Genomic DNA, 72,089 nt, shown 5'->3' with positions numbered 1-72,089 from the left:
TAGCAATTACACTTGTTAAACACTAAGAAATTAAAGAGACAATCTGATGATCAGATCTCACTCCAACCAAGTCCATTACTCTCCTGTATTAGGACACCACAGGGCTGTTATCACAGTTTTACAATAGCCGCTCGCCACAGGAAGGGGTTTAATTCTCTCAAGACAAATAATTAAGGAGATCAACAAGATGTTGCAGACAGCTGAGTAATAGAAGGATGTGATTGGTTTATGGTGGATGGTCTCAACTGTGTTTGCACAAAAAGTCAGCATTCATTCAGTGTTGATGATGTGAGGCATGTGGAGTTACTTACACATGAACGTCTCTCTTTCTCCCATTACTTCAGTACATTTAGGGTTCCCACAGTCATGGAAAACCTGGAAAAGTCATGGAATTTCACAAATACGGTTCCAGGCCTGGAAAAGTCATTAAATTAGTACAAATCATTCAAAGTTTTGGAAAAAAATTGTCATGTGTAAGAACACTATTACAGTAATCTTTTGTGGAATTAACATATCGGCAAATTTATTTTCTGTAGCTGTCGACATAATGTAGCTCAAATGTGTGTCATTGTGTGATGTTTCATTTACTATGTTGTCGATTTTTCCATTTTTTCCCCACATTCCGTATCCCCCCTTAGGTTTGCCAGCTTGCGGACATTATGTTTGGATGAAGCTTGAATCTGATACAACTGAAAAATGCCAGGCAAGTCGGGCGAGAAAAAAGACGAACAAAATAAAAACACGTTGTTGTGGGGTCTTGAAGAGTCACGGACACATTTTGAAATTTTGTCCAGGAAAATGTTTGGGAACCTTGTGCATTGTTTTTGTTTTTTTTGCTGAATTATAGATGAACTGTATCTATAGATCTATACTTTATGTCTGACCAAACCCTTTTTGCATGGAAGCAGCCGATCAGGGACTGCATAGTAGCTGATAATGTAGAGAAAGAGAAATATGTGCAGTGAAGTAAATACATTTCTTAGATTTACAACTTTACAAGTAACCAGTTGAATGAGTGCAAAAGACACAAAACGCAATCTGGAAAAAAAAAAAAAGTATTCTGATAAGTGAATGTGAGTCTCTATATTGTCTGACTCTACTGAAGACCCGTCTGGCTTCCAAATGTTAGTCTTTTTAATAAGAATTGTTGCCTCTGGTTTGTGTGCTCCAGTATACTTTGGATTCAATATCCGAAGTCTGTCTTGGAAAAAAGTGTTCTCCTTTGGGTGTGTACTACACACAAAGGTTTATTAAAGTAAACTCAAATTTAACACAAATCTAGGTGTGAAAAAAAACATTTTAGTTAACTTAAATAAAAATTAAAACTAGACTTCAGAAAAATGGAAAAGTAAATGAAATGATATTGTGTACTTACAAAATTAACTAAAATGAAATTAAAAAAAATAGAATGGAAGCGTGTAAAGTGTGTCAGGAGAGTGCCAAACAGACTTTTAGTAATTTCATGGTCAGGCTCCCTTTGTGCACCTGTGGCACACTTGGACATGGGGTAGGATTAAAAAGAACACATTATAATAGGTGGGTATATTAACATCTGTGACAGTCATGACTCATTACATTCACTACTTTCAACCCATTTAATCACAGAGCTCATGACACACTGACAGTTTAGGAACGCTGCAGAGAGTTATCCTCAGAGGAAACTTACTGCTGTCTGGGACTTGGGACAAAAATCATTTTTAAATTTTACTTTGGAACCCGAGCAGTGTCTGTCACATCATGATACTCATCACAGCCTCCAATGTACCTGTATTATAATTAAAAAGGGTCGAGCTCCAAGCGAAATTATGGCCAGTCTTGTCTAAAAAAAAAAGATAATATGCAGCCCTGGGAGTTAGAAGCAGAGCAAAAAGTATCAAAGGATTCACTTTTTTTGTGAAGCTGTGTTAGCTGATTTAAAATCATGCTGTCCTCAACACGCCTGTGGTTATTTTACAACAGTCTGATGCTGGTTGCACAAAATGTAAGTGTAATTATGGTTTGACAGTGCGCAACATCACTCCAGTTAGAGACTGCAGATGGAACAGATACCTGCTGCCTTCAGTTCAATTAGGAGAGACAGAAGTATTAAAGGAAATTATAGCTGCTGCGCAGCGATGGGTCGGGTCTGGGCATTTTTAGGCAATTCTGAGCAACAAGCAGAAGAATTGGAAGACATTTAGGAATTTAGCAACATAACCTGCCTTTTGCATCAGCTGAGGCTTGAACTCATAGCCTCTGAGACTAAGAATCAATTTCTATCTCACTGAGCTAATTAATCAGTGATAATTCATGTGTAGCTTCACAAACTGACTAAGCCAGACGTGCAGGTTTAGCAGCCGTCCATGCATGGAAAAGCAGATTTCAAACCACTGTAAAAAATTCAGTTATCGAAACAAAAATCTGAAAATACATATATTGCATCTAGACAGCATGGAGATGTTGGTAATTTATTTTAACAATGATTGATTTGGTCCATAAGTGAAAAACTGATGTTTAATTAGTTAAGCTATGTGCAAAGTGAGAAGCCTCAGATGGTTTCACACTGAAGTATTGACACTGGATCTTTGTGCAAAGTTTGGTTTATTTTCAAGCATGAGAAGGCAGATTTTCTAGCAGAAAAAAGACTTGAAGATGCTGCACAGTGATCAGTCACGCTCAGGCAATTTTAAGCAATAAGCTGGAGCACAAGAAGATGTTTACATTACAATGTGGATTCTACACCAGGTGAGGCTTGAATCCACAACCCTCTGGAACCTAAGACGGTCATCTACCACTCTGAGCTAATTGGCAAGTAGCAATTCAACAGTGGCTTCAAAAATTGAGTAAGCCATTCACTGTTGTGTAGGAAAGCAGCCATCCGTGCATGGAAAGGCAGATTTAAAGCCACTGTAAAAAAAAATTCAGTTATTAAGACAAAAATCTGAAAATACACATGTTGCATCTAGACAGCATGGACATGTTGGTAATTTGTTTGTAACAATGATTGATTTGCCCCATAAGTGAAAAACTGATGTTTAACATTGCCATTTTTACACTGACTCCAATTGTTCACATTAGAGCAAAATTCAAAATGCTGTCAAAAATTCAGTTTTTGAGATAAAATTCTGAAATTTGCCACACATCATCTACCATGACTCTAGAACTTTGTCATTTTTTTCATGAACATTGAAGATTTATTTAGCAAGAATTTGCATGTATATGTTTACAGTACCGTTTACGGTCAAACATTTTGATGCACTGTAGGCTCAATTTTTGATAAATCAAAAATCTGTGTGGATTGTTTGTGTAGGACAGTCTGAAGATGCTCTGTAGCAAATTTGGTGTCAATTGAGCAAAAATTGTGGGAGCAGATAGGTTTAAGAAGTTTTACAGTCCTTGAAAAAAAAAAAACAGTGATGAACTTCTTAATTTTTAATAGGTTTAAGTGTACAAACGTTTCTTCAGTATTGGGGCTACAGTTTGATGAAAGTTGTGAAGTTGTAGCACGTATGGTTGATTTGTTATGAATTTTCAAAGTTTTGAACTTTAGACGCTTGCTGTAGCGCCACCATCAGGACTATTGGCTTGAGTTTACAGCTGAGGATATCTGGCATGAGACTGGACCTTTGTGCAAAGTTTGGTGAGTTTTTACTCATGGGAAGTATGATTTCCTCGGAAGAAGAAAGAAGAAGAAGAAGAAGAAGAAGAAGAAGAATACCTAGGATTACAATAGTGTCCTGGCAGCTTAGCTGCCCGGACCCTAATGACCACTTTAGAATGAAAATACAGACAGTACTAACTGACCCTCATGCCGACAAGAAGTCCAGTGTAGTTTTTTAATCCACAAAACTTGTTCGGGGTATCGGAGGATAACTGGTAGCTGGATTATTCCATACACTTGAAGTGCATGGAACCCACGTCCAAAATCATTTTGAAAATGTAATAAAACTCTGCTAATGCATTTCAAAAACGTCAGAACGGCTCGTCTGTCGTAATCCATGTGCCCTGAAGCTGCAGCATGCAAAATTGACTTGAAAAGACAAATTTTACTCCACTTTTATAGCATAATTTCTCACCATGGTCAGTTAGCCTGCAACTCCTGAGACTCAAGAACAAGAACGTCTCTGAAGTTGCCATTTAAACACAGTACGCCTGCAGGGCAGGCTAACTGACCACGGTGAGAAATTATGCTATTAAAGTGGAGTAAATTACATCTTTTCAAGTCAATTCAGCAAGTACTGTCATTAAAACATAACTTGAGTAAATCTAAGTTAGTCTACCTAAAGGTAAAAAATGTGTTTGAATAATATGAAAACCTTGTGACCTTTGTCCCAGTCCCAGTATAACACACATTGGACTGTTTCATTTTAGGAGTTATTAACTGCAATGTCTTAAACACACTGATATTCACACAAAAAAATCAGCTATGCAAGAGACAAATAAGCACAAAATAAGTCACGTGTCAATATGACACACATTCAACAGTGGGAGCATACAGTGTATGAGCTATTGAGTGCATGGAGAAAGAGGATCCTTGAATCCATCCTTCAGACAAGCCGACAGTGGGAGGAGGACAGAAGGCGGAGGACGATAGGGGGAGATAATGAAGGGGAGCACGGGATGAATGGAGTCGCAGATTAGAGAGGAGGAGAGTAAATTGAAAGTATTGAGTGACTGGGAGAGGAGTGGAGGGTCGAAGAATGAAGCAGCAGAGAGTGAGGCAAGTTGGCAGTCAAAAGAGGAATGAGAAGCAGAGGGGTGAGAGAAAATAGGGCTCAGAGCTGAGGAGAGGAGAATGTGTGGCAGGAGAGATGTATGAAAGGGGAACAGACAGGTAAATGTGAGAGGAAGAGATGCGGTGCAGGCTGCAGTGGAGAGCCACATCAAAGTGGAGGGCCAAGGTTGGAGAAAGACAGATAAAGTCCTGAAAAAGAGACACAGAGAGAGACCACGGAGGGATGAACATTCTCACTTACAACACATCACACTCAACATGACACACAGGCTGTACATGTTAGTGGAACCTTTTATTAACAAAAAATAAATAAATAAATAAATAAATAAATAAATATATAAAATGAGTAAATCACGGAGACTCCAATGTGTTAAAAGAACGGTTTGAACCTTAAAAAAACCTCTCTAAAGCACCATTTAGGTTCTATGCAAAACCACTGGACCACAGTGAAGAGCGGCACTGTAAAGGTGTGTTAAAACTGTATTCTCTAGTCAACACAACTGTAAACAAAGTAGGGATGTCAACAGTTAACTGCTAATCAGTTAACCAATGAGAATATTTTATGTTACATTTTACATTACGCCTGTGGGTCATTCTTCAACTATGGTCTATTTTGGTCTGGACACTTTTGAAAATCTAACACATATTTAGAGAAATGTATTGATACAATATTTTCAATAAAATAACTATTTTCATTATTATTTGTCTTTACTATTGTAGCTAACAATGTGATGGAAATAGCTGCATTTGACTAGCTACTGTCATGCCCTTTTAAATTGCCCCTTGGGGATAAATAAAATGAATTGAATTGAATTGAATTGAATTTTGTTACATTTCTTTTTAAATCCCATGAAATGTTAGCTTGCAAATGTCTGTTTTAGTGTAAACATGAAATATACACAAAATAGACCATATAAAATGCTGTTTTTCTTATTATTTGTAATTTCAAAGGACATATGGGCTGTTTGGAGATGATAGCCAATAAACCTATTCATGACTGAGCAAAAATGACCTTGATTTCTTAAACAGTTCCCTCCATGGAGCTAACTGTCCCACAGCCATGTGCTCTTCTGTCACATGACTGTTGCTGCAATCACCAAATAACAAACTCTAAAAAAAAGAAAGTAAAAAAAACAAACAAACTGAATTTACATTACACATTACAGTGTAGTGGAAATGACAGTAACTCCGAGCGACAGATGTTCTTTTCATGAAAAAATAGATAAAATACTAATATCTTATCTTACTACATTTTACTATATAATGACGACAACTCTGTCTGTCTGTCTGTCTGTCTGTCTGTTTGTGGGTGTGTGTGTGTGTGTGTCTGTTCCACGTTTTTCTCCTCACTGACTTGGTCAATCCATGTGATATTTGGCACAGTGGTAGAGGATCATGGGAGGATGCGAATGAAGCAATATTACATCAATTGGCCAAAGGGGGGCGCTATAGCAACTGATTGAAATTGCAAACTTTGAATGGGCATATCTCATGCCCCGTATGTCGTAGAGACATGAAACTTTGCACAGAGATGCCTCTCCTCATGAGGAACAAATTTGCCTCAAGAACCCATAGCTTCCGGTTATGGAGATTTTCCGCCATTTTGAATTTTTTGAAAAACACTTAAAATCGATCTCTTCCTAGGAAGTTTGACCGATCTGCATGAAACTCGGTGAACATAATCTAGGGACCAATATCTAAAGTTCCCTCTTGGCAAAAGTTGGAAAACTTACTAAAACTGAGCTTCTATAAGGCAATGAATATTGCGGAGGGCGTGGCTCATCACATAAAGGTGTATAACATCTCAAGGGTTTCACCGGTCACCACGCAACTTTGTAGGCATATGGCCACACATAATCTGAGGGGACCCCTCCATTATTGACCCCATCAAACAAAATGGGGGCGCTAGAGAGCTAATTTCTTATCTAGGCCTAACCACCATATGGATTTTTACTAAACTTGGTAGATATGTAGAACAGGATGCCTCAAGGTGATTGGAGAAATTTAACTCTAATTGGCAACTGGGTGGCGCTATAACAACAGAAAAATGCTTCAAAATGGCTAAAATGTGACCGATCGCTGTGGCTCCCCCTGTGGCCAAATATTTTGGGGGGGTTTTCTAATTTTTGGTATGACTAAGTCATGGTACGGTGTGCTGTACATAATCATGGAAACTGTCAGTGTGTCATTCTGTCAGTCAGTCATTCTGTCTGTCCCACGTTTTTCTACTCACTGACGTGGTCAATCTGTGTGAAACTGCACATAGGCACTGAGGATTGGCATAGGTAGAAGGTGACAAAGCTACCAGTGGGTATGGACTAGTATCTATATATTGTAATTAAAATGGGTATTTATGTGTCATTTATGTTTTAAGTTAACATTAAGTCAGTATTCAGTTTAAAATGAGTCAGGATTGAATGTCCAAACTCTGGCTCAGGGACAAAGGAAATCTAGCAAATATCACACATTAAGGGCCATTTTAAATATATATATATATATATATATATATATATATATATATATATATATATATATATATAGAATGACTAACCCCATTTAACTTCCCTTTGGTGTAAAAGAAGTGTGACACAGGGTGGGGGTTAAATTTAGGTTGTGACATCAGGTGACCAAAACCCAATGTCAGGATAACGTCTAATGCCAGTGTCAATAGAATACTGATGACAAATGATGTTGATATTTTGTTGGTTTTAAGTTGTGTTGTTGAGTAACCAAAATGAAACATGTTACAAACATCTTATGCCAACATAATCTTGACATAGAATAATGAAATTAAGTCGTAAATTATGGCGACAAGACCGAATGGCTGAAAAATGTCATAGTGTTAACGTCCACAAAACATTACAGTCTGACATCGTTAGACATTTAAAATACTGTCAACCCAATTTCCATTCAAAGCAAAATTTTATGTCTGTCCAACACAAGAGTCCAACATCTTTCTGATGTCATACTGAAGTCAGATGCCAGCTGGGTACTTTCCACTTGGTACTTTGCATTCATTTTCTGAACACATTGCTGCTAGGTGATAAAGCATCCTGGCTTTTTTTTTTCTGGTGCCACCCACCGAACAAACTTTAACTGGTAAGAACAGTAAAGTTATCTGTACATTGTTTTGTTGCTTTTAATACATTTGTATTGTGGCATGCAACAAACAGAACTGTTGTAGCCTGTACTGCACAGTTCATGTCTTGAAACCACTTAATGAACACATTATAAATGCTGCCCATTATGTGCAGTTTTTTCATACCCCTTGTATCTAAATGCTGTAATTTATCACCTTGATAGGGGTTGAATGCATAAAAAATGTTGTTTAATACTTTTGCAAAGCTGGTTTTATTTTGGCAGTATAGTTTCTGTCAAAAAGTCACAGCAGTAAAGGCAATTAATCAGAGCAAACTGACAAATGAAGGTAAAAATGATGAGAGGAAGAGAAGAAAGCATGAAACAGAGAAAAAAGTAATAACTTCAGTGGAATGGGGTCAGAGAGATGGAGAGAGGGAGAGAGAGAAACAGATACACGGAGAGAGACACAGAGAGGGAGAATAAAAAAGACATGGTGCGAGCTGGGGGTTGAATCGACAGCGATGAATAGCAGCACGGAGGGAAATAGCCAGGTAAGGAGGGGAGGGATGGATAGGGAAAGGGCAGAAGAAGAATGATGGAGGGTGGTGGTGGTGGTGGTGGTGGTGGTGGCAGTGTGTGTGGGGTTGGTGGCAGCAAGGGGACGTGGGAGAGGAGGGAGCCGAGGAGCCGACGGCGATGAGAACATTATGGCTGGATAATGAAGAGGTTCCACGCTGTCAGCCAACACCATTCACCCTGCATGGCTCTGACCCCAAAGTGTCAACAAGCTAAACGACCGAGCAGCAGCGCATTACCACATGTACACACACTCACAAACACATACACACGCATGCATGCACACATACACAGACAGACAGAAAGACATACAAGCAGATAATGCTTAAACACAAATGTCTGCACGAACGTGTGTATCAGCAAATTATTTGCGTGAATGCAAACATATAGTACACAGATGTTTGATGATAATGCTGTCATAATTGTTACATGATCACAATGTCCTATGACTGTGTGCGTGTGTGTTGTAATAAATGACACAGATACTTATTCAGTCACACACACACTCTTGAGTATGTAGCCAGTGCTCTGCTGTTTGCAGAGTAAATATCATATTCTTTATTGGTATTCAGAACAGTAAAATTCAATAAATTGAGTCAACAGAGGTTGTTTCATAGAGCTAATCTCTGCTCACACATCACATCACAACACAACACAGTCACTGTGAGAAAATGGAGTTTCGAGCAACTGAAACCTGCCTTCAACAGTCTATTCACTGTCTCTATGTTCCTCTATCTCCCTTTGTCTCTCGCTCTCTCTTGTCTGTCCCTGTCTCCCTCTCTATGTCTCTCTCTATCTTTCTACCCTCCCAACCCATTGCTTTATCACACATTTGCACACAGGCACCGCTTTTCCTCTTTTATTCCTTCTTCTATGCCGCTCTATCTCCGTTTCTCTCTCATACTTTATGTCGTTTTTCTGGCTGCCTGATGCAAAGCCCTATCTGGGCAGCAAAACACTCCTCTCTCTCCTTCTGTTTCGATTCAGACTCCTCTTTGCTTTACTTACATGACAGGACAGGAACCTGTGTTGTTGTAGCACTTTCCTGTGTTGGTAGATGTTATATTTTATGAGCTGACAGACCACTGCAGCCCACTACATGGACATGAATGGTTTCAATTTTGATAATACCATCAAGAGTGAGAGAACCAGGCCTGTAAAGCCTTGTTGCACCAAGCAGTACAGTACAGCTCAGTTCAGTTCAGTACGCATTTCTTTCCATTTCCACTGTAAAAAGTTGTGGATGGTACCAATGAAGCCGTTTCTTGCCATCCTCATTTTTAGTCACCCCTTTGTTGGGGTACCTAGCACACAGAGCTGGCACTAAAGGGTGTAACTAGAAACACTGCAGTCCGTTGATTGGTCACTCTGCTCAGGGCTGAGTTGTGGCTGGTTTTGAGGCTTTTATAACCACAGTTAATACTGTGGCAAGTTTACGTATTTTAGTAAATTATAATTGTAAAACAAAATAAAACTGAAGCAATCACTAACGCACTGGACCAAAAAAAACATATTGCTGGAATTTTTATCGATCTTAAAAAAGCTTTTGATACAATCAATCACTCAATCCTACTCAGCAAACTTAAACTATATGGTATTAGGGGGGTTGCCGGGGAGTGGTTAAGAAGCTACTTAACAGGAAGTGTACAATATGTTAAAATGGGACTGTATTCATCAAAAAATCTTGGCTCCCCCAGGGGTCCGTTTTGGGACCAAAACTATTCATTGTTTATATTAATGACATATTTGATGTATCTCAATCGCTAAAACTCATACTCTTTGCAGATGACACCAACATATTCTTTAGAAGTAATAATTATAATGAACTTGTAAACACGGTAAATGAGGAATTAAATAAACTGAAGAAGTGGATGGACAATAATAAATTATCATTAAATTTAAATAAGACTAAGGCAATGATGTTTGGAAATTCTAAAACCAATTCAGAACTACAGATAATCATTGAAGGTGTCCATATTAAAAATGTAGATGAGAATACATTTTCAGGAGTTATAATAGACAGTAAATTATCATGGAAAGCCCACGCCAGACACATAAAAACAAAACTCTCCAAAAGCCTTTCAATTATAAATAAAGTGAAACTACTCCTTGATGAAAATGCACTCCGTACTTTATACTGCTCCTTGGTACTCCCATACTCCACGTATTGTGTTGAAGTGTGGGGAAACAGTTACCAATGCACAATTAATCCATTAGTCACATTACAGAAATGAGCAGTGCAAATCATTCACAAGGTTGGATTTCTAGAACACACAGTCAAAACTATTAAAAATCCATGATCTTGTAAAATATTATACATCAATAATCTTATTTAAAGCATTCAGCAAATTACTACCAAGTAATATACAACTTTTTTTTTACAATTTGAGAGGATATGGAGATTTCAAATTACCTAAAGTTCGAACCACGCGTTAAAGTTTTTGTGTGTCTGTAAGTGGAGTGAAACTTTGGAACAGTCTGGATATCCAACACAAGCAATGCCAAAATATCCACAGATTTAAACTCCTATATAAACATATGCTCTGGTCACAGTATAAAGAGAGTGGGTCTTAATACTTATGTTAAATCAATTTTCTGTCTTAAAATGTTGATGTGTGCTTGTTGTTCCTCACTAAGTTGGTATGTATTGTCCATTACCTTTCTGGTATTGTTGTTCTTACCATGAATGTACATTGTTGCTATTTTCACACACACTTTGGTTGGTATAATGTAAATACTGCGGAATAAGTTTATTATAATCTGGTATAGGCCTGTTTGTTCATTGTCCTGGTTTGATGTTAAAAGACAGGAGGAAGTATTTAACTTAACTGTGTTAAATTATTGATGAGAAATGGGGGTGGGATTAAATAAGTTTTCTTCTTCCCTCTCCTTTTCGAGTGTGAATGAATAAATTTGAATATCGAACCTGCATGTCTCCTGTTCAAAGTAGTTGCCTTATTAGTTTTTGTTGTATGCTGGTCATTTATGTTGTAAAATATGCTGTACTGCTCGAAATAAATGAAAATGAATATGAATATGAAAAATGATCTCTCGCAGCTGAGGTCGACTGCCTGTAACTTTTAATGTGGAACATTTACTTGCAGTGCTACTCAGTGCATGAGTTGATTAGTTTTTATCGTCTCTCTTGGATGACATACTCTTTTAGTAAACAGTGGATCTTCAAGTGTTAATAGATATTAATTTTGACCAGATTATGTGAACTGCATATATTCTAATCCTCAATAGGAGAAAAAAAACGTAGCGGGGTATCATTCCTGTGGGCTCCTGCAACACTAAACCCCTGTGCTTGCTTGAGAAGGACTAAATGCACAAACCTCCTATTTTCTCTATGGAGAGAGACTCTCACTGCAGCCTGTTCTTTTTTGTTTGGAAAATGTGTGCAACCCCATTCTATGGATGATAAATGAGGTGCAGACTTCCATCTGTGTCACCGTTTATGAGGAAATACAGAGGAGTACTGTTTGCAATGGAAACTCTAAACGGATCTAGAGTCTAGGTGCCATGTCTGAAGGGTTACTTTTGGTTTCAAAGGTACCATACCGAAAGTGTTTGGTGGAAACCAGCTTAATTGTAACAGGTTTATATAATAGGCAAGCCTTTGTTGCCAGTCTCCTACTTTGTATCTTGTCATATTTTAGTAAGGGGACTCCCTGTTGTCTGACCTGTTGTCTTGAGTCATATCCTACTCAGAGACTGTCCTCTCCCCAAAACGATACCATATGTCATTTGTACAAGAAGCTTATTGCATTTATTGTTGGTGATGTTCTCTAGTGGCTGTAGCATTTATGACAGGAGCAAAGGAGGAAGCCAGGTGACGTAGAGTTAAATAAAAAACACAGGACTTTAACACAGAAGAACGGGGTGTGTTTCCCAAGTGAAACCAAAAGTTGCATCAGAAACTTACAAAACCTACATAGCCATCACATTGCATAAGTAATGTTACATGACAAAGCCTTACCATGACTCTTTTTCCTAAACTTAACCTAACCAGTAGGGGCGCTTAAGAAGTTAGGAAAAGCTGTGGATCGTATTACAGGGAAGGAACGAACAACCTATGTGATGGTATGATTTGCAGAACTTGCATGTAACCATAAAAAGCACAGGACTTTGACCCCAGAGACCAGGGTTTGTGTCCTGTGTGAAACCAATAGTAATCTGAATTAATCAAATAATAAAACGCAATTTCTTTTTGAACTCTATCTTTAAGAAACAAAAAAGAGCCTAAACAGAGTCTATGTTTTTTCTATCTGTTTAGAGTTTTGTCTGGAGACTTCTGCTGGCAAGGTTATCAGGGTTACTCAGTCATCTCAAAATCCATCCAATGGAAGTCTAAAACCAAACAATTAAAGTACCCTGTGGGAGAGTGTTGTGTAAACAAGCTGTTAAACCGAATTCCTCTCATTTACATCAGTGGGGCTGCACTGTCACACTGTACAGCCATTGACATGAGTCAAGTGCCGCCTCCAACACACACAAAAAGCGTCGCGCTGCGAGGCGTCAACCGGATTTCTATTGCACACTCCAGTCCGCTAGGCTGGGAAGTACAAAATAGCGCTTTTTCAAAGGCGGCAACGCTGGAAAAATAGGACAATAGCGTAAAGTGCGGCGGCCGCCAGTGTGGGTTTGTAAATAGAAAATAATGGGGGCGGCTGTTTTGATGCGCATCGTAAAATAGTCCCTCCTGGGAGTGGAGGTCAAAGTTCTAGCTGAACTAGAGATCTGTCTTCCTCACAGCAGGACAGGAGAAATATTTATGAGGGTTCCTTTACTCTTAGCAAAGGGAAGCTCTCTTCTGAGAAAGAATGACATCATCACTTTATGATTGCCAGAGCCATGAAAATGAATCAATGATGATGTCATGTAGACACACTGTGGATTCATCACAGACAAAGATAGGGAGATCTGATCATTGGGTCTAGTATATAATATTACAAAAAAATGTAAAGTTGTATTCAATTCCTGAATTGAATTGATTATTTAAATGTCTTGCACTAGTTAAGTTTGACCCACCAATATCCTGCACTCTCAGTTTATTCTCTGGTTTCTGTTCAGAGATCCAGTATATCAAACATGTCACAGTTACAGTAAATATTTTGTTATTCTTCTGCTTACATGGACTGGGCAAATCTGTGTGCTATATGCATATGTGTCCATAATGTGGTAAAGGTTTGATAAATATGAGGCGTCATGGCACAAATACATCAGGGAAGCTACTAATTTATGGTAAATCTCTTTTTTTAAAAGATGCAAAAATCACTCCATTTTCATCATTAAGGTTAGGTATCATTTAAAATCTAAAATATGACAGCAGTAATGGTACCCATAAGCCCTGTCTCCACCAGACACTTTCAGTATAGGACCTTTGGAACCAAAATTAAGACTTCAGACATGGTACCTAGACCCTAGCTTTGTTTAGCATTTAAACTGCAAACAGTATTCTTACATGGGCAGGGTTGTTGTCACTCACTGCTCCGTCCAGCACTCACTGTATTTCCTCATCACTGGTGATAGAGATGAAAGTCTGCACTAGAGGGCTGCAATGGGATTGGGTCCTGTCGGGTCCCGCGGGACCCAACCCGAATCTTGCAGGAGCAGGCGGTTTGAACTTTGCTGCGGGCGGGAACGGGCAGCTAAAAAACACACTGTGGGATCGGGATGTAGCTTATAGCGACAGGATGGAGTTAACAAATGATGTGGAAAAGAAGCTCAAACAAGGTCTGAAGGCGCACTGAGCCCTCTACTTCCCAGCGCTCTCAAAGCTGGTGCCTTTCATCTTCAGTATCCCCGCATCCAGTGCGCCTTCAGAGTGGGCCTTTAGTGTCTGTGGGCGCATCTTGGAAGAGAGACGCACGGGATTGGGGCTGCAGTCGGTCAGCAACATTCTCTTCCTCCACAGCAATATTATGGCCAAGTGATTCATTTGTTAAATTCATTCGTTTCATTCGTTAACTTTGTTTATTTTATGTTATTTATTAGTGTTATTTGAGCCACTCACAGCCTACTCTCGTTGCTATTTGTTAATTACATAAAGAGGTGTAATGATGCCGATGTTATTGAGCATAGGCTTTATCTTTATCTCATTAATGTTTCTTATTCAGGTCTGTCTTAGAAAAGAGACCTTAACCTCAATCACTTATATAAAGGTAGAAAAATAAATAAAATACAGAGGAGGAGAATAGAATATGAAACAGCCTTTATTTCATTAAAAACTAAATGAAAACAACAAAATAGGAGCGCTATTCCTGACCAGTGCGTCAAAAGACATGCAGGCCAGCGAAACGAAACAAACAACCCCATGAATCTCTTTATTAATAGCTTATAAAATGACGGTCAGAAATTCAGCAGGAGCAGGCAGGAGTGGGATGAAGAAAACAGTCCCGCGCAGGGCTCTAGTCTGCACCTCATTTAATGTCCTCAAAAACCAGGATGCATGCCAACATTTTCAGAACAAAATAGAACAGGAATTCTCGGAACCCATCGGCTGTATTTGGCGTCTGACTTCCGACAGACGGCGATACAGCCTCTGGGGGCAGACCCCCGATTTTTTGGCATTCCAGTTTGATTTGGGCGGAGGAGGCAAATTTCCGTTTCCGGCTTCCGTTTATATATAAGTAAATATGCTGAACCATTGTGATGGATTCAGAGTTTGCAGTGACGCGAATTATGTTCCTCCTCGTTAGTTCACCGCACGGACCGTTTAACCTGGCAACAACTGCAGCCGGCTCAAACGTGATTGATCAATATCACGCGGACTACAGACAGCCTACAACCGGAAACCAGGGCTCTTCCACTCTTCTTCTGGAGGCAAGATCTCTGGGGTTTGCCTACAGACTCTACATTCAGTGAATGTAGAGCCATTTCAGCCATTTAACAGCATGGTGGAAGTTGCTAGCTGCTGCTACTGCGCTAGCTCATGCTAAAAAGGCAAACGAACTGATTGTTTGCCCGGAGGAGGGCGGCTCCAGAAGCAGCAACAGAAAGTTATTATTAGTTATTATTAGTGATAATCAATGTGCATCCCTACCCTACTGGGTCAGGGGGATAGGCATAGGGATACTATCTGCACCATATTGGCCAATGTTGGCCTTAAAATCAAGAATCGGCCAACATAATTTTTCCACTTTTGTACAATGAAGGAATATTCCATACATTGAAAAGCATTGTATTTCATGTCTCCATCTGTTGGTGGGCCATCACAATATGAGTGTGTATGCATAATATGATGTTAATTCTACTCCAGAAGAATGATCACTTTAATTAGGTAGGGAAAAAAGTGGCTATATCGAAATCAGTATCAGTTATCACCCATATAAGTTGATTTATAACAGCATATTGTAATATCCTACATCGTGCATTCCTACAGTGGGGTGTTGGGAGCGTTCGAGATTAGACCACCTGTGCAAACGAGATCTAATGCAGGCATCGTTTGACTGAAAATGTTGCAATACTGCTTGGCACTGGGTTTTAGGTCAATGCCTTAAAGGCTTTGAGTACCAATACCACCACTCTTCAACATGTATAATCATCTCTGTAGGGAGAGAGGTCATGGACAGACTTAGCCTTGCTTAGCAAAAACACTGGAAGCAGGGACAGCTGCTGACCTAGCTTTAATGGCAAAAATACACCTTGCGACAAAAATATCACACATTTAAGGACATCAATAAGACAGATTTAGAGCTGTTGGAATGCCAATAAGTCCTTCATGCCCATGCCCTTTATAATACACATAAGTGTTTTTTTGATCTGACACCCAAATTTGTTATGTTATGAGATGACAGCACTGCCCACGGATTACGGTTTGGTCAGGTTTAGACACAAGAACCTTGGTTAGGTTTTGGGAAAAAATTCTTGTTTTGGGGTTAAATGTTCTTGTTGGTTAAGGCTAGGAGACCTTTGTCATCATGGGAACAATAATAAACACCAGCTGAAGGTTAGGAAACAATCATGGTCATGGTTTAAAGAAACCAATGTTGACTGGTCCATCCAAGCAAACCTCATCACTACGGACACTTTCTCACTCCCAACTTGTAACCGACTGTTACGTCTGCACTTCATACTATGAGGCTCAGGTACCACTCAAGCATCAGTTTTGGACACTCAAGATACCGTGTCAATTTATGCTTGTTACATGCATTGTGTCTTTTCAAAACAACCTAAGAACACAGGTTAAAAAAAGATTTTATTCCTTAAGTTTAGGCAATAAAAGCATATGTTTAGGTTAAGGAAAAAAACAATGTGGTTTGGCTTCAAATACGTACTTTGTTACTAACATTCTGTAACGTCATGTGACAAACATCACATATCACTTGACATACGTCACTAGCATAGTATGCTACACATACTAGCACACCAAAATTTTATTAAAATAACTAGACTGACTTATTGCTTTAGATGGGACATGGACAGCGGTTTCCTGGGTGAAACTCTGGAGTTTGTTTGACACATCCACCTCCCCTTCTGCCTGCCCTATGCAGACTTTCTTGTTCTTCATATTATGGCAGTTGCTCAGAGCATCAAAAAATGCCCCTGCCCAGTGCATCTCATACTGTCACTAAAGGGTGTCTGCATCAAATGCCGAAGTTCACTGAACAAGTGCCAGTATTTGACGAGTTGGGAATGAGAACAGGTTGTCACTGTGCAGACTTTGTCGCTCTATAATATAGTCACCTGACTTCCTCCTTTCCTTCCCATGATAATTATTACAGCCCCAAGAGGGCACTGTCATTTAAGCAATTTTGTTTCAGGGGACTTACCGAAACAACTGGTAGCATCATTTGTTTTGGGATGACAGTCTCATAAGGCCATAATGTGATTTTTAGCTTGTTGCAGAGTTCTGCCTCCAAGTGGCAAAAACCAGCCTGATCCGATCAATACCGAAAGTAAACGTATAAATTATATTACACTTTTTTTTTTTAACTGACACTCCCTATCTAGACATTTTCTTCCCTCCATTACTAGCAAATGGACCTGGTACTGCACCATAACTGTTGAGCTAACGATGGCTTAATGGATCATCGTGTATGATGAATTAAGTAATATGGTTAAAAGACATTGGGGCACTGTCTATCATATGATGTCCAGTAATCCAAAGTCTCTCCATCTTTTCATTCATGTGTCCGTCCATATTCTTCCAGTCTTTCTTGCTGTCACCTCCTCTCTTCTTTATACCCCTGTGCTCTATAGTACAGTGTGTCTGCATTATATCCACCTATTCCTCCTTCATCCTTCCTTTCTTCTTTACCTCCCACTCCCCTCTTATTGTCGTCTATCTCTCGCTGTCTCCCTCCCACTCACTCTTCCTCTGCTTAGTTGTTTTTGACATCTTTTACATTGTCAGACTACATCAGGTGAAGCTAGCCGACATTTCGAAATACGATGTTTTCTTAATCAAGTTTGGTTTGTGTCTCTCCATATCCCCTGACTCTTTGTTTTGCCTAGTATCCCCTCCTCTCCCTCTCTTTTTCTAAGTGTGTGTGTGTGTGTGTGTGTGTGTGTTTTTAGAATTAAGATGTTTCATTAAGTGGCATCAAGAGTGAAGCCTCCCTTTTTTTCTTGTCTTGCTGATAGTCGGTAGACCAGAGCAATCTGTGTGTGTGTGTGTGTGTGTGTGTGTGTGTGTGTGTGTGTGTGTGTGTGTGTGTGTGTTTGTTGTGGGACTGCCTGGATAAGGAGAAAAGCCTCTGATGGCTCCAGTCACTCTCCCCTGAGCCTGCCGGATTAACTGGGACACACACACAAGCATACTCACACACATAAACACACAAGAAGATAAACCACACAAACACACTTTAAGTGTGTATACACACAGCAAAATACAACTGCCGACTGTCCGTGCATACATTCACACGCATACACCCACTCACGTACACACACTGACATAAATTCAAATGGGACAACACACACACACCCACACATAGTGCTTTTATACTGTATTTCAGCACACAGATTAAATCAGAAGACACACATAAACACTGGTGTAGGTGTACATGCATCCATATACACAGGCTAAAATAAAATGAAAGAAGGTGAAACACACACACACACACACAGATCCAGAGAGACAAACATGCACTGTCCACGCATTGATACAAACAGACTAAAGGCACAAAGACAAACTCTGTCGACATAGGTCATAGTGAGTTTGATTCCAGGAAGTGTTGCCTTGGCTGTTTTTAGTCCTGGACATTAAATATTTAAAGGGACCAATCACACGGTTTAATTGAATCTGAGGCCCCGCCCTCCGGGGGCAACGGGCTCCGATCACAGCCAATTAGAGGCAGATGAGCCTGACAGTAATGGGTGCTATCTGTTAGTCCCTGGAGAGAGAGAGAGAGAGAGAGAGAGAGAGAGAGAGTGTGTGTGTGTGTGTGTGTGTGTGTGTGTGAGAGAGAGAGAGTGATAAGGTGCAGGGTAGCATGTTGTGACACATCTACACACACACACACACACACACACAAACACACAGATCTGCACATGGAGATGCATATGTGTACAGTATGCACACATGCACGCACACACACACACACACACACAGAGGCTTGAACTGTCCCTCCTTCAGCAATAATCATATTTACAAAGTGTGTGTCTGTCTGTACGCATGCGAGTGTGTGTGTGTGTGTGTGTGTGTGTGTGTGTGGAGAGAGAGAGAACGGGGACATGCAAATCTACGTTAACCTAATTATTCTGTTGGTCCCCTGTGTTTTCTCATTAGAGCTCACTGCCAGCAGGGACCAGAGAGAGAGACAGAGAGAGACTTAGTGAGAGGGAGGGAGAGAAAGATTTAATAAGGGGGATTGGGCTACAAATGAATAGAAAGCAGAGAAAAAGATGGAGTGATGCAGAGATGAGTGTTATAGAGAGACAGAGGACAGTTTGTTGAAAAGTGTATGAGCCATAAACTCCCAGAGTGACTCTAGACTGAGGTTTCTCACTAACTTAGTACACACACACACACACACACACACACACACACTTGCTTTAATGTTATGACTATATAAGTTTGCAGTCTCACAATATAATGTTTGATATTCTTTATCAAGAAAACAAACATGAGTAGTTAAAAAAATGCACTATATTTGTCTTGTTCACATATTCCTCACAGAACAAAACAGCACTGTTCAACCTCAGTGTGACCAAAAGCCTGATGCCCAGAGACAAACATGTGTATGACAACCCACAATAAGATTATGTTGTATATTACAATTAACATACACATTTATTTTGCTATTTGTGCAGCCTAACAGACAGTGAACATGTTCTCACTCTCAACTTGTCCAATATGGCTGCTTGGTAAGTGGCCCAACACTTCAAACTATGATGCTCTGGGTACCCCTTTAGCATCTCAACAAGTCTGCTCTGCATGTTACATTGTGTATTTTCTAATAAACCTTTATGCTTACAGGAAATATGGTTTCATCACAAAGACTATTTTAGCATTAGGCAACAAAATGACTTGGTTAGGTTTAGAAAGGGTTAATGGATGAAGTTAAAATACCCAACAAGATCTCATCCCTACTCATCATGTTTTAAAACATGGGCAGAAGCCCCAGGAGTTATAATGATGGCTTTTGCATTGTAACCTGATGCAGAAGTTTGATGGATGTTGATGCAGACAGGATCAGCAGTAAGTCACCTGAGTCGATTCATGTGACTTAGATGGGATTGGCGGTTGGGTTTAACATCAAAACCATTTGATGTTTTTTTGAAAAAGGTTATGGATTATGTTATTCATGTCAGTTGACTCACGTGAGTCAGCTCATGTAACTGAGACAAGGTTGGTGGTTAGGTTTAGGCAACAAACACATTTGGTGTGGTTAGAAAAAGATTGTGGTTGACATTAGTCATGTGACTTCACGTGACTCGTACAGAATTGGCAGTTTGGGTTAGTCAACAAAACTACTTGGCTAGGGTTAGGAAAAGATCCTGGTTGACGTGACTAACAACTGATCTGACCAAATCACTCAATACTTACTTTTAGTTTCACACTGGACACCAGGGGCGTCAGGAGTTGAAAACATCTGGGGCTTTAGCCCTGAAGTAGGAACAATTTTTTTAACCGGGGGTCCGGGGAACAAATTTTGAATAATTCCCTGTTAAACACGTGATTTTAACATATTTTGACAAAGAATTTTGACAAAGAATGAGCACTCGTCTTCTATTAGTGGGTTACCCAAATTGATAATCCCCCAAATGGGGGACTTTGAGAACAATGAAGAAACAATGCACTGATCACAAAGAATATAGTAATGTTGCACATCAAATTAAACAGCAGAACCTGGGCTACAAGGCTGTATAAGCCATTTTGACATGTGCCAAAACACGCTACACCAAAGCATCAGAGAGATAGAGACCAAAGAACAACAACAAAAATCGTTTCGCCGAACGGTAGTTGTAAAATGACTCTTACCTTTGTTGTTTTGCCATGAAACGTTTATTCTGCTGGTAAAACACGGTAAATCTTGTTAGACCAACATGCACCAGGGGCAATGACCACATATAGCAGCCTGCACCTCCTCCACAACGGCGTTCTGCTGACTCTGATTGGCTGACAGTCCTGTCAATCTCATTTTGGTGGATATAGCATCATTCTATTGGCTCTAACAAATCTAACGAGGTGTCAATCACTCAAATTGACCAATCTGTTGCAGAGATAGAGCTTCCAAAGCACAGAAGAGAAAATCTGCTTCACATTTAGATGGTGTGCTGCCTTTTTGTTTTTGTTTTTTCCAAAAAATCGTCTAATATCCATACTTACTACAAGACTAAGCAAAACGCGGTGACTCGGTGCTGGCCACCAGTATGCACAATAAATACAGTTGTAATACAGAGTAGCCTACTGACGTTGCACTTGAAAATTGTAACAATTTATCATTCTGATTGTCCATATATGGGCATATGCCATGTAAGCTGGTGTGACAGTGAGTGTTTTGTGTGCTGCTGTGCTGCTGTGCTGTGTGCGCTGCTGTCTGTTGTGCTCCCGTGCCCCGTGCCGTGGATTTTAAGTTGGAAACTAAGTGCTTCATTCATTCATCTTCTAACCGCTTCATCCTCTTGAGGGTCGCGGGGGGGCTGGAGCCTATCCCAGCTACATCGGGCGAGAGGCGGGGTACACCCTGGACAGGTCACCAGACTATCGCAGGGCTGACACATAGAGACAAACAACCATTCACGCTCACATTCACACCTACGGACAATTTAGAGTTATCAATTAACCTAGTCCCCAATCTGCATGTCTTTGGACTGTGGGAGGAAGCCGGAGTGCCCGGAGAGAACCCACGCTGACACGGGGAGAACATGCAAACTCCACACAGAAGGGCTCCCAACCGGCAACCCTCTTGCTGTGAGGCCAGAGTGCTAACCACCACACCACTGTGCCGCCCTAACTAAGTGCTTTATTAGTTTAAAAAAAAAAAAAAAAAAAAAAAAGGGAGGCTTAAAAGAACCAGGGCTGAATACCCAGGTATAACGACGTCCATACTGGACACAAACACCTTTCTCTCGGGTCATAGTCCTGTGCCTGTTGGGCCCAACCGCCACTCTTCCCGCCCACCCTTTCGTGCTCTTTATACTATGTCTTTTGCTCTAAACATCTAATAATGACCCAGATGGGTTTACATTGGAGTTGGCTGAGAACCCGGTGCATCTCATACTGATGCTAAAGGGTGCCTCATGCATTGGAATCACATACCGAGGGCCACTGACTAAGTCCTGGAAATGAGATTTGACTGAGACAGTAGTAGATCCCAATTAACATGCAAGGGGACCTGAAATTAGAAAAGATTGGCGAGCCCCCAAGTGAATCCCCCTTTGCATTCTTGCCGAAAGTTAGATGAGAAGATTGATACCAATTTCATGTCTATAAATGAAGTTGATGCCAGCAGCCAGTTAGCTTAGCATAAAGTCTGGAAAGAGGAGGAAACAGCTTTTCTGGCTCTTTCCAAAATCCACCCACCAACACCTCTCAGGCTTACAAATACATTTCATATCTTCAAGCAGTCTCACATCTTCTCATGTCACTCTCAGCAAAAAAATTGAACCATTCCTTTAAAATTGCCACTGTTTAAAGTGAAACTTTTGGGAATGGGGGAAAGGAACAGTTCCACAAATATCTGAGAGGAAGCAGACAAACAGAGTGGTGGATAAAGTTAGAACAAGCCCAAGTGATGATTCAGACATAGAGGATTGCACCAGCAGAAACTCAAGTCTACTTTCACCACTGCTTAATACAAGACGTTATCTATAATACATCTGCAATATGCTACAGACAGGAGGAATCCAGGGGGAAAACAGGCTGCACATACACTTCTTCTATTGTTTTTATTCTAGCTCTGAATAAACAGTGATGATAAATCACTGTTGCACTTTTGAACTTTGAGGGTTAACTTTATGTCCTCCAAGTATCCTACTTAATCCATCTGCAATTTTCCAGCAAGTCTATTCTCTGTATTTTAATGAATTGTAATTGAGTCAAAACATCTATTCATGGAGACAAATCACAGGCAGATCACCATCTCACAGTGAGTGACAGCTAGTAAGTTTATCACAGAATATCTGCTGTTTCATTAACGATGTGATTTGAAAGAAAGAAATTAGACTACACACCAAAACTACTGCTGCATAACGGCTCTGAAGCCTGTGTGAGCGCTCACTAAATGTAAAATGAGGCCACTAATTCATTTCCAGAAGGAAAGCTAAAGACCCAAGAGCCCCTCCTTAACTGCAGCAGTGGAGGAAGAATTCAGATCCTTTGCCTAAGCAGAGGTTCTAATACCACACTTGAAAAATATACTCCATTACAAGTAAAAGTCCTGCACAAAATATTCCTAAGTAAAAGCCTGTAGTATGAATATGAAAAGGTAAGCATTAAAAGTAAAAATACTGAATGCAAAAGAATCTTCCCTGTGACTGTTATACTATGATATATTATAGATAACTATTGCCCCCACCAACAAGGTTATGTTGATGTTTTGTTTGTTTGTTTGTCACCAGGAAGGAAAAGTTACCAGCACAATTTTCATGACACTTGGTGGAAGGTAGAGCAAGGAAGAACCCGTTAAATTATGGAGCAGATCCAAATCACGTGGTGGATACTCAAATTATTTTTCACTTTTGTTAAAAGTATACTCCGCAGGATTTTCATTAAAAAAAAAGTCTGCCCTCTCTGCCTGTATTTTCTTATTTTTCATCTTATTTTGCAGGTTTCGGGACGTTCTCACCTCGTCCTCATCTGTCCTCTGTTTTTGAACTAATAGGCCTTTTTTCACAGCGGACATGTCATAGCAGGAAAAGCACAGGTGTAATCATTATCCCTGATGCTGGCTGCATTCCATTTAGGCTGCATTTATTGTGCATGATGGCTCACTGGCATGACTTACTGGGACACTTCAATGAAACAGAGCCATGGTTAATGTTATTAGAAACACCTGTGTTTCTCCTGTTCATGACAAGTCACAATGCTGTGACAAAGGTCTCTTCAGACAACTGTCCTGCACATGTATTTGTGGTGTACTCAACTCTGCTGTCATTCAGGTTGATAAATCCATGTTACTTAAACACTTTTTCCACTACCTCCCACCTTCAATGAAGTGCATGCACATGCACATATCAGCACATGCCTTTAAGAGGCAGAGAACTGATGCAAAACTGACCCTCGCAAACTGCGTGTGCTGAAGTCAATCAAGCAGAAGGCTTAGTCAACCATGCTTCCCATATGGCCTCCTGTTTGTAGCATGATCCTTCGTTGACTGTTCTTGACTTATTACATGCAAGCTGTACCTCCACTCACAGAAAAACCTGAGCCTCCAGGCCGCTGCATCTATATGATAAAGAACCTGCATGCCTGTCAATGCAGAATGCAATCTTTAAAAAGGAGCACAGACCATTTATATTATCGGCCAAAAAAGCAATGATAGGCTTGCCTGGGTCCAGACCTTGAGTGTGCCCTTTCCACCAATTTCGAGTTGACAGTAAGCGCCGTGGGTGGGACTTGATTAGCCAATCAGTATCACAGGCAGGACTAATGCTGTTGTCAAGCACCAGAACCAATGAAGAGTAATAACCAACAATGGCGAGCACTTTAGGCAAGATGGTCACTGCTATCAAGGCTGTTCTTAATCAACATGTCTTCTCAATATCGCCTGACATTGTAGTTTGTTTTTATTTTGCTCCAGTCAACTCTTAAAACCCCAGCAAAACAGGTATGTTAGCATAGCAACACATCAGTGTGGACTTAAAATGATGAAAGTTTCAGGGTACGGTCATACATGAGCAACACACTCTGACCAAAACTTCACCACATATTGATGTTTACTCATGGACCTTCCACATTCAGAAAGCCTGCAAGGTACCCTGCGTGCGATGGTTGTTGACGTTTTGGAACGCCTGTCAAGTTCTGCCTGTTACATGCATTGTCTGTTTTCAAGTAAACTTCCATTTTTACAGGAAATGTACAGTTGGCATAGTCTCTTTCAAAATAAATGCACTACATCAGTACAACACTGTGAATTGAGGTTTTTTCCTTCAACAACAAATGCACATGCTTACACTGAGCAAACATATGCACATGGTTGGGTTTAGGAAAAAAGAATAGGGTTTGGCTTTACAATCTTACAGGAAGCGAACACCAGCTTGAAAGTTGGTGGTTGTTAGACCCATACACCGCCCCTCCCACCCGCCCTACTTGGACTTCCGCTGCCTTAACTTTTGTTATTGCCCCGCCACGTTTCCCCCTAACGCCACTAGGTGCCGGTAAACAATAACGGTGACCAATCGCGTATCATGCTCATGTGAAAGGACAGCTTTTTTCATTGGTGTATGTCGCCGGAAGTCACTGACCAAGCGATGGATTTTGACAACTTCAGAGTGAGACCGGGTTGACATGAGCGACTGCAGGCGAGTGACCATCGCCTACCGAGGTGTGCAGTGCTAGCGGTGACACCAGTGGAAAGCTAGCTAATGTAAGCTAGCTTGCTAATAAATACCACTAAATTTGATGTTATTGCATTTTCCATCTGACTCACTTCCATCCGGGCAGCTTCTCTCATGTGGGGCAGTTTGTGTTTTTAATGGCCAGTTTTATACAATATCCTCCACGTAAAGCTCTTTGTAATTGGTTGAGGCTGCGACTTCACCTGTTAAAGCTCACCAAAGTTGAACTTGTTATGATGCAAAGATGCAAATTTCTTTTGCCACTGGAAGCAAATGTTTCGTACACCTCTCTGCTTGCATTAAATTGAAGTGAATGGGAGGGGAATAATAGGTAATGGGTAAAATTGAATCCCACTTCCCCAAAGAAATCAGTTGAAGTGAACATAATGTCAGACTGAAGATGGAAACTGAGTGTAATGAGTTCACAGTTCTGTCTGATATCAGGCAAACGATTCCTACTGATATGAAAATTATAAATGTTATTGGAGCGGTGGTTCCTTCAACCACAGTTAGTAAATCAGGGATTTATGTCATGTAGCCACATGTAAACAACCAAAGTTAGACTGTAAAAAATTGTATTTTATTACTGCTTTTATTGTAATGCAGCTATTATCTGGTGGGATATGGAGCTTGCTTAATACAGAATGTGATGCAGAATTTATGAATTAATAAAGAAATAAAAACAACAAGCTGCTGAGCTGTGAACAAAATAAAGGGATTGTCCTGACAGTAGCACAGTCATGAAATGCTTCTTACAAAGCGAAGATCAACAACTGTGAATAACACCAACAGTTTACAACCCCCACAGTTCAATGGGATTACAATTAATATCCATATAGGCCTGAGGTATAGCTTAGTTGTCTTCTTAACTCAAACACAAATACACTTTTGTAGTCAATGTGTGTCAGCTTTGCATGATGTTTTCTGGAAAGTGGAGAAGCTTTTAAGAATATTGGAGCATCGCTGTTGTTTTCAGCAGCAGGACTAAAGCCATCACATAAGCATACAGCCCATAATGCAATACATGTCAGATAGTATTCACCATACTGTTAAGTGCTGGCTGCAGTCAGCCTGAAAAACAAGGAATTTGCCAAGTATGGTTGGAAAGAGGACAAAAATATTGGGTGAAACTAAATGTGAAAGAGGGTGAGCGTGAGTGGAGGAAACATAGACTGTATTGTCTCTCTTATGTGAGTTGGGAGGAAACGGAGGGGGAACAGAGAGCTTGGATCAGAGTGTGAGAGGAGAGGAGAGGAAATTTTGTGGCTCACATTCTCTTCATGTCGTCCCTCTGGCACCTCTGATGCTAACTGCTAACTACTGTGGTTTGTGGTTGGAGGACTTCTCACTGTGTCACTGTCCACTGACACACACACACACACACACACACACACACACACACACACACACACACACTCTCACAAACACATTCTCACAGCAAAATGACGGCTTACTTATAGTAGACTCACAGACAAAAGATCCTTCTGTAATCCCACCCTTGAGAACTGAGATAGTGGGCTCCATGCTAACACTTTAGCATGCACTGTGCTCACTGATAGCAGGCTGTATTTAATGACATTCAACACTTCAGTTCAGGGTTAGATATCTCAACAAGCATTGGCCAGTTTGTTATTAGGTATGGATACTCATGGTCCCCAGAGGATGAATTCTAATGATTTCTGTATCTCACTTAGGGTTGCTCAAAAACCTTATTCATTATCACAGTTATCACAAAAATAATATCCAGATTTCCATGTCAGTCTCTGCAAGTATTTAGTTTCCCCAGAGGATGAATCCTTATGTCTCTGGTCCTTATCGTGATCCCTACCAGAAGAGAAACCACACGGCGGTGACACTCTATACCTTTTACTTCCACCCTCAAACCACATTCTGTGTTTATATAATGTAATTCTAATTCTCTACCTGGGCAGCCTTATCAGTAAGGACAGCGGGACCCAAAAAGACATCAAAGCTGTCTGGGTAAGGCTCAGGTTGCCTTCTCCCAGCTTCGTTCCATCTGGAGATCCAAGCAATACAGCCTTAAAACAAAGATGCTCTTGTATAACAGCAATGTCAAGCCTGCGCTGCTGTACGCTTCAGAGTTGGCAAGTGGTCAAAACAAACATGAGGAGAGTGGAAGTCTTTCACAAAGGATGCCTCAGATGAATATGCCAGATCTTCTGACCAAACAAAATCTCCCACCTTCAACTGTACAAGAAAACAGGTAGCCGGAGTATCACCAAGGAAATCACACACAGACATTTGAAATGGCTAGGTCATGTGCTGAGAATGGAAAAGGGCCAGATCACGACAGTCACCTTAAGATGGACACCAACAGGCAAAAGAAAATCTGGAAGGCCCAAAACCACCTTGCTCAGAACTGTGACACTGGAGATGAATCTGTCATAGGGAGAGGCGCAATATGCTGACAACAACTGAATGCAATAGAAAAAGGCTCATTAAAGCCTTATGTCCCATGGGAGAGGGAGAGGAGTGAGTAAGTAATTGTCTGAATTTTACTGAAAACTTTCCAGGCAATCCCTATGGCACTGGTATGATCAAATTATCTACTCTGTACACAAAGTAAGGGAGGGGTGGATTGCTGTGAATGATCATTCTTCCCATATGATAATCCTTATTTATTTTGGTCATCTCTTTAGTCTTTCCTTTAGCGACACCTTCACACCAACATGTTACATTATGTAATTCCTAAGACATTTTGTAAGCACATTCTTGCTCTACAGAGGGTGAACAACCATTTTCAGAATGGAGGGCTGTGGTGCACCATCTTGTAGATAAAACTACTTTATGGTCCCTTCCAGCAGTGAGAGTTATGGGATATAAAGAGCATTTAAGCCTTATCTAGTCATATCTGTAAGCATGCATATGTCCAAGTACATCACAGCATTATAACGTCACGTGAATATTCAGTGTAGGATAAAGTGTGTATTTAAGTACATATATTTATCTATGTTTTTTATTTGGGATTCACCAACAGTGGACATGTTAAATTATAAAAGCGTTATGAGCAAACAGTTCTTGCATTTACCATGAGGGTTAATTCTACAGTTTATCAGTTGCTCTGTACTGTTTTTGTTATCCACAGATTATAATATTGAATATCCATTAAAACTGACACTTAGTCAGGGGTCATCAGTTTAGTCAATGATAGAAAAGTGGATCCTTGAGGACAAAGGCTGGGAACCACTGGTGTCGGCTAATGTTTGTTCATTGTTTTTATTTAACATATCCTATGTTGGTGAAACCTTCTTTAAAAGCCTTTTCACACTTGGGAGAAAACGAAAAAAAAGAAAAGAAATTATGAAATTTTCATTCACAGATTAAGACAGTAATGTCCAAGAAAATCTGTTGATCTCTTGATCAAAAGTAAAGATAAATTTATTGGCAGACTTGTTTTTATCAGCTTTTGAAATTTGAAGAAATCAAACCAGCGACAGAAAAATAAATAATAATACCACAGTTTCAGATTTTGTGTGATAGGCTCATAGATAGGCCCCGATTTTTAAAATAATGTGCAGTTTAATCACACAAATCTTTTGCATTTGGTCTCAAAAGACGTGTACTCAGCCCCTCATCCGAGTTTTCTCCTACTCCCAGTTGTGTTTCTTTCTTTTTTTTTAATGAAATGCAGAGTTATATCCTTGGGGATATGTCATTTATAGCACGGCATTGTCTTTCTGTATCATTAGAATTTATATCTTTTAACACACTTCACAAGTACATTATTTTATTGTGCGCGTGCGTGTGTGCATGCATGTGTAATGCCTGCCCCGTGGGTCATATAGCTTAATATGATTAATAGGCCTTTAAGTTTGATGAAGTGACTTTTGCCGTTCACTCATATAGAAGCTGTAGTGTGTGTGTGTGTGTGTGTGTGTGTGTGTATGTGCGTGCACGCCTGTGTGAATAGTTAGCTATGCATGCCACCTACGACCTCTGATTATGACTAAAAGGTCACTCACTGACACACACACACACACAATGGCTCACATTCTCAAACACAGATTGATGAGCGCATGAGCACAGTCACAAAGATTCATCCATGTGGTCTCTCTCTTCCTCTGTCTCTATACACACACTCACACACACTCAGAGTGTCAGTGGTAGGTGTCGTTAGGCAGATAATGGCAAGGTGACAGGTCAGGAGCTTGAGGGAGGGTTTGAGAGTTAAGAGGTTCAGTGGGGGGACAGCACTTTGGCTGATTGGTTATAGTCCCATGGGATGGGGGAGGCACTGAGACATGACATCATACTGTCCTGTGAGAGGGAAAGGAGGAGAGTGGGAGAGAAAGAGAAGGGTGAAGGTCAGCGGGTCATAAAAAGGAGCATCGGATGGTGACAACAACACCATCTGCATGAGGTCAACATCTCATTAGCTTCAAGCATCCCAAAGAAACGCATTGTTCACTCTTTATCTCAGTTTAGCCTCAGAGTTACTTTCTCCAGGTAGAAAAACTATATGAGGTTCTCAACTATTTTAAGCACTACACTCTAACTGTAGTCCTGCTGAGTTTCATACCATGGTCAGATGATTTGGATACAGTCCTAATGGAAGTAGATTTGGGAAATTCTCCTTAATTTCCGTGCACCTTAACAGAACACTGCACAGGTTTTGAGGTTGGCTCACAGAATAGCAGTTTTGGGTATAGTACTGAAAATGTACTGTATACTGTACCGTGTCAGTACAATCTGTCCCATAAAAATTAAATGACTCGAGTAATATGATATGATATGACATACGCAGGGACATTTCCAGTTCCAGCTCTGCAAAATTTGTGCTAAATTAAGCCTCTTATGTCTATTTTGCAAGTGCTGGTGGTGCTTCCTGTGGTTGGCTTTGGACGGTGGCGCCGTGTGGCTGGGTCACTCATCCGGATAAAGAAATCAACTCACCAGACTGTAGGGCTGCCTCTGACTTTTTTTCCTAGTCTACCAATAGTCGTCATTTAGGGCCATTAGTTGACTAGTCGCCCGCATATAAATGATATTAATTTAATTATAGAATATATCATAGATTTTGGGCGGGGCAACACAATGGTTTAAATTAAAGGTCTGAGAAAGAATAGTATCAGTAGCATTGTTAACACTGTGCTACATTACAAAGAAATACAAAACCGTACTAATGAACCTTCATAGGCCTATATTTTTTCTACAGGTGCACAAGCCACCTGTTAAAGATGCTGTCAGCAAAGCAGTGATGATTGTGATAAGTGACTAATGGGCATGTAGCTGCTTACATGTTTCAGATGATACGTCATGTTTATGGTCACTGAATGATGCAAATGCAAATGTTTGCCTGCAGAGTTTACATATCACCTTGGGTTCGTCCTTCACCTTCTCAAAATGATCCCACACTTTGGATTTCCTGCCTGACATGTTATTAACCAACCTGGGTAATAACCGCAGGTACCAGCCCTGGAAATTAACATGATTCCTGTCTGACTGCTGAACGTGGCCACTTCCTGTGTCTGTCCTTTCAAATTAAATTCCCACATGGTCCAGTCATGTAGGTTTTGATTTATTTTGACAAGGCGCAGCTCCTGATAGTTTCACATCTTTTTTTTTTTTTTCTTTTTTTTCTGCGACAAAGTGACCAATGTAATCTTGCCAACTAATGCCCTTTCTGGTCAATTAAAGTTTGGTCGACTATTAGGGAGCGGCCCTACCAGACTGTTAACTTTCCTCTTGCAGACACTTTTCTAGCTAGCCAGGTTAAAATTTTCAAATGTAAACATCAGTAAACATCAAGGAAAGATGTGAAAGATGGCACCAGCCGAGCTAATATTCTGCTAGCCATTGCTAGCCACAGGCATTGGATAATATACAGAACAACCTCTTTGCTGCATCAGTTTCCAACAGATGATCACGAACTGTAATATCCTCTGTTTAATCAAAACTTGGCTAAATCCTGGACAGCACCACTCAACCAGGTGACTCTTTGTCTATATGTCGATCTGACAGAGCAGAGGACTCTGGTGAGAGAAGGAGTGGAGACCTCTGCTTTAAGGTGAATAAGGACTGGTGCGATGGTGGGAATGTGAGGTGCTGTCCTGTTCCTGCTGTGGGTCATTGCTATATGCCGACCAGAACCATGGACATGGACAGTTATAAAGGAGCAGCCAAGAATGTCAAAAGAGGTGTAGCGGTGCACAGAATGATGTCATGCAGGCTCAGTCTGGTGCTACACATTTAATGAGTTTCTGCAACATGCAAAAAGTATAGTTTTAGGTTCACAGTCGCTACACAGCATTTTCTTTGACCAGCTCAGTGGCCTAGTGGTAGAGTGTCCGCCCTGAGACTGGGAGGTCGTGGGTTCGATCCCCGGCCGGGTCATACCAAAGACTATAAAAAGGGGACCCATTGCCTCCCTGCTTGGCACTCAGCATCAGGGGTTGGAATTGGGGGGTTAGATCCCCACATGATTCCCGAGCGCGGCACTGCTGCTGCTCACCGCTCCCTCAGGGGATGGGTCAAATGCGGAGAACAAATTTCACACACTCAGGTGTGTGACAATCAGTGGAACTTTAACTTTAACTTTTAACTTTAATTTTCTCCTTGTATCTTGTACACAGAGATTCACATTATGCCACTTGTTCACAATAACCAATAACAAGATACAATCAATACATAAAATAAAAGATTTACACCCCATCTCAAACTCTTTTGAGGGTAATATGTCTCATTCATTTCTATACCAATAATCTGCATTCAGTATAACACCACATTTCTTAATAACCAGTACACATTTCTTATTATACAACAGTTAGTTCCGGCCCTGCAATCTGATTGGTCAAGAGACAGTAAAACCGTGATGATACTGGAGTACAACATCACGATTATTTCACTGTGTATCACTCCGCCTCACAGCTGATTGCAATCAACAATCAAATCAAAACTGACGGTTAGTGTCAGTTAGGTCAGCAGTTGTGTTGTAGGCTAATTAATTCATCCACTGTCAAACAGCCAAAAATATGGATTTATTTCCTAAAATAAGTTTTGAATTGAACTATGAATGGTCATCAGAGGAAGATGAGGGAGAGGAGAAGCTGAATCCATCTGAGCACACATCCAGGTTTGTCAGTGTTTCATCAGCGGAGCTCAATGACTTGGAGAAAAGCAACATACTGTCAGATCAGAAGGCAGAGTCGGCTGTGCCTGTGAAGTGACAGCCCACCATGCAGTCACCACAGACTTATTTCACCGGCTGCACAATTAATGGAAACGTGCAGATAAATGTGTATAAAGAGTAAGTGTCTGGCATACCATGTCTGCGTTACATAGCAACGGTGACAGCGGAGTCCTGAGGGAACTATTTTTGTTGGCAGAAGACAAATAACATGCTTAAATTATCTATTTTGTCCTCATTTTTCAACATTTCTTAATCAGCTGTTGGCACTCGGTGACACACAAAGCTTTCAGTGCAGCCGATGCCAGAATTCGCGTTTACGATTCCATGGCGAGACTGATCTGTGGAGCGAAATAGAATACGAGCTTGCAAGATCAGGATGGTTTCATCAGGCTAGTGTAGGACAGTGCAAATTAATAAAAATTTGCACAATCATTCGCTTGTATCAATTTTCTCATTTCCCTCTTAAAAAGATAGGAAATTATTTTTCCAAAAGGTTGAACTAAACACCAGGTTTATATTACAGGACCTAGACTCTGCTGCCATTAACTATTTTAATGACAACAATATGTAGGTTAACCAGGACAAAATATGTAAAAAAAAAAAAAACATATGGTGACAGTTATCTTGTCCACATTTAGTCTGTTACATGCAGTAGTATAATTGCTTCTGTAATTTCCTGCTGTCCAAAAATGGCTTCAGTCATATTTAAATAGCTGCAGGAGCATGTCTGATATTTTATTACCTTCATCATGCTGTAAATCTAATTTCGTCAGATGTTGCTGTGGAACATCTGAACATGAAGCACATAACCTCTTACAGTATGAGTCGTAAAAAAAAAAAGTGTTTGCCTCAGTTTTACTATAGCATGTGGAGAGAGTGTGAAAAAAAATTTCTCAGTGATTTATTGGGAAGTAAAAAGATACGTGGAGTCAGCGGAGGAAAAAAAGATCACTGCTTAGAGTCCCACTGCTTAATGGTTTTGATGGCGAATGAATAAATGAATGGGAAAATGAAAAGACGTTGTTGAATAAAATCAGAGTGACTGGGGCACTCTGGTGAATTACCCCAATGCTGAGTTCGATCAACCATGGGACCTTTGTCGCAACATTCCCTCTTCTCTAACCCTGTCCTTGTGCTCTCTCTTTATCATGTCCACCAAATAAATGTTTGCTCGAGGCTAGTACAAGGCTACATTTGCCACTAATATCATAACATCACGAATCTCCAGCTAGACCGTCCAGCTAAGGGTCAAGTTGCATTGTGGGTAATGGAAGTGCAAGGTTTTGACAAGGAAGAATAATGTGTGGAATAAAAAATATGTGTGGTTCAGTTGCATTGATTTCAATCCTTTTGTCCATCATGCGCCTGTTATGTTATAGGAGTGCAATGCTGAATCAGTGAAGTGATCTTTAAAAAGAGTACCCAAGTGGTTAAGAGCATTTCCATAAAGTTAGGGGACTTGGGCAACATCCACACGTTTTCATTTTAAAATAGTGTTTTAAAGTGAAATCCAGACCAACAGTGAAGTGAAACTTTTTACTGAAAGCAACATGAGTATCAGGTGGTGAAGGCAAATGAAATAAACAAAAAAAATACAAGAAATTACCATAACAGTACCAACACCAGTACCCTTAAAGTGATACCAATACCAATACCAATATTTCATTCGATACCAATAATGTGAATGGTATGGCATGTAGCCATGCTTCCTTACATTTTGGTGGGATCTTTGGTAGCACACTTAACTACCAACTCCATAAAATACAGCTCCAAGTCAGGGACAATTGTGAGAGTACGCCCGACTACACACACACAGTGATGGGGCTTACTCTTAGCATCACACAGCTAACATTACCTAATGTGTTTAATGACAGTTGAGCCGTTTTGGTGTCGGTGTAAGTTTGCTGGGACTGTTTAACAGCTTAATGTTGGATGGTAGCCGCTGCTGCTGTGTTAGCTTGTGCTAATCAGGCAGTAGTTGAACAGCAGGTTTACAGGGAGGAGAGCACTTTGGAGATGGCAGCAACAGAATGAGACAGCACAGAATGAGACCCCCAGCGCAAAAAGGATCAGAAACACTTTCTACAAAGACTATTTCAATAATGCATTATAAGGCCATTTTATAATGCATGAATAAATATTTTTTTGCATAAATAAAAATTATATAAACATTATAGATGTGACTGAAAATGTGTGTCTTATGGATGCTCTTGACTAGTTATAAACTAGAGGTTGATTGATGGGCTTTATGATGCATTATGATAACCTATACTCACCTATACACACTAAACAATCAACTGTAGTAAGGACTCAGATATTGTTGCAATAGTCCATGCACTATCATAAGTTATCATTTTATGTGTTAAAGCTCCAGTAGGCAACATTGTTTTGGTATAATTGAGTAAAAATTTTATAATATCCTCTAAGCATAATGTAAATCAAGTGGTCTGAGACAAACAGACAGGTTTCTGCACCTTACCATGGCTCTGTGTTCAGCCTTTAAAGAATCAGTATTGTGCCGATGTGCATCAACCAATCAAAGGTCAGCTCAGACCACTGCGTTCCTATTGGCTGTTCGACTGCATATGTGCATTCCCGTGCCGCCGGCAGAAGGGGAGAGCAAGCGGCAATGGCGAACAGTGCACCAGGTAAAATAGCTATTCCAGCATTGGCTACAACTGCCTACATAGCTAAACCCAAAAAAAGGAAGACAGAATTCGGTTCGTCGGAGCCCCGGAGGGAGGGAAAGGGTGAGGTGGGGCCCAGCCAGAGGGCGCGAGGGTCGGCCATGGGAGCGGAGTCAAGGATTCTCCGCGGGGGTATGTGCAGGGCGGGCTGCTGCGCGGAGAGGGAGAGCCAAGCCTCAGGGGTATGTGTGGGGAGGGCTGCTGTGCGGAGAGGGAGAGCCGAGCCTCGGGGTATATGTGCAGGGCCACGAGGGAGGGATGGGGCGGGCTGCTGTACGGTGAGGGAGAGCCGAGGCTCCCAGAGAGGGAGAAATAGAACCAAGTAGGATAAAATACTCGCGTGCTTGCCTGGTAGGAGGGGCTCAGGGCGGAGATGAACAAAACCTAACTCAGATGAGACTCAAAAATCAACCATTTTCAGGCTTTCTACCTACTGCAGCTTTAAGTAAATTTATGTACTTGATGTATTTATAATAATCAAGGGCGTAGGTTTGATTTTCACATTGGTAGGGACATAAAAGTGCTCCATGGCGGTGACCTGTACGTTGATGATTTTTTAATGCAATTTCACGTCATGTGAAACTGATCACTGCTTTATAATGTATATTTAGATATCTACACTAAATACAAGAATGTCTTGGTTAATGTATTCTCTAATGTTATTAGTTACAGGAATATACACTGATAATTTCACCACATCTGTCCGTATGTGCTTCCCAGGGTAAACTATAATAATAACAATAACAGTATACTCCGAAGTGGCTTAACTTCAGAAACCAGCCTGCGGTCTGCAGTTGGGTTGGTAACAGTGATCCGAATTCATATTGATATCGGGTAAAAACATATATTATGCATGAATCAATATTTTTACTTACCCCTAGTCACAATGCTGAATCTCACTATCAACATATATCCTTCATGATTCAATCTCACCTGTGAACTCCTGTCTCTCCTCTATCTCCTCCTGTCTCTCTTCCTTTTCCTTCTGTCTCTCTTCCTGCCTCTCCTCCTCCATCTCCTCCTGTCTCTCTCCTACTTGTCATCTGACAAAAAATATATTGATGCAAGACGTGAACAGTGGGACAATCTGAGATGCAACAGTCATAGATTTTGATTGTTGTAGCCTGAGGAAAACACACTCTATGTTTTACAATTGTGTAATTGATTAAACAACATCTGAATGTATATAGGCTAAGTTAGTCAGTTTCATCATGTTAAACATAAATAAAGTAAATCAACAAAAATGTAAATGCTCCAAACCATTATAATACAACTGTGTGCAAAATGTTGCACTTACACCCAATATCTATTACATAAATACGACTCAGTGTTGGTGTTTTTACTGGGAGCAGTGGATCGCTAATCTCCTAAGTCTCTTCTTCATACACCATGGATGCTGAAGACTGTCACTGAAGGAGCTATTATTTATAGTGTTTACACTTTATTTATTCAGACTGTTTATATCATGTCATCTTACTACAAACATTAATTTGAACTGTGTCATCACTACATGACATCTATGATTGCTGATGGAACATGTGAAGTGGAATTTCATGTTCTCTGGCATATAATATTGTAATGGACTGGGTAACATGTGGTGTTAACTGTTATGTTATGCTGTCACTGTAAGACATGTTATGTTCATCTAGTTAAAAGGTCTGTGATTGCAGTTACTGAGTTTTCCATGATGTCAGTGAACGTGTCATCGCCAGTGAAGTTGTGTGTGTTTAGAGGCTGTGAAGCCTGTCAGTCACGTCAGCTACCTGTGACAGTGATTTGTTAGAGATAGCCACTTGTGATTGGCAGAGGCTCTAAGAGGGAGGGTTGTTGTTGTTTCTGCTAGTACAGGGGTGTGTGTAGTTTTGGGACTAGCGGGAGATGTTGAAGTGAGCCGCTAATGTTAAGAGCACATTACAAGCAGACAGACTTGTTCTTTTGCTGTTGGCTACGGTCCACAGTAGCCTGTATTGAGTTTGAGAATAAAGAGCAACGAAACGAGTTCATGCCTCTTAGCTTCACTGTGAAGGGATGCTACAACATTGATCTAATAGTTGCCAAACTTAGCTCAGCTAGTATTAGCTCGTTAGCATCTCATTATCTAGCAAAGAGTTGCCAAGGAACGCCATTCAGTTAGCCTAACATCAACAGGTGTTGGCAGAAAATACGATTTTTTTTTAGCTTATTTACTGAACCAACCGACTCACCGTTCACACTCGGCGCTCGGTTGTGGAGTGCTAACGGTGATGTGTGTGTATGCGTCGTTCCCTCACGAACTGCCATGAACTGTACGGTGACGCGCACCCACAAAGTGGAGATAGCGGCGCTGGGGAGGACCAATCACACGTTACCAAAATAACGGTAGAGCCAATCAATGAGCAATACGAGGTTAGAGGATGTATGGTAGACACCAACGATTGTTAACCCTTTTTGTACAATATTGAGCGGACGCCGACAGCCAGTGTTTATATTGGTAGGGACAATACAGAAGGGGCTGAATATTGGTAGGGACGTGTCCCTACCGTCTTACGCCTATGATAATAATACATGCTTCATAATAAGAAATAGGCTACTAGCAAAGATTCAAGTAGTTAACATAAACTTGCAAGTAGCTCCTGCAGTAGTTAGTGAGATAGCTAAAGCATCTAGCATACTTACTGGGGAATGCTACAGACATTTCTGTCCACTTCTTTCAGTCTCCACTCCCATTCATTCCACGGCTCTGCTTTATCCTCCTTTTCCACAGTCTAAAAACAGTTGTAGCTAAATTTGCAAATTTAAACAGTTCAATCAACCAAATAAGGAAACTGGAGGGAACGAGCAATAACCAGTCACAGCACAGTAGTACCAACCAATCACAGTAAAGTAGGGCAGGGCCAGGTGGACTATGCTCCACGGTGGTGTGATACTCACAAAATAAGTATTTTGTTGAGATATTATTACTTTTTGTTTCCTTTCCTCTAAGAGTCACTTTTTGGTTTATCACAATTGTATTTTATTTTATTCTGTCTAATTTATAATGAGAGATTACAGAGAAGCACACAATGACATGCTGTTTCATAAAATGGACACTTGGTGGCAGCACTGACCAGCAGCGTCACTGGGACTCTTTGCCATGCGCAGCGGAAGTTGAGCTCATAATCCGGATGAATGGAGAATGAGCACCTGTGTCCTGCTTCGCTGATTTCTGTTGAATATTTCCAATATTTCCAGGTTAGTTACCCACTTTTCATGTGGCTACAGATGTTTATAAGCTACTGTGAATCCCTTGTGATGTGTTGTCTGTAAGCTAAAAATGCGTTAAGTGTGTAAACATTTAAGTGTTACGGTACGTGACGAGAAAATGGCGCCCGGCACCGTAGCAAATTGTTTTCTTTTGTTTGTTTCTTTTGGCTCCTGGGCATTTGTGGGTTATTTCTCAGAGTGTGAAAAGCAGGTGTGTGTGTGTGTGTGTGTGGTACATTGTTCGAAATACAATAAGCTAATGCTAATATACAAAGTAAGCTAAGCTAGTAAACTACGGCGGCAGCCTTGTTAAGGGCGCGCACGTTAATAGTAGACAGATATGGTTCTAGTTCATGGGATTTGGCGGCAGCAAGCTATGAGGCAGCCATGTTCATTATTTTAGTTTGTGTTCATACAGTATAGTGTAAATGTAATGTAGCTTAACTGCAATGGAAATTTATTCTGTTATATAAAGTGGACACTTATAAAATGTACAGTTATTACAAAAATACTCTTTCGATAAGAGGACAAAGATAACGTGTGTTTGAGGGAGAAGTACATACATGATTGTTCACAGACAGAACACGTGATTTAAATGGAAAATGTTTATTTTCGGTTTGATAGAAATTGTGCTAAGTTTATTTTTGGAAAATATGTAAAGGGAGACATTCATGTGAAAACAAACTTTTAAAGAACATATGGTTTGATGTAATACAAATATGGGTATTTGGTGCCTCAATGTACAGCAGACAAAATAACAGAAAATAATCCATTATTGCAGTTAAAAGTTGAAATGAATATGAAAATAAAAATAATCCGGATGAATGGAGAATGAGCACCTGTGTCCTGCTTCGCTGATTTCTGTTGAATATTTCCAGTATTTCCAGGGCACTCCTATCAGAGGATTATCTATATATATCTGCCAGTGGAGACCGAGTTGGGACCCACTACAGTGGCACCGTTGGTTTTCAGTGTGAAGCAGTGTCTACCCTCTTGGACTGTAGATAAGGAGGAGAAAGTGGAGTTGTAGACATGTCCTCCCATTTGTGCCATGAAAGAGTGGAGAAGGAAAAAGATGGACAAAATTTGCTGCAGCCCTCAAAATCCCCTGTAAGTATGCTATAGCTAGCAAGCTAACCACAGTGGCTATTTGCAAGCTAACGCTAACATTAGATACTGAAACGTATGCTATTAGCCTATGACCTAACCTTCTGTTTTAACTAAAGATCGCTAGCTTCAAAAATCACATCATGTAACCACTTGTGGCTGTCAGTGTTGCTGGAAATCTTCATCTGAAATACACAGTGTGTCTTTTAGCAAACATTAAAGTAGCTCATGTTAGCTTACAATTAGGCTAATGGATGGGGACGGTGGTTGGCTATCTAGCTATAGCAGACTTATTTGAGATTTCAGGGGCTGCAGCAATGTCTGTCCACTTTTTTTTATTTTTGAAGCTAACAATCTTGCAAATAGAGATCCTGCAAGTACTGTGGTCACTAAATGTAAACACAGCAACAGTTATGCATTTTAAAGTGATAATGTATTAGTATGAATTTAGTCGTAGACTCACGTTTACAGCCAATCCTAGTGGCTCTGTGAAGGTGCAGACACAGCAATGATTTGAGCTGAATCTAACATTAGCATGCCAACACAATGAAAATGTTAACATGCTAATGTTCAGCAGGTATAATGTTTATCATGTTCACCATCACCAGTTTAGTAACTACAAAAGCACTAAAGACAAAGCTCAGCTACAGCTGAAGCTGATGAGAATGTCATCAGTTTGCAACTGGACAAATTAACATTTTAGTCTGATGATGGCTAGATGAAAAGTCAAAGTATCACCAATTATTACAGTTCATCCTGAGCAGAATATAGATGTCTGTGTCAAAAACTCTGTAATGTTGGTATTACTAGTATTAGATGAAAACAGAGTCCTGCGCTGGTCCAGTTTTCCAAATCGGCACCCACCTGCACCAGCAAAGCTCAGTACCAGCACTGACCTGATACCCATAATTATTACAGAAATTAAGACATTTCCACCATAATTGGTGCATAAAAATTCCCCAGAATGCAGGAAATGAAGTGATTGACTCCCACACCCCTCACCTCCCAAATGTTGGAAGGACGCCTACATCCTTGGCAGTAGCTGAAGCTATGCCCTTGATACACCGTTTTTTCCTGACCCACCATAATTATCTACTCCGACTTCATACCAATCCCCCATTTCATTGCCTAAAAATTGCATTTTCACCTTATGAGTCTGTTTGTGTGTGTGTCCACATGGCAAATTTGGTCCTAGTGACACTAGTTGTGAAAGAAGCCGCTTTAAGTATTTTACCTGTCTTTCTGTCTGTCTGTCTGTGGACAGGTTTTGTCAACCCTATAGCTTAGCAATTGTGCATGATGCAGTTGTTGTTTATTAAATAGCGATGATGTGAAGGTGATGAAGTAGACTCCGCTGACACTGTCCTGCTTGTATATAGAAAGGTTTATTACAAGAAGTACAGCATCAAATCAAGCATTGCCTGAGAGAGAATTCAAAACCAATATGAACTGCTCTGAATAACGTCTCGAACTACCCTGCCTATATAGGTTGGTTGTTTTTGTGAACTTTGAGACAAAATGTGACAGGTGACAGAGAGACAGTCTAGATGGAATCCAACCTTTCAACCTAGCTTATTAATTCTTGACCTGGGCCATAATAAAGTCTTGACCTGGGCCCTTAACTGATCATAAAATACCCAGGTCATCACATAACATGGCACGCCAGATACTACACAGTCTTCAGAGGTGTTTAGTCAAGATAAAAATGAAGGTTAGAGTGCGAAGATGGGTGTGGACCAAACAGGGGACCACTACCAAGAAGGTCCCGAGTTTGTTTTAGGTTTCAATAAATAATACACTAATTTAAAGGTGATGTATTGTTAATCATTCGTACCCTAATAGTTAAGTGTAGTAAAAACACTAAATAAAGCAGTTTCACATTATAAATCAGTGTTTTTCTGAAGCTGTTTGTTGCAGATGGGCTTCTGAGTACAGTGGCTCGTGCGGAAAATGCAAATGGCCCTGTGTAGAGCCAGTGTTTGGTTTGTCCATTCTGGGCAGCTCTAGGAACATGGTGGTGAACATTGCGAACTCTGTAGATGAGGACCTGCTCTGTGTAGATATCAATGGCTCATTCTGAGGTAAATAAAACACAACAATTCTTATTTTCATTTTTATACTCCATTTGTGCCAATGTATCGCCCTAAATCCTACACAATGAACCTTTAAATTCAAATTAGTTTATTAGTTTACCCGTTTGTCAAGGCTGATGTCTGAAGCAAAACTAACAGCTGTGAGCAGCTCCCATTAACACTGATGATCATTGTGTTAGATGGTTTTAAATGTTGTTATTTTTATGTCACCTTATTATTTTTCTCTGTGACTATGAATACCAGCACTTTTTCTTGTGATTGTGGCTGTGCCCAAATCAAATTAACTCTGATTGAGACTGTTGATGAAACTTTGTAATATAGGCTGCTATTTAAAACTCAACAAATTACAATCAATCACAGTGAATTCCTCAATGATTTCCCTCTTGGATCAGTAATTGAATGGATTTCCTGCAATGTGTCAATACAGCTTTTAGGAAGCGGGAACAAAGAGAGAGGGGAAATCAGAAGGCTGGTATGAGTATTTAGTGAGTTCAAATTACTGATTCAACTGTAATGACACATTAGCTATACTCAGCACAGACACAATTATTTGCTGGACTTTTGTATGATGTTTGGACATGGGCCTTTGTGTTCATTCTGAATTCTTTCTGAGTTTCTCAGCTTTGTAATGTGTCACTCTGAGTTTGCAAAATGTTGTTTCACTCATATTCTTCAGAAATCTTTGACCAAGAAGCCAAATCCTGACAGAGTGGCATCCCTCTCAAGTACACTGTGACAGTCATTGCTGGTTGTGACTGCCAATGGAAAAAATAACCAGCCCTGACATCAGTGACGCCGCCCCAGGCCATGACACAATGCTGAACAGTGAAGCCTCACATGCAGAATGCAGCACTCACATTCAGTCTCATCTGATGAAAGACCAGCACTTATCAAAAGTCCACTTTCTGTATTTTATGACTCGGGCAACTCTCTTGTAACTGAATTTAGAAATGGATTTTGACACCATCTCCAGACCAGCCACCATGCAGACTTGTATCTAGGATAGCCTTAAAAAGTTATGAAATGTATAATTAGGCTCATGGTGATGCAACAGAGATTATATGTAAGAAAGACATATAAAACTCTTGAGTTAGCTTAGACATCGACACATATTTCTTTAATTATATATTAGGCCTACATCTTTGGGGGTGGATCTTTGGGTTCTCCCCCAGAAAACATTGTTTCCTCCCTTTCTACACCACTTACGCTTGTCTAGATTAGTTAGATTAAGGGTGTTATGAAACTTTCACATCTTTCACATCTACATATGACGGTATCCTCCTGCATCTGTTGTTGAAGTTTCCGAACGCCATGTCAATTAAAGATTGTTACACACATTGTGTCTTTTCAAAATACACTTTGATTTTCACAGGCAATGAACAGTTTATGCTCATTAGACACATACAGTCTTTTTCAAAATGAACAACGCTGGTAAAACACCACATATCTAAATTTATTTGCAACTGAAGCAAGTGGTTAGGTTTGGAAAAAAAACCATGGTTTGGCTAAACATTCGCATGGGAAATGTTTGTTGGACCCATCCAACGCCCCTTTCAGGTGTGCTTTAGAGACTTTCCAGCTCCTTAAATTAAGTTGTTATTCGGAGGTGTTTCAAACTGATGCTGTCTGGTGGTGATACATATTGACACCACTCGGTGGCATATCATGCTGCCGCGAAGGTAAGCATTTTTTTGTGGGTGTCTGATGCCGAAACAGAGATATTGGATGAAGCTAGATACCCAACTCAGCTCACTTCCTGATTCAGTGACATCAGCGCCACGCCCCCGTAGGAGACTTGCGGCAGCTCTGAATGTATTGTCATCAATGAGGAAAATGAACGTGATCATAATTTATGGTCAGTTCTTTCGCCCTGTAGTCACAAAAGTAAATATTGGGTTCATTTTCCACAAGCCACACATCTTCCCAATATTCTGACACTAAAGCTGCATTTTTCATCCGCACAGATCAAGAGAAATTTAACTTTGTTTGAGCCCTGTCCATCTCAGAAAACAAGTTCTCGCGAGATCTCGTGATCTTGATAAACAGGCGGTAAAATCACAGTTAGCTTACAAACAGTTATTTACCGCTAGTAATAAATAAAAAATGCCCAAGCTTTGTGCAACAATAGGCTGCAATAGTAGGAAGAATGTATTTTCATTGCACCTGCTTCTCGATCCGCATACACAGACATCCACAGAGCCTCTGTTCAACACGGTGGTGGGGGGTGGGGGGGGTGGGGGGGGGGGGGGGTTGAGGGAGAACAGGCTCTGATTGGAGGGAGAGCTAACCACGCCCACTTAGGAGACAGGAAGAGTAACCGTTTTCTTAACATTGGATAAGCCTACACTTGGGTATCTCCCTTCATCCAATATCTCTGGCCGAACTCACTAACCAAGCAGTGGTATTCGATGCCTTCGGAATGACAACCGGTTGAAAAAATCAAGAGCAGTTCAATCAGGAGAGAGTCGTTCTGAGAGAGAGAATATTTGTTGACATGTGCACATAATTTAAATGTGAAAAGCGATTAGACCCCATCATGATGTCATATATTCGAGGAGGGTGGTAAAGAAGGTAGATTAGGGAGCCCTCCATGGAGTCTAGACGCTGGTGGTGGAAATAGGGGTGATGAGATGAGATGAAGAGGGAGCAGAGGATCTGGATGTGAGGAAGAGTGGGCTTTTGATGAGCTTGTCCTGGGCTCTAGATAAGGTGCCTGGAAGTGAATGGTGTGGATGAGGGCTCAATGATTCCTCCTAACATGACAGCTGACAGCAGCAGAGAGGAGAACAGATTTAAAGTTCAGCAGTAGTAACATGAATGGCTGAAGGACATTGTGGCAAAGTTTGATTGGCTAACCAAGAGAGGGCACACACACATTAGCCCTTTTTAGACAGGAATTGTGCAAATTTACAGGAAAGCCCAATCAATCTTCTTTCAGCATTGGCAATATAAAAACTAACTACTTTTGTTTACAGAATGTGCCTTTTTCAGGGCAATGGGGGGCGTGAGAAAGTAACAAAACGTGTAGCTCAGTGTGTGACGTAAACAATGATGTGTTCCGAGGGAAGCCGCGGCTGGTCAGTCCTTCGGCAATTCTCTCAGAAGTCGGTCCGTCCTTCACTGTCCCCGTCATCTGCCAGTTAATGGCTGGAGGGCAAGGAGGGCGTGCAATTCTTTGTTTCCACAGTTGGTCATCTTTACTGTGTCTGTCAGGTTTGCGTTTCCCTCTTGCTACTAGTACTAGCCACTCATTCCTGCTATCAGCTATTTTCCTGTTTATCCACCACCAGTGGCTCACACGTGCGGCGTCATCAACAGCTCCTCCCACAAGTCATCAACAGCCTCTCCCGTGGCGGTAGGGCGCCTTGTTCTGTTTAAACCAAAAAATATGTCTACCCTACGAGGTGGAAATTTGGGCACCTCGGATCAACTCGCCAATCCGGCTCTGTGTGTCTAAACGCTCGCAGCTTGCCAGCAAAATGACCCAACATTCGCCTAAAATCTGGCAGTGTAAAAGGGGCTATAGTCAGCTGATTGGGGGAAGGATAGAAATAGAATTGTTCATGAATTTAGCATAAAGAAAGTCTTGCGCTCAGCTTCATCATAACTGGATCAGGACAGGAATGATTATTAGAAAAATGGTTATTTCGAATTTGAAATTATATTCATAAAAACATTATGTTGCTAAAATGGCAGTAGGTTGCAGGCAAATTGGCCATCTTCAGTGTTGAACTATACTTGCTTGAATAACCTTACAACACATCACAATAGAATATGGATAATTTACAATAGTAAACGTGAGAGTTGCTGGTCTCAATACTCACAAGCCCATCTTTAAAGTCTAACAATTCGACAAAGTATAAATAGTTAGGATGAATGAAATGGTCTGGCAACAACTATCTAATTCCAGTCTCACCTGTTTATTTTACACACAGGTTCTAGTGGGTAAAGTATCACCACTGACTGGTCTAGTTTTATTGTTATACAGGATTAAACAATCATAATTTCTTGACTGGAAATTCAACTAACATTATCTCAAATCAAGGATTATTTTAATTCCCTTTTCCCGAGTCACTTCCAGTCAGGCAGAACTCATGTGGGGCAGTTTTTATATTTAGTAGCCAGTATCATGCATTATTTGCTGGTTAAAGACGACCATAATCAGTGTCTCCTCCACACATGCTTCTTCGCCTTTGAGCTCAACCTGATGTGAAGATGTGAATTAGCTTTGCCACTGGAAGCAAATATTTTATTAATCCCTTCACTCGCAATGAATGGAAGTGGACGGGAGGTGAATTATACACACACTATACACTGTATACAGCCATCTGACAGCCATCAATGATAGCTCAGTGTTTGGTCAGTAACTTGGATCTCACAGTCTTGGCCACTCAAACAGAATTTGTGGAGTTCTCTCTCCTGATTGATTCAAGTGGGAATGAGATGCCAGAAATGAAAGAAAACAAATGTATAAAGTCTATTTAAATAACCCCATTTTTTTTTTTTTTGAAGAAACCTAATCTGTATCTTAACTCTGCTGGTTGCCAACTAATTTAGCTAAATGTGTTATAGCCTATGTATGTTTTATATCTTCTGTCATGTTTCTAATAATGGCAAGCAATATTTATGTGCATTCCTTATTTACACAAGAACTAGGAGCAATCAGAAGCAGGTGTAGATTTTGTTAGTACCTACAAAAAGGTCGTAGCTACTAACATATTTACACACAAAGTCATTTTGCTCATGTATAATATAAAGAGACCCTTCATGTGCAAAGGCCTTAACTCACATTTGTGATATGGTCTGGCAATGCCAGTCTACCCATGGATGCACAGACATCTGTCACTGAATTGCTTTAATACTGAAGAATAATTCAAAGTGACGATTCTCAGGCGAGTTAAAGTGTCCTCAGGAAGTCACACTGAATAATATCAATATATTTGTGTGTTGAGAGATGTATGCTTTGTGATTCAGATACAACATCTTTGCCTCATTATATCCTGTAATTTCCCAGAACATTGAGTTAAATTACTGAGGAGTACAGTGAATTCCCCACCTCCCTCTCTAATGTTAGCCCTGTCCAAATGGAGCTTTAGTGCTGTACAACTCAACATTCCTACCATTGCTCCTGTGCTCCTTCAGGTGTGACACATCAGTAGCTAATTATCAGTCAGGTCCATTCCTCCTCATCCCCCTGTATGATGTGATGATCAAGCTCAGCCTAAAAGGTATGATTAAAGATGAAGACAGCTAAGATGAAACAAAAATTTACTAAAAGATTTACTGTATCATCACAGTAACATCTAAATCTGCACAGAGCAGTCAGTGACCAATAGCCCTTTCATGCTGTTCATGCTATTAGTTATACTTATAATAAAATGCATTTATAAACACACAAATGTCTATAATATATCTACTCAAGAGTGCATTATAATGTTTACAAATCCTTTATGAGATATATTCATACTGCTTGTAAGTGCAAATGCTTAACAGTTTCCTGTCTCCCTGACTGAGTGATATGAGTGATACTCCTGTGATGGCACATTGTGAGTAGTATGGGACAACCACGCCCTAATATTGGCTCTGTTGAGCTGTGTTCAATAAATTGTTTTGTTCACACTAGCAGAGTGCAAACAATATATTTCTTCATCAGAAAAGCTAAAGAATTTCATTTCAGCTAGAACTGATAGAGATTACAAATGTGCGTGCCAGGGTTTTTAAAACCTGCACCACCCCACCCCGTTATGAGAGCAAATCCACCTGACCTGACCTGCAAACGTGCTCAATCAGTACATTAACATACACAGTTAAGAGCTATAGTTATAGCTTGACTAGACCATTTGATTGGATCACCATCCTTGTCCCAGTATACAAGCATGGGAGGGGAATCGATTTATTGACCAAAGTATGTCCAGCCCTGCTACGATAGGTGGTGATATGTCCCCTTTCAGCTTGTTAGTATTGGACCTTTTACTGGTTGACCTATTATGTCACAGACCAAGTTGAACAGGTCACTATTCCGTGTTTTCCTCCCATCTATGTATTTTAAAATACTTAACTCTTTCAGCTGACACAGCATGAACTGTGTCTCCTTGTCCGTCAAAAAATGCATGGCTATGGATGTAGATTTTGCCATGTTGTTATCAGCTTCTTCTGTTACGCATTTAATGCTTTTGACTTCCGGGTCAAAGCCCAGGGCGGACACTGGAGCATACGCAGAGCACCTAGATACCACTCATAACAACCTTCTCATCCATCTTTTAGGTATTTACGTCTTAAGTATCATCTCGTGCACACAGCTGACATCCTACGTGGTCCTACACAGCTGACATCCTACAGCTAATAGGTACAGTGGTTTATTTATGTAATGTAACAGAAGTGCATGGAGAGCAGATTCAGTGTGGACAGAGACACGCTTGCTTGCTGTTAGGACAACATATTCTTATATTCTCAGAGGGAAATATCTTCACTGGATATTATGACTTGAGGGATTTAAATATGTTGGACTTCAACAGATTTTTCGTGGTCATAAACTAGACAATGGTAACCCTGAGTGCAGTAGCATTGATGATAAAGCTGCTTGCTGTGTTCTTAGCAACACATGTCAAATGTCATGCCAATAAAGCCTACTGAACTGAAAACAGACAGAGATTCAAAGAGAAAGACAGAGGGGAGTGGTGGAAGGTGGACTATTACAAAAGGTTAGGTTAAGTTATTAATAACTCAGAACGCTTCTTTATCACTTAATAACCCACCTACCTGAACCACCCGACACGTGGGTCAACCTGTGGGTTGACCCGCGTGCAACTTGCTTCAGTTGCACGCGGGTTGTGGGCTGTCATGTGCATCATTAATACAGATAAAAAATGAAAAAATATATTGATGGTCGGAGGATGATAAAGATACAATGACATCATTCAGCTATAACAGATTGCTGTGTGCTTGCTCTGAGTGTTGTGCGTGTTTTCCTTTTTTATATTACTGTGGAGTATCTCTGCATACAGTATGCATGTTAGTGTGTGTGTGTGTGTGTGTGTGTGTGTGTGTGTGTGTGTGTGTGTGTGTGTGACCCAGCTGCTGCTGAGCTGCCCTCCCCCGATCTCCAAGGACGTTCGGCCAACAGAGAGTCAGCCCCCTTGTCTCAATGTCTCTCTGCCTCTCTCACTCTGTACATGTCCTCTCCTCTCCTTTATGCCACTGTCCCTGTATCCTCCATGTCTGAGTCCACGTGTTTCTCTGTGTCTCTTCTTCTACATTTCTGTCTCCTCCTCTGTCTGTCACTGTCTAACTTTCTCCTCCCACCTCCTCTCCTGTTATCTCTTATCTCCTCTCTGTCATACTTGGCTGTCTTTGTTCCTTTCACCACTCTCTTTCTCTGCGTACCTCAGTGCTCCTCAATAACTAGCTGAGAGCATTTGGGATTTGTATAGTAGAGCACTCTTTTATCATCACCCCTTATTTGCAAGGCTGGCATGCCCCCTTGTGGCAAGAGAGACAACATAATTCAAGATTTTCCAATTAAAACATTTTTATGTAAAATAATGCCCTAAATATTCTCTGCCTCTGAAAGTACTGGGTTATTATCAGGGTAAAATAAATAGATTAAACAGATAATAGATTGAGCTGCAACAGTGTCCAGCAGCAGCCACAGGAATGCCAGGATGAAAGGTTCCCCAGCAGAACATTGAAACAAGATGATCAGTGTTATTCACTTTGCCTGTCAGTGGTTTTAATGTTTTGTCTGATCAGTGTATATAACAGTGTAACACTACTTTCTGTATTGTGAGTACTTCTTGATACATCCGAGGTTTATGTATCCATGGTATTTGAATGTGGAGACAGCCACAGGCACACTCGCCTGTCACTTCAGCCCACAGAAAGGCCCAATATTGTTTGCTCACAGTTGCAGCCCACTGGGTCCACCCCATAGCTGCTCTGCCACCCAACCCAATCCAATCATAATGTACCACATTGTGTTCTCAGAGCAATAACGTACTCATATCAAAACATCATCACTTTTATTCCCTTGAAATTATAACTTTATTCTCAAAATATTCTGAAAATAATGAAAATAGATGGTAAAGGAAAACAGTTGCTCTAGATCTCTCATACAAGTTGTCTCTAAATTAAGAATCATAATAAGAATGGCTGAAGTTACGTGATCCACTGTAGAGACTGTGTCACTGATATGGAGTACAGCTTTTGGTTTGGGTTGAAAATTGTACTGGTATCAATGATACATTTATTTTGAGTTGTTTATGGACTGCTGAAGCTTATTGAGTGGTTTAGAGCAGCATGTGCACCCACCCACCAACACAAAAACAAAGAAAGAAAGCTAGACCAGTCAAAGGGAATCCAAAAGAGAAGAAAAGGGAAAAAAATGACAACAAATTAATTATCTTGTATGAAATAAGTAGGGGAATATAGGGTGGTATATTTCAATTTCGGCTTCCATATCTGACACAAAAGTTAAAAATGGTTGCCAGGTGGCAAAGAAGCGTGCAGTTGATCCTTTGATAAAACAAAGGATTTTCTCAAGCTGTAAATAATACAATACATCCTTGATCCAATGTCCATACGTTTGAGGTGAGGAGTCCTTCCATTTTTGCAGGATGAGCCTTCTAGCCAGAAGTGAACAGAAAGAAACAATGTCCTCTTGGGCTCTACTTAAAGGCGCTGTATGTAAGAATGTGGCCAAAACGGTTACTGCACTCAAATTCAAAATACTGCGGCGAGTCGTGTCCGCCCCCCTTCCCCTACAGATTTGAGGTTGCTGGACAGCGGCATGCTGGAGACTGATTGTTTGCCCAAGGGCGGTTGCCGTGGCAGGGCCGCGTCGCCGCGTCCTTGATCTTGGGTTTTCCAGCGGCCCGTTCGAGCAAGTCCGGCTTCTCTGCTGCTAACGCTGCTGCCGGGATACAGCTGAGGAGACTGCTAATGCTGTGTACCGGGACACTGCTAACGCTGCTTGCCGTGCTGCTGTAGCTCAGTCATAACTGTAACTGATGCTGAGACTCTACTGACTGTGTGACCAGTAGACGGCGGTGGGTGGCGCAACAGGCCAAAACACAAATTCAAAACATAAACATGACTTGCGGACTGTAAAAATGTTTTTTAAATGCAAATATTCTGGCTGTACTGTTGTTGTCGGTGAGATCAGTATGTTATATGAACATTATTCCTTAGTCTTAGTGACATATTAGGAGGATTTTCTGACTATTTGCTTTAGATTTCTTACATATAGCTCCTTTAACTTAACTTCTAGAGGAGTTAGTCCAAATATTGCCATGGACATAGATAGGCCAACCAGCTGTCTAAACATTGTTAAAAAAGTTTTAAAAATAGTGATAATGAAATAGTTTTGGACATGATCAGAACATCCATCCACCCATCCATTTTCTAATCGCTTATCCTCTTGAGGGTCGCGGGGGGGCTGGAGCCTATCCCAGCTGACATCGGGCGAGAGGCAGGGTACACCTTGGACAGGTTGCCAGACTATCGCAGGGCTGACACATAGAGACAGACAACTTTTCACACTCACATTCACACCTACGGACAATTTAGAGTCACCAATTAAACTTAACCCCAATCTGCATGTCTTTGGACTGTGGGAGGAAGCCGGAGTGCCCGGAGAGAACCCACGCTGACACGGGGAGAACATGCAAACTCCGCACAGAAGGGCTCCCACACCCGGGATCAAACCAGGAACCCTCTTGCTGTGAGGCAACAGTGCTAACCACCACACCACCATGCCGCCCTATGACCAGAACATGTGACGTAAAATAGCCAAAGACTGTTCACACCTCTCAATGTCGCTGTTAATCTTATCCAGCTTAGCTCTGGATCAGACAAATAGAGAAACTCTTAATACATTTTTTGAATAGTGTTGTGCCACACCCCATCCGATATCTACTCTCCAATGTCCTCCTCCCATCTCTGCTTGAAAGAGTCCAGAGCTTCAAGGTTATGAGCATGGAATATTTCATAGATTTTCAGCCATTTGTAGGGAAAGGGAACTAGAGCTTAGATCGGGCCCAAAAAATCCAGCCTGACCCGGCCCGAGCCTGTGCACGTCATGTCCGGGACCGGCCAGCCTGTCCATTTAACTGTAATTATGGGCCCGAGCCCAATTTAAACCCGACATTTTTCAATAAGTTGGCTGTTATAATTAAGAGTATTAAACCACAAGTCTTGTTATTTGAATGACAGAAATAGAGGATCTGAACGGCGCAACACAGAAGCATGATTATGTAATAACAGGTGTTTATTTTAGGATCCAGGTGGTGAAGGGCTGTGCGTGCACAATGTTGCAACATTGTAACTAAGTTTGTTGTAACTTTATGTGTCATACAAAGTGTGGTTTAATTTTATTTTTTATAATACTGTAGGTGGACGTGTGGAAAGGATGACGCAGTTATTTGGCAATTAAACCACTGTTTATTACTGAACAGTACAGGTTACTGTTGGCCGTAACCACGCCAAAACAACTAACAAACAACAACTTAGCTGTAACTCCATCTGTGCACTCCTGCTCTCTCCTTCAGCTCGCTCATACACACACCAGCACGCGCACTCACACAGCCCTCCTCATCCCTGTCACACTCGCACCCCGCACCTCATTCAATCCCAAACATGCCATTAACTCACAGAACATTGACATTATAACAGAACATTTACTGCAGGGTCGCTACAATACATAGCCTATAACATTATCAAATCATAGCTTTAGAAAAAAAAAAGTCATATCTGACCAGGCCCGGCCTGGGCCCGTCAGAGGGAGGGGGGCTCCCGGCCTGACCCGGCTTGTGCCCACGGGCCGGGTCGGGTCGGGCCGGGCTCGGGCAGAGAATCTAAGCTCTAAAGGGAAGGCACACACAGGAAGGGAAACACCCGAAATAGGAGGCCACAAAGCTTCGGAGCTTTAGGTATCTGTAAAAGTGTATTATAGGGATGTCAGATTTTTTAATTAGCTGGTCAAAAGAGGCATATGTGCCATCAAGATAGAGATCATATAGTGAGCGAATGCTATTGTTGTACCATGTGTCAATTGCTATGACTATCGTACAAGGAATAGACACTCAGTTCTTTGCCACTGGTGCAGCAAGTGAAGGGTCAATAAGTTTGAAATGGTGTCTGGACTGATAAAAAAAAAACTTAATAGCATACTTTACAACTTGATTTGATGTGATATTAGACAAAGTTACTGTAAAGAATTTAATTTAAAGATTGTATCCCTGCATTTTAACTTCAACCTGTAGTATTTGATGTCTTAGATTCTCTTTTTTTACTTGAGTATTTTTTTCTAATCCTTCTATATAGTTAATGAGCATTGTTGAATGCATGAGCTGTAAGAGCTCCAATGCCAGTGATTGCTTCTCTGTAATAGGCTGCACATGACAATAAAGAACTCTCTTCTCACCTTATGTTATATACTGGACACGAAATACACTTCAGTCATGCACGATTTAAGCTAAAAGAATATTTATATGGGGTAACATAGAACATAATAATTCAAACAAATTCATGAAAAGTGGAGGAAAACATAATGAAACTGTAGAAGCACTGCTGCTGAAATGTGATCCCTGTAGCTCAATTACAAGTCAGCAGTACAGCTCACTGCACCAGCACCACAGTTTGGAGTCCCTGGAGAATTTAAGGCTGCATGATGCTGGTGAAACAGTCCACTGATTCATTTCTATTGGATTAGTGGGAGCACGCTTCCCTCTTTTGTGTTGCCCTCTACCCACATGAAACACTGAAAGAAACACACTGATAAATTTCAGTATTTCAACAGGGATAATGAGGAAACTGCAGACATGTAGAATATACATTAGCACTACAATTACAGCAGGCCCGAGAGTATTGCGTGCCTAAGTAATTCAAAAGAGAGTACATGCTTAAACTAAAGACATCCAGCAAACATAGCTTGATTTTCTTTTTCTTTTTTTCTTTTTTAAAAACGACAACTGGTAGATTGTAATGCAAGATTTCACAAGTCCAATCGTTTATTCCCACAAACAATATATCTTAGACAATTTTTAATTCATCAAGAAAATGTTGTGCTTTTATTTTGAAGGCAATGTTGCCTTACTTCCAGGAAGGGTCTTTCTTGCTTGACGAAGTTTATTTACTTCCCCTTCTCCAAGGTAACCAACCTGTATACACAGACACAGAGGTTGTATCCTATAGCTACATAGTGACACAAACAGACAGATAGATAGATAGATAGATAGATAGATAGATAGATGTCTAATGACACTGACATTCAATAAGACAGCCTCCAATTAGTCCGCCATCCACAGGTATGTTTACTGTATCTGTATGTGTGTAACCAAGTGTGTGTTTGTAACGTGTATTTTACATCACATGTCCTCCTTATTGTCCAGCTTACAGTTTGCTATACTTTAATACAGGATTACATGCTCACTAACCAGTACATTCATTTGTCTTTTATGAAACTCTGGTCATTCTGAGGCAGTGGTGATGTTGCATTAGACTGCATTGTATTAAAAGATACACATCCTGATTTTGTGTGTGTGTGTGTGTGTGTGTGTGTGTGTGTGTGTGTGTGTGTGTGTCCTCTTTGTGTCTCCTCTGTGTGTCTCCAGTGTATAAAGATGCCGTCAGGTGATGGGAAAAGTGACATGGAGCGTGTGGGGGTCTTTAAAGAGATGAGCTACATCTCTGTAGGAGACAAGTACAACCCACCCACCAGCCGTAAGTATAGTATAGAATATAGTATAGTATAGAATAAATTCACAAAAATATACCTTTATGTGATGAGAATTAATTAACAAGTTTTCTTAAATGACAAAACAAATCCTTTTAGTTACATTAGTGGCAGGTAGCAATCCACAAACCATCCTCTTTGGGGGAATATTAGGGATGTAACAATAAATAAAATGTTGCGATATCACGATAATAAAATGTCTCAATATTGTTGTGGGACTTAGATGAAATTTACCACGAGATAACATGTTTCACAAGTATAGACGAATTCGGTGAGCGATTTGTGTATGCCGCCATCTTACGGCGGCGCCATTGCTGCGGTGATATGTCAGTCATTAATTCATTATGCTGTCATTGTGAACTGACTCTTTACAATGACAGCATCATGAATAGTTGGATTGATGATGTTAGACGGTGGCCTCCGGTAACTGATGAAGGTATCTTAAATAAGTACCGATATTAATATAGAGATTAATCATTTGTTTGAGCGATAAGCAGGAAAGATTAGAGTAATAGGGAGACTGTATCATTTAACACTGTGTAATATTACGTTGGCATACGTTACGTGTGCTGATGTCCATGGTCCATGGTCGTCTAAAAGGCGGGCAGGTAATTTTGACCCTCAATCAGAGACCTGTAATTGCCGTTTTTCTGATCATCAGAGGCCAGGCGATCAATAAAATATTCTTGAATACCTAAAACAAAACACGAACACGTGTTGTTATTGTTGTTTTTAGTCACATAGCCTGTCCATAATGATTAAATGTCACACTGCTAGTTTGCTAACTTCAGCACACGTAACGTATGCTAACGTTATATTACACAGTGTTTAATGATACAGTCTATTATCTCCCTATTACTCTAATCTTTCCTGCTTATCGCTCAAACAAATGATTAATTTCTATATTAATATCGATACTCATTTAAGATACCTTCATCAGTTACCGGAGGCCACCGTCTAACATCATCAATCCAGCTATACATGATGCTGTCACTGTAGAGAGTCAGTTCACAATGACAGCATAATGAATTGATGACTGACACATGTCACTGCAGCAATGGCGCCGCCGCAAGATGGCGGCATACACAAATCGCTCACCGAATTTGTCTATAGCTGCGTTGTGTTATTTCTCCTTGTCAAAAATTGCCAGGGCTCGACATTAATGCTTACCTGCAGGAAGTAAACTCTGTGTTCAGGGTAGTGTAGGCCTCATGCAGTTGTCTGATCGGGCAAAGGAAATAAATGGGATGTCAAATGTACTGTTATCTGAACATGTTCTGTTTCGCTGAAGCAGAGCTATTCCAGCTGATCTGCCTGCAGGAGTCTATCTCACAACCACCGCCTTTGGGTTGAGTCTGTCAACCAATCAGAAGCTGTGCTTCTGACTTGTTGACCAATCAGAGGCTGTGTTTCTGACAGTGTGGCAGCTCTGATCTCAAATGCACTTCCTCAGTGGAAAAATGAGCAACCATCTTCTTTTTGGTGGAAAATGTTCCTCCAACCACCCAAAACTGGCTTTGTTTTGTTTTTTAAATACCGTGATATATATCGTATTGTAGATTTTTTTATCGTGGTAATATTGTACCATGAGTTTTTGGTATTGTTACATCCCTATAATATATGGTTCTAAACTCTCCATCATGAGTCTGTAAATTGTCCAGAGCAACTGGTACACTATTTCTGGAAAGACATTCTGCTGCTCAGTTTTTACGTGTTATTTTTATTGGAAAATCTCAATAGATAAAACCCATAACTGCCTGCATGGCAAGTGGTAAGCAAGAGCAATATTAACACAGTTTCATGTCCTCTTAACAGTGCATTAGCTAGGTGGTGGTGGACACGAAATGTCTTAAAATTACATGCTGACAACACGAAAACAATGTCAATTCAAACAGTCAAAGTTTTGGTGTGAAACAGTCTCAGTTAGGGTAGGTTTAGAGAACAAGAAACATACTTCAAGTTTAGGAAAAGAACATGGCTTGATTTTAAATAACTACATATGGGATGTGAGTGACATAAGCTTAGATACTTTGAATGGTTATGTGAAGTATCTACATAAAGTACTCTGCATAGTTAAATGAAGTCTGTAAAGTCATGTAGCTACCCTGACTAACAGCTGTCTCCTCATTGAAAGTCCATGTTTGTTTGACCCATCCAGCACCCATGCTATGTGGATTTTCTGGCTCTTTATACTTAATTTGTGTTTCCAAATACAAAAAATGGTCCTCATTGACTTTGCACTGGCATTGTTATTTTAACACATTACATACTCACCACCACCACATAATGCATTGTTAAGACTTAGTGCATATATTTCCATGAGATGGGGCTGGCACTAAATATGATTTTGGTGATATGGGCGAACTCACCTTTTGATGATGACACAAACATAAAACAGACATTGTATACATGTATTAGCTACATTCTAGCAAAGTTACATTGATACGTGTGGTGACACAGATGCATCACTCTATAGAGATCATCAAAAATAATGCAGGTGCATGTAAATATGTGACGTCTTCTTTCTAAATCCAGGTCCATTTAATGAGTCGGCCTATCGTAGCCGACAGATGCAGGTGGGTGTGGCTAAACAACGATGTGCCCTGCAGAACGGCTTTTTTGAGAAATCCTTCAAACGGGTATTTGAACGTGAAGCACTGAGTGACCCGGTGAAACTTGCCCGACAGAACCGCATCCAGCAGGCCAAAAAGAACCTGGGCAAGGCGTTCCTGCCCTGTAATGGAGTCAAGAAGCCGTGAGAGAACACACACACAAACACACCACAGAGAACACACACACAAACAGTAACATACACAAAAATAGCACAAAAATGTTCTTATCCTGTTCCAAAACCACATACTCCTACATCTACTCATGTGTTGTATTTATGTCTCCTTCATTTCTCTCTGCCTCCAGCTGTGGTTCAGGTAGTTACTATGGGACTCTATCTGGACCGGTTGAATCCATGAGTCCACTCTCAGTCGCCCGGAAAGTCAATCGCGCTCCTGGACGCAACATTGTCACCTCACCTCCCAAGAAAGGCAGTGGTTACAGGTTTATGGCAAGAAGTCTTTCTAGTTTAAAGCACAGCATGATGTAATCTATTTGTTCTCTATACCCTGGAAGAACTACAATACCAGAGTGTGTAAATGCATTTTTACATACAACAACTCAAATATTTGAAGATTTGCATGTCATGAATTACTTGTTGTAGGACAGCTTCTAATAACTAGCAATCACATGAATCAAATCCCAGAGCTTTTCTGGGAAGATAAATCTGTTATGAAATGTACCCTAATGTGTAATTATCACAGTGTCACAGTCCTCGTGACAATGAGCAGTGTTGTGCAACAGACATTGCACAGAGAGGGACTTGACACTAGGATTTTGCAATCTTTTTTTAGACTTAAATATTTGAATTGCACTCATTTTTTATCTTAAAAACATACTCTGTGACAAGGATGCTATGGCTAACTCATGAAAATAGCACAATATTTGCAGCTGAAGTAAATACCATGTTATCTCCTGCAGCTATCCCAATGTGACACTGTCCAAGATTGAGCTGTATGCCTCAGACCCCTACAACCGAGCCAAAGAAGCAATGAAGGTAACACAAGATGATTCTGGATTAGTGTTACACCTTTGGGCCTTATTTTCTTCTTTAGTTTGGGCCATCATTTCTGTTGGTTATGTTAACATTGTAGGCTACTCACCAAATTACTGAAATTGCTAACATCTGGAAATATAGTGACTGCTCTCAGAAGAAGTCAGATGGGGCAACAAGCATGAGCAGTCAGACGTTCAGAAGCCAGTTGCACAAAAAACCTTAAGTTTTCTAGTATGACACTTAGACTTAATTTTTTTTTACTTAAGGGTGATGCACAGAATCCCTGACAGGGTTACCTTAGTGAAATAAAAATGTTAAGGCATTCACTGCATTGAAAGATTTTACAGTGGTAAAATATTAGTTTCAATGGTAACTATTTTGCTTTTGTTCAAGCTTGTGATACCTTAAGTCCTTTGTACAATGGTTTCTAATTTTAAGGGATTCCTTCAGTATAAGACCAAGATGAAGAGAAAACCTTTTAAGTTTAGCCTGTATAAGTTAGGGCCTTAAGGTGTTTTTGGATCAAAATTTCTGGGACCTCCCTGCAAGGAACTGCCCACTGGAGAGCTCCCCAGAGAACTACGTACTGTACCCTCAAGGGCATTTTTTCTGTTTGCATTCACACAGCCAATAGGAATGCTGAAGTGATGTACTGTAAGCCACCCAGTGGTTGGTAAAACAATATCACTTTTGCTCTGACAATTCAAAATTGTGTTGTAGTTCCACCATCACACAGATGCTCAGAAATCCCTAGACTTTACTGTTGGTCACTTTTTCAGTGTTTTTTCCCCCACTTTTTACATAACATGCTGTTGTTTGGGTTTTGTGTTTTTTGTTGTTTACATGGCTAAAAAAAAGTCCCTCAAAATGATGCTTGATACCACTATGATTGTTCCTAGTTCTTATGGTGCAAACACAACAAAGACAGGTGGTTCTTAGCACTATGTAAAAGTTATATATAGTGTCTCCTATAGTGACATCTCACAGGGCCAGTTGATGAACTGCTGTAGCTGGCGAGCTGTTTACTTGCTCACCAGGCTAACACTAGCCAGTCACAACAACTCTCACAGCTCCTCTCTGTTTTCTCCCTCCAGTTCCTAGCATTTTGGTCACCATTGTACACTATTAAAAAATATTAAAGATGGAAAATAAAGCTCTCTAGGATAATGAGTTCACTTATAGTCAGTTAACTTAACATACATGTTCAAAAAACATGGGCTACTAATACCATCGACTCCTGTCTCATAACTGTCTGCACAACTCTTTAGTTTTAAATTTCCAACGTTTGTATTTGTGTGCATTATACAGAAAGAGGCAGCAATCCATCGCTCCAAGATAAAAGATGGCCCCTTTAAACTCAACCTTCACCCCAGAGATTACTTCCAAGGTAATCCATTTCGCTCTGACAAGCCACTCCCACCAGCAAACAAGTCCCTCCCAGCTGCACAGAAGGTCTCCACAGTTCCCTTCAAGCCCTCGTCCCCCAGCAAAAAGGTGATTATCCCTCTGTCTGCTGCAATACATCAGGGTTAGAGGCAAATGTCTGAGTGAAAAATCAATTGCTGACCATTCAGTGACATTGATCTGACATATGTCTGTTTTTAATAATTTATCTGGGTGTGTGTGTGACTGTATCTTGTGTTAGATTGGAGGAATGAAAGCGGGGACGTTTGGCACTTATCCCTCACACTCTGCCGATCCATATGTCATTCGCCGTTCCAAACCAACCAAGCAAGAGCCAATCTTCCGTCCAGTACCTGGTCCTAAGAGCATACCTGTCAAGAGTATCATCACTGTCAATGTCAACAGGTTTGATCCCTGTCTCTATTATTGATCTTCCCTTTCTCTGTTCTCACATGGGGGGATTTCAAGTGACATAAATCACCCTCTAGATATCACAATGGCTTCTCCTTATTTACAGTAAAGGTCACAAATCTAAGGCAGCATCCTTTTGGAGGGCATTTCTAGTTAGTGGAACTGTCTCATTCTGAAGCTGCATCAACTGACTTTTTGGCCACTTGAAGCAGCAGAAACAGGCCTGCGAACATGAAGTTGACTTATCACTTTATAAATTTATGACAAATTATGTGTTAACAGACATGCGATCATATTTATCATTCATTTGGAGTTGTCACCTGATGAATGTAGGTCTTAGATTCACTCTCCTTTTAGCTCTGGTTTTGATCTCCACCAACCCCTGAGAAAAATGTCTGTCTCTTTAGCCATCCCATTCTCATTCAGGTCATCAAATACTGATACTTTGTCACACCCCTTGATGTGTCATAACCATGCCAAAGGCACTCTTCAGCATCTTTGTGTGATGCGTAGCAGCCTCCTGGGTGAAACACCTTGTAACACATGGTTAACGCTGTGGAGAGCTCAGTTAGGTTTAGGCAACAAATCTACTTCTACTACTAGATCATGGTTTGGTTTAAAATAAGTATGTCTGTTACAGTATTATTGGTAAATATAATGTCACAACATAAATACATAACGTCAGTGATGTGCTGCCCATAAATAAGTCACATGACCATGACGTTAAAACAAGATTGACAAGTTTAACGTGAGACAAGAACAACCATCTTATGGAGGAAAGTCCTGTGTTTGTTTACCCATCCACCTCCTTCCATCCCACCCAGCTTAGACTTTCTTGTTCTTTCTACTATGTCACTTGCTCTCAGTGTCAAATATTGCCACTGACAGGTTTTCATTGGAGTTACTTGAAAGCCTGGTGTATCTCATAAGCAAGCTGAATGGTGCCGTTCGGGGTCTGCATCACTTGCCAAGGGTCGTGAAAAAGTTTCCCTATTTGACAACCTGGTAAATTGTAAATGGACTCGCACTTGTATAGTGCCTTTCTAGACTTCTGACCATTCAAAGCACTTTTACACTACATGTCACATTCACCCATTCACGCACACATTCATACCCTTTGGCGGAGTCACCTGCTACTCAGTTCAAGTCATAAGGCCCGTTTCCACTGAAGAAGTTCCTGGTACTATTTGGGGGGCAGGAACTTTACAGGAATGTCCTCTCGCTCGGCCCTCTAAACCGCTGTGTCTCCACTGAGAGAGCGGAGTAGGAGGAAGGTTCCTGTAAAGTTACCGGGCTCTGGATGTGACGTAATCATTGCACGATCATTTTGACCGGGGCGACGTGGCAAAGAAACAAACAAAGAAGAACAACAACAAAGAAGAAGAAGCAGAAGTAAGAAGAAGAAAGCAGATATAAGAAAGACGATAATCAACATGGAAGGAGCTGATGTGGTTGTTGGGTTTCTGGCGTGTCTCTTTGTTTATGTGGCGGTGGAAGCTATGAACGAGCTAACCCTCGTCTACTGAGTTTTAAAAATACCGGCTATTTTGTCGCTTTCTGTTGATGTCACATCCCGCCTTGAGTATATCCAATCAGCACCAAGTAAACCCCAAGCCCCACCCAGGAGTTTCTCGGGACCGCTCTGAGTGCTTACTCCGAGGCAGGGACTTTTTTAGCCCCTGTAAAAGGTCCGGAGCTCTGTCTTTTGGGGGTGGTTCCTGCAGTGGAGACACGCACCAATGGCCCCGGCCCTGTAAAATTACCCCGAAGTTCCTGCGGTGGAAACGGGCCTATAGGCAATCACACACAGCCATCGGGAGCAATTTGGGTTCAGTATCTTGCCCATGGATACTTCAACAAGTGGACAGGTGAAGCCAGAGGTCTAACCACCGATCTTCAGATAAGTGGACGACCCACTTTAGCTCCTAAGCCACAGCCGCCCCACCTGGAGATGAGAATGGGCCGCTTTATCTGCTAAATGCACCACTAGGTTCCCCATAAAATCCGGGCTATATGAATTATGACTTTTGTCTATTGTGAGCAAAAGAGGAAGTAGTGTGTTGTAGATCTGAATTGCACTGCTAAACAACAGCCTATGTCCATGTTTACTCCCTGTCAGCTGATGTCATTAACATGTACTCCAAAGAAGTCCAACAGGATACACATAAGGACCTAATTACCTTAAAAGGTAATACACCTAACAGCACAGAGTCCCATCATTCAGTAGAGGCCTGCTGGTGTTCAAGTACCGCATGATATGCGTGCAACATGACTAACATTCTTTTATTAGTGTTCATGAAGAGTTCAGTTCAGTTCATGTCCATATTTCTCACGGATATCCTGTGTAAGAGGACACACAAGTATATGTGTTTCATTTTGTATGCCAGTCTTACAGCAACACACACGTCGTTCTGGTGGTGTGCGTCTCCACCTCCCCATTTCTATGCACAATCTATGAGAGGATAACCGTAACCATGTAAAAGTTATTCTCAGATGGACTTCAGTATAGGGTGTATTGTTGGTATAAAGTGGATGATCAGACATATCCTGATTAATGGCTTGTTAGTCCTATATCTTGTTCCCTTTTTAGAAGTACATTTTTCTGTCATCTCTCTACGGTCATTCTGAATATGATCTTGTTTCCATTGTTCATGACTTGATTCTTTTCTCATCATTTCTTGAACATACCACAAGGGGTCATGTCAGGGACCAAGCAGTGAGGCAATGAGGAAAACAGGAGTGTGTTGGGAAAAATAAGGTTTTTATTTACCCAAAAGATGCAAAGTGGTGCAATTGGTCAACAACATAGAACTATACTCAAAATAACAGCAACAAAACAAGGTGTTAACTAAACAAAGTGACCTAACAAAATGAAACCTGAGGGAACATATATAGTGGCTTGCCCAAACCATCTAACACAAAAAGGGGAAAACAAAATGGACGTTTAACTAGAACTAATACGAAGGAGAAAAAAAAAAACGAACTAAACCCAAATTCCCCCCTCTGACATGGCAGTAGATGGTTTTGCCTGATGAGCTGGCCACAGGGTTTAGCTGCTTTCTGCCCTTGGCCATGTGTTTGCTTCTCAAAGAAGAGACCTCCCACCAGCACTTTAAAAAAGTTAGCTAACTATAACCTAAACCATGATCTTCTCCTAACCACGTTGTTTTTGTGCTCCTGCTGACTGAGGCCTCAGGTCAAAAAGCACTTGTGTGTGTCATTGTAAATGTAAAAACAATGTGTTTTGTTGTTTCGTTAAGTTGACTTATTGGCCCTGATCATAGAGTGATGTACCTGTGGTGTGACTTGAATGTTAAGGATTTTTGTTCTTGAAATTAATAAATGAGTAAAAATAAAATTCAAGTTTAGTCTTTGATACATTATAACTTTGACATTTTAAAGACAATATTAGTTGAACTAAATGTGGTATGGTATTGTATCAGAGTCTCTGAGGAGAGCTGTAATTTAATCTGCCAGTTTTTGCAAGATAAATAGTCAAAACTGTGCAAAAAGTCAGTATAAAGAGAAAGACACGCACTGAGCTAAATTTTTTTTATTTGTTTTTTTTTCTTCTGCTTTTTCAGGAGTGTGAACTCTGCAAACTACACCTCAACCATTCCAGCTGTGATGACCTTCTGACTTCATTACCCATACTGCACCAGCACTGGCTGACTTGAGTTATTTTACTACGGCCACAGGATTCATACAGATATAATGCTTTAAAAAATGTTTATCCCAAAATTTATTTATATAGATGGATCACAGGATTAATTCAATTGGAAAGTGTTTTTTGTTTTGCATCTTTGTTTCATTTTCTCTTTCGGGTATCTTTGTAATGGATGTTGCACCCAGTAACAAACAAGAGATCAAATAAAGCTGAGAAGTTACTTTTGTCTTGCACTGTGACAGGATGCTTTTACAATGAGACTTTATGGAAAAGAAGAATTACCCATGATCAGTACAGCAGTATGTCTTTGCAAGTTGTTTACAATGTTCTTTTCAAAAGAACTGGATGATGGTTGTTTGGTCCTCGAGGTCAGAGAGTTAGTGCTGATTGATACTGACTGATGTGTTGCCTTGTGTCACCTCATGTCTTCTATTAAACGTTGTTCTTAAACACACCACAAACACTATGTGTGAAATTGTATTTTAATGGATCTTTTGGTTTCAGCGGTATTTCGCGAGTTAAGGTGAGAATGTGTTGCAATGCTTGCTATGAGTATATTCAAGTTATTCCATGTTGTAGCTGATTCATATGATCTACAGGTAGATACAGTGTAAGAGGTGGGTTGTGGTGGTGGGTTGCCCCCTCTAGGTTGGGAGGGAGTTGCATCCCCAAGTGAAAGAGTTCAAGAATCTCATGGTCTTGTTCATGAAGGAGGGTAAAATGGAGTATGAGCTGGATGGGCAGTTTGGCGCGGCCTCAGCAGTGATGTCGGCACTACACTAGATCATCATGGTAAAGGCAAGGCAAAGCTTTCGATTTACCAGTCCACTTATGTCCAAACCCTCATCCCTGGTCTTGAGCTTTGGGTAATGACCGAAAGAATGAGATTGCGGATATAAGCAGCTGAAATGAGATTCCTCTGTAGGGTGGCTGGGCTTAGCCTTAGAGATAGGGTGAGAAGCTCAGGAGGGAGCTCGGAGTAGAGCCGCTGCTCCTTTGTGTTGAAAGGGGTCAGTTGAGGTGGTTTGGGCATCTAATTAGGATGCCTCCTGGAACACCTCTAATGGGAGGTGTTCCAGGAGGCATCCTAATTAGGAAAGTCCAGCTGGTAGGAGGCCCTAAGGGAAGATCCAGAACATGCTGGAGGAATTACATATCTCATCTGGCCTGGAAACGCCTCTGGATCCCCCAGAAGGAGCTGGAAAGCGTTGCTGGGGAGAGGGACGTCTGGAGCACTTTGCTCAGCCTGCTGCCCCTGCGAACTGGACCTGGATATCAGATGAAAATGGATGGATGGATGGATGGATGGATGCTATGGATGGATGCTAAACAGGACAAGCAGTAGCTTAAGGAAAGATATAGTAAAGCACAAAATCTATTGCTGATAGGGCAGCAATGAAATTAACCAAAACATAAGCAGAAATATGAGTATCTAACTGTTCTTAGAACCTTTTTTTAAAGGTTGCAAAATATATAACCAAACATTAGAGAACAGTCCCTGAAAGTTAGCTGTTTGCTGAGTAAGTTTTTGACTGCCTTCTTGTTGTTAACATAGCTAACTGTGGTACCACAGTCAAAGGTTTTTTGCAAAAATCCAGGTTGGAGCCAGTCTGTTTCTTTTTTATTTATTTGGAACTTTCCAATTAATGGCTTCTGTCAATGAACTTCTTGTCACTACATCTCTCCTCACAAAATGCTCAATGTCCATTCAGATTATATTTTGTAAAATTAAAGAAGAGGTGGCAAATACTTGTTTCTGTTTCGACAAAACTCACCAGAATATTAAGCCTGTCTAACCTCATCACCTCTGGTTTCCTGTACCTATCCAAAGCAAAATTTTCTTACTTTCTTACTAACATAGTATGTATAACAGGGTAGCAATACCAGTTCAATTGTACATAAAGGAATGTCCAAAAAAGTATCCCCTGTGGGTGAGTTTCATCTAGTATATTTCTGATATGTTTTGAAAGCATTTTTCCATCATAATATGAATTTCCCTCAAGAATATACTGTTCTTTTTTTTAATTTAACCTTTATTTGACCAGAAAATCATTTATTTTTCAAGAGTGTCCTGGCCAAGACAGGCAGCAACATAACTTACAGACAGACAACATGGAAGAAAAATACAGAATAAAAGTGTCTCTCTCAAACAAACAATATAAAACACAAAATGAGATAACTAGCCTACAGAGAAAAGCCAAAGATTATGTTAATATGTGCTGTAAGTGAAACATACAAACACAAGAAGGGCAACTACACATGATTACAAAGACCCCCTAAAATACATTGTGACACTGACATATACAAAACCCAAAACCAGTGAAGTTGGCACGTTATGTAAATCGTAGATAAAAACAGAATACAATGATTTGCAAATCCTTTTCAACTTATATTCAATTGAATACACTGCAAAGACAAGATGTTTAATGTTCAAACTGAGAAACTTTATTTTTTTTTTGCAAATAATCATTAACTTAGAATTTAAAGGCAGCAACACATTGCAAAAAAGTTGGCACAGGGGCCTTTTTACCACTGTGTTACATCGCCTTTCCTTTTAACGACACTCAGTAAACGTTTGGGAACTGAGGAGACCAATTTTTGAAGCTTTTCAGGTGGAACTCTTTCCCATTCTTGCTTGATGTACAGCTTAAGTTGTTCAACAGTCCGGGGTCTCCGTTGTCGTATTTTACGCTTCATAATGCGCCACACATTTTCAATGGGAGACAGGTCTGGACTACAGGCAGGCCAGTCTAGTACCCGCACTCTTTTACTATGGAGCCATGCTGTTGTAACACGTGCAGAATGTGGCTTGGCATTGTCTTGCTGAAATAAGCAGGGGCGTCCATGAAAAAGACGTTGCTTGGATGGCAACATATGTTGCTCCAAAACCTGTATGTACCTTCAGCATTAATGGTGCCTTCACATATGTGTAAGTTGCCCATGCCTTGGGCACTAATACACCCCCATACCATCACAGATGCTGGCTTTTGAACTTTGCGCCTATAACAGTCCGGATGGTTCTTTTCCTCTTTGGTCCAGAGGACACGACGTCCACAGTTTCCAAAAATAATTTGAAATGTGGACTCGTCAGACCACAGAACACTTTTCCACTTTGCATCAGTCCATCTTAGATGAGCTCGGGCCCAGCGAAGCCGGCGGCGTTTCTGGGTGCTGTTGATAAATGGCTTTCGCTTTGCGTTGTAGAGTTTTAACTTGCACTTGCAGATGTAGCGACGAACTGTAGTTACTGACAGTGGTTTTCTGAAGTGTTCCTGAGCCCATGTGGTGATGTCCTTTACACACTGATGTCGGTTTAATAAGTGTTTGATGAGCATTCCTCAACTTTCTCAGTCTTTTTTGCCACTTGTGCCAGCTTTTTTGAAACATGCTGCAGGCATCAAATTCCAAATGAACTAATATTTGCAAAAAATTACAAAGTTTACCTGTTCGAACATTAAGTAACTTGTCTTTGCAGTGTATTCAATTGAATATAGGTTGAAAAGGATTTGCAAATCATTGTATTCTGTTTTTATTTACGGTTTACACAACGTGCCAACTTCACTGGTTTTGGGTTTTGTAGATGATTGCGTACAAATTCCTGCAACAATTCTTTGGAATGGCCAGAGGAACCAGTGAGCGTAACGTAAGTCCTTCTGCTGAAGATTCCACATATAAGGAAATTGTCAAATCTAGGCTATGGCTTGCAATTACAATTGTGAAATTCACCACCAGCAGCTGAGTCATCAGTAACAGAATTACTCAGAAATTGATATCTAATATTATATATTATTTCATGATGGCTTTGTTTTCTTGTATTACTTGCTGAATGCTTTTTCAAGTGTGGCGTAAATACATTTGGGTGAAATGAGCAGAGCTTTACTGGAGTTGTGCAGGCTGTTGTGTTGTTCAGAGGAAAATGGGCAGATGGTGCATCTGTTCGTTCGACGATCTTTGGGAGAGCTTCCCTTCCCACAATGCACAGCGGCATAGTGCACTTCATAAATCTATGCGCGACTTCCGCTCGGTCTCTCAGTCTACCAGAATCATGGCGCGTGGACCGGTGCGGAAATGCTTGTCAGCTAAGGTGATTAATTCATTACTTTAAACAAGCGTTAATGTAATAACGTAATAACTTACGTTACTGAATCATATAAACCGTCATGAGAGAGAGTGAACGGTTAGCTCTGTAAAGTTAATGCGGTTACTTTATTTCTGTGCAGAAGTGGCGGTTGTATGTGAGCTCGTTGTGTCCTAAGAAGTTAACATTCCCGCCAAAGCAGCCTGAATGTACAGTAACTGTTAATTCATGGTCTAGGAGCCAATTACTGATCCAAGGGCTGCGCACGTGCGCAACCTCGAGCACGTGAGTGTAATAGGACTGCTGCTAGCTAACCGTCCCGCTCAATATTTTCGGTGGAAAAGAGTCCGAAGCAACAAACTCTAAAAGTCAAGTGTTGGGGGAATATAGTGAAAGATGTATGTAGTAACAAAGGTTTGCCCTGTTTTAGTTACTAGTAGGAGACGGTCCTAAATGGAGACTAGGCAACGACGTCATGGCGCAATGCATTCTGGCTAACTACTTTCCTGTTCGGTAGCGTTCCCCAGTCCGGCTGGCTTGTGGGTGATAAACGAGCTACAATTTGTGTTTTATTTTTTTTTAAGTTCACATGAAAATCCAGCTTCACTGTTAACTGCAGCACGTTACCCCGAGTCTGTTACACCAACACCTGTCCCCCGCAAAACAACGTTGGGTAGGAACTATAGTTAACACTCACTTGAGGCTAAGGGGACAAAGTAGCAACCAAAGGTACACACGAAATTATATTAATTGAATAACGGCTCATGTGCTTATAATAAAGGAGTAATTACTGAATGTAATAGTATAAATTTTGTAAGTCCAAAATAACAATGTAGGATTATACCTGCTAAAATCATCATGCCACAGTATTCTGTAAAATATAAATTTGAATGTTGACTTAGTTACCTCCTTAAATAACCCAAAAATATAATGTTTAAAGTAACTAAGGTTACATTAATATAAGCTGCAGAATGTTTAAAAAACATTCAAAAAGGGACTAAAAAGAACTGAAACAAAGGCTTCCTCGGTTTATCTTTGACTGTTCTTTTTTCCTCAAGATGAAAAACTTAATGTCATTTTCTAATATGATATGGTTGTTTCATACTGACTTTTTAATAGTGAGGTTTTATTGTGTGTGTGTGATGCATGATTGACAACAGAAAGGTTGGAGCTAAAATGCACCTAGCTAAGATTCTCATTGGCACTTTGATGAGCATTAATTTATGTAACGCTACAAGGTTGCAAATGCATATAATGCCCTTGAGATGCAAAGAGATGAGTAACTATACCTTACTGTAGAGTCTGTACCCAGTTTGTTTGACAGGTTTAAACACTTGAAGGCTTGACTGTGGCCTTCATCATTGCGCACCCATGTGATATTCATATTGTCCCTTTCAGAGCTGCAGCGTCTCCTGATGAGCAAGTGCTGTGTCACGTAGTGGACACTATGGGATAGAGCTACCAACGGGAGTCCTGCCTTGCCTTTGGGACTAATGGTAAATATTCAGAACTGTCATTTAAGTATTACAAAGCATTAGCTACCATGCTATCACTTTTGATGTGGAAGGAGAGCACAGATTTAATGACATGACATTAAGAGGAATGATGACAGCAGGTGCATTGTTTGGGGATGGGCCTCTGCATGAGGCTCTGCTCAGGTTTCTCCCAACCTTTCATTCAGTTACTGTAGCGCAACCCACATTATCGCTCCCTCCCTCCCACCCCAGCACTCAGTCAGCTGACCAGGTGATGTGTCTGGCTCAGTGTTACAGTGCTGGTAGAGGAAGTCTCTGTGCCTGCTTGTAGCTCTGCAGGTTCTGTTTTAGAGTCTGCTGCTTCTGAGTTGTCACAGAGCATGGCCCAACGAGAGTGGCCTGCCCTGATCCAACAGCAGGGCAGGCCTAGTGCAGGGCCGCACATTGACATACTGACACCATTAGGGGGGCTTTTGGGTATGCCTTTTGCTTACATTGCTGATATGCACTAGTGGAGCCTGACAATAGGCAACATGTTTCTCACAGGCTCAAACCCAGATAAACCTTTAACTTGGATTACATTGCCTTGTCCTGATGAGGGTTGCATTTTGGCTTTGCTCATGGGTTTAGAGATTTAAAATGACAGCGATTTATGCTGTAAAATATGCTGTCAGTAGGTGCCAGTCAAGATGGGAAATGCAACAAATTGAGAGTTGCTGATGTAACTAAAGTTCTATGAATTCTGGGTGACTGCCAGTTCAATCTGAACAAGTACCATTCCAGAGACAGCACCATTATTTTAATAAGGCAAGCTAACTTGTATTAAGACAGAAAGCATGTGCCAGTTCGATATTAACATTTAGATGTAGTTTAATATTTTTACAAAATATATTCTAAACCAAGCCAAAATTGCACAGTGAATTCTTGTTGTTCTATTATGTTTAATAACCAGTATTAAGTTTGACAAAGAACCCTGCAGTTCCTTGAGGCTTCACTCATTATCAGGATACATTTTAAACTGGCAGCATTATATTTATCGATCAGTTGAGAAAATGTGTGTGTTTTTTTAATGCCATTGTGGAGCCCTAAATGCACTTGCTTGTTACTGAGGTCTTCTCAGGGTTCTGTTTTAAACCAGTGAGTTAACTTAGTCAACTTGCCTTGTGTGTTATAAACTGTCACTTACTACAGCTTGTTCAGACACTTGTTACATTATTTAAGTCATAATTAAAAGTGTGGCACTCACATTTTTTAAATTGCACTCTTTCAAATCCCCATGCTAATACAAAAGTGATTAATGGTTCGAGCCCCAATACAAACAGACTGTGTCCCAGTTCTGTCTGATTGATTTTACAGTTGGTTTTCATAGCAAGGAGCTCCATTCACATCTGACACGTTGGCTCAAATTACTTTAAACTGTTACTAAATCAGACAAATGGGACCTGGTACACTTCTCTTTACACATTACTGTTTTCCTTGTGTTGCAGGCAGAGCCTCTTGAAGCTGCTCAGCATGGGGCTGACTCATGCTGCAGGCTGACTGAGGGTAAGTAGCAGAACCACTCGTACCTTTTTTTTTGTTTTTTTTAAAAATATGAAACGATCATGTTTCATGCTGTGATGACTCAATATAACACATCATGCTGACAAACACCGTGGTGAAGCATAAGCTCTGAGCATAGCAGCTGATAGACAGCAGTGATCGGTTGTGTGGTTTTAGTTTTACTGACTGCTCTCATCTCTGCAGGAGCATGTGGAGCAGCTGGCCTGCAGGGAGAGCAAACTTCTGGAAAAAAAAGAAGTGAGACTGAAACAGGTATCTATGACATCCTGCCAGTTTGCATACAGTGTGTATAGAGACAGTGTAAACCCAATCACGTACTGCCGTGGCAGAGACCTCCTCCTCTCTGCTGTGGAATCTCAGTATTGGGAGAGAAACCTCAGGACTTTGGCACAGGTTTAAGTAAAAACCATTTACCAGAGCCTGACTGAAGACCTGAAACACACTTCTGTTACAGCCCATTAAACTAAACCTGGGTATGTGCTGTCTGGTAACACTTGTGCTTTGTGTTTCTAGTGTGGTCGGTGTAATCTGCTGGGCTGGTCTAGATGAATGGATATGTTCCTGTCTCAGTCCGCCTGCTGGGATGTGACTGGGCTGCGGACAGTCATCAGTACACCCCTATGGTGCAACCGTGTCTGCAAAACTTGGTTTAGGCTGGAAACCAGTTTATAAATAATGAAGGCATCACCTACATTAAACATCTACAGAAAATAAGTTGACCAGTTTTTCTAGAATATAAAATCTGTGGTCTGAACTAAGTACAACTGAAATCATGTGCACATGTTTGAATAAAGTTTAATTGTGCATTATCACAATGGTCCTGTCTGGTGATTTGTCATTAGTTTTTCAGAGTTGACTCAAGGCTTAGAGCTGTAGGTAACTTTTTTCTTTCTTTTTTTTTTTTTTTTAGCAAATATTGCATTATATAAAGTTATTTGTTGAAGCAGTGTCCTGACAGTAATACATGAGGCAGACAATCTGAAAAGAATCATGGCAGAGAATCACGCTCCTCTGCCTCCATAGTTCTAATAGCATTTGAAAGAATCATGTTAACAACGAATCAGAGCCTACGAGTATTGAACATACCTGTCAATCACTGCTCATTAACTGTAGTCAAACTAGGAAACATTGAACTGTTCAGCAGTAAAACCAGAGTTTGCTTTGGCTGATGGGTGGTGCTTAGTTTTTAACATGGCAGCTGCCATAACAGAATCTTGATTCATATTTGACCAGCGCCTAGTTTGCAGTTCACAATCAGTGATTGACAGCTGCTTGTAAGATGAAGAATCCCAACAATTTATCTGTACAGAATATAGGATTTAGAAAGTAAATTGGACTTTTGAAGGTACAATTTAGGCGACAATACCATTAAAGATGTAATGAGATTTTGAGTGTCAGTGTTTGATTGGGTGACAAAAGAGAAACCAGTGCAGACTATCTCAGCAAAATCTTCAAAAAGCCTCCAGCACAGCTTGAGTGCTCCATGTTAGAAACTCCAGTGTGTGATCTACTGGAATGAAAAGCAGTGTTCCTCCAAAACATTCCCTCATGTGGTATTGTGATGATGGTTGAGACAA

General features: G+C 40.6%; 1 protein-coding gene, 1 long non-coding RNA gene and 2 other non-coding genes across 5 annotated transcripts; all 4 read left to right on the top strand.

The window, feature by feature from the left end:
• The first annotated feature begins 51,181 nt into the window (after window positions 1-51,181).
• Window positions 51,182-63,843, top strand: lg9h4orf47 (linkage group 9 C4orf47 homolog). 2 transcript variants are annotated; one of them, XM_049585650.1, is made up of 8 exons: window positions 51,182-51,295; window positions 54,186-54,294; window positions 56,843-57,062; window positions 57,224-57,361; window positions 57,839-57,914; window positions 59,223-59,408; window positions 59,560-59,723; window positions 63,314-63,843. In XM_049585650.1, exons 2-8 carry the CDS (start codon window positions 54,195-54,197, stop codon window positions 63,366-63,368), a joined length of 939 nt encoding a protein of 312 aa, XP_049441607.1. In that variant the 5' UTR covers window positions 51,182-51,295; window positions 54,186-54,194; the 3' UTR covers window positions 63,369-63,843. The 2 variants fall into 2 exon arrangements, with proteins under 2 accessions (XP_049441607.1, XP_049441606.1); XM_049585649.1 differs by lacking the exon at window positions 51,182-51,295 and adding an exon at window positions 53,746-53,879.
• A 3,513-nt stretch (window positions 63,844-67,356) lies between these two features.
• LOC125894326 (uncharacterized) lies at window positions 67,357-71,327 on the top strand. Its single transcript, XR_007450051.1, has 5 exons — window positions 67,357-67,480; window positions 68,873-68,970; window positions 70,437-70,494; window positions 70,696-70,764; window positions 71,026-71,327. It is a non-coding gene; the product is annotated as an uncharacterized LOC125894326 (long non-coding RNA).
• Window positions 69,197-69,395, top strand: LOC125895084 (small nucleolar RNA SNORA74). The gene has a single exon (XR_007450143.1). It is a non-coding gene; the product is annotated as a small nucleolar RNA SNORA74 (small nucleolar RNA).
• LOC125895085 (small nucleolar RNA SNORD63) lies at window positions 70,561-70,629 on the top strand. Its single transcript, XR_007450144.1, has one exon. It is a non-coding gene; the product is annotated as a small nucleolar RNA SNORD63 (small nucleolar RNA).
• Window positions 71,328-72,089: the final 762 nt, after the last annotated feature.

Source organism: Epinephelus fuscoguttatus, linkage group LG9 (assembly GCF_011397635.1).
Source record: "Epinephelus fuscoguttatus linkage group LG9, E.fuscoguttatus.final_Chr_v1".
NCBI classification, from domain to species: domain Eukaryota; kingdom Metazoa; phylum Chordata; class Actinopteri; order Perciformes; family Serranidae; genus Epinephelus; species Epinephelus fuscoguttatus.
This window is presented reverse-complemented; position numbering and strand designations above follow the sequence as displayed.

Bases quoted from the DNA above. Each gene is read 5' to 3' on its own strand.
- lg9h4orf47 (XM_049585650.1), top strand. From the start codon at position 54,195: ATGCCGTCAGGTGATGGGAAAAGTGACATGGAGCGTGTGGGGGTCTTT. The intron at 57,063-57,223 runs GTGAGAGAACAC...CTCTGCCTCCAG, and splicing joins TGTAATGGAGTCAAGAAGCC to CTGTGGTTCAGGTAGTTACT. The intron at 59,724-63,313 runs GTTTGATCCCTG...CTGCTTTTTCAG, and splicing joins ATCACTGTCAATGTCAACAG to GAGTGTGAACTCTGCAAACT.